Source organism: Pan troglodytes, chromosome 7 (assembly GCF_028858775.2).
Source record: "Pan troglodytes isolate AG18354 chromosome 7, NHGRI_mPanTro3-v2.0_pri, whole genome shotgun sequence".
Taxonomy (NCBI): Eukaryota; Metazoa; Chordata; class Mammalia; order Primates; family Hominidae; genus Pan; species Pan troglodytes.
In genome coordinates this window covers 13,042,281-13,114,369 of record NC_072405.2, presented here as the reverse complement: position 1 = coordinate 13,114,369, position 72,089 = coordinate 13,042,281, and the positions used below count along the sequence as shown (strand labels likewise).

Genomic DNA, 72,089 nt, shown 5'->3' with positions numbered 1-72,089 from the left:
ATATAGCAATGTCTCAGGTCTCAGGAGTTTACAGTAACTGGGCTGAAAAGGGAACACATATTATTATAATATAAAGGAAAAATAAAATAATTTTCTTTGGAGACTTTTTAAAAGTACCAAAACACCATGGTGCAATGACTTGAATTCAGAATCTTACAGAGACTCGTTCAATTTCTAAAATTTGTCAATTGCTATCAGTAAGAACTTGGGTAAGACCCTTAACATTTCATGTACTGTTTGCTGCATTAAAAAACCACCATAGGGTTGTTGTACAGAAGAAATAACATTGCTTATGTAAAATGCCTGTTATACTGCCAGACACATTAGCAGACATTGAGAAGAGGGAGTTACAAAGTCTGATAGAGAAATGGGTTGAGTCAGAAAGAAGCTTCATTATTTTACCTTTGAAGTATAAGCAGAGAATGGCAGATAGAGAAGCAGCATTAGATTAGCCATAAAGATTTAAGGAGCATTCAAACATAGTTGGGCGCTGGATGTGGGGGGTGAAGGTAGATTTTTGTTGTTGTTGTTGTTTTTAGAGACAAGGTCTCACTTTGTCACCCAGGCTGGAGAGCAGTGGTACAACTATGGCTCACTGCAGGCTTAACCTCCTGGGCTCAAACGATCTTCCCACCTCAGCCTCCCAAATTGCTGACACTACAGGTGTGCACCACCACAATCAGCTAATATTTTTATCTTTGTAGAGATGGGATTCTGCTGTATTGCCCAGGCTGGTCTTAAACTCCTGGGCTCAAGCTATCCTCCTTCCTTTGCCTACCAAAGTCCTGGGATAGCAGTCTTGAGCCACTGCATCTGGCCAGGGTGAGAATATTTTTGGAGAGCTTTGAAAGCAGATAGAAAAGACGGAGTTTGCCGATCTACAGCTGCCAGCATGAGCGACACAGAAGATGGGTGATTTCTGCATTTCCATCTGAGGTACCAGGTTCATCTCCATAGGGAGTGCCATACAGTGGGTGCAGCGCAGCATGCGCAAGCCGAAGCAGGGTGAGGCATTGCCTCACTCGGGAAGTGCAAGGGGTCAGGGAGTTCCCTTTCCTAGTCACAGAAAGGGGTGACAGACAGCACCTGGAAAATCGGGTCACTCCCACCCTAATACTGTGCTTTTCCAACGGGCTTAAAAAATGGCACACTAGGAGATTATATCCCGCACCTGGCTTGGAGGGTCTTACGCCCACGGAGTCTCCCTGATTGCTAGCACAGCAGTCTGAGATCAAACTGCAAGGTGGCAGCGAGGCTGGGGAAGGGGCGCCTGCCATTTCCCAGGCTTGATTAGGCAAACAAAGCAGCTGGGAAGCTCAAAGTGGGTGGAGCCCACCACAGCTGGAGGAGGCCTGCCTGCCTCTGTAGGCTCCACCTCTGGGGGCAGGGCACAGACAAACAAAAAGACAGCAGTAACCTCTGCAGGCTTAAATGTCCCTGTCTGACAGCTTTGAAGAGAGTAGTGGTTCTCCCAGCACGCAGCTGGAGATCTGAGAATGGGCAGACTGACTCCTCAAGCGGGTCCTTGACCCCCGAGCAGCCTAACTGGGAGGCACCCCCCAGTAGGGGCAGACGGACACCTCACATGGCCGGGTACTCCTCTGAGACAAAACTTCCAGAGGAACTATCAGGCAGCAGCATTTGCGGTTCACCAAGATCCGCTGTTCTACAGCCACCACTCTTCTGCAGCCACCGCTGCTGATACCCAGACAAACGGTCTGGAGGGGACCTCTAGCAAACTCCAACAGACCGAGAGCTGAGGGTCCTGTCTGTTAGAAGGAAAACTAACAAACAGAAAGGACATCCACACCAAGCACCCTTCTGTACGTCACCATCATGAAAGACCAAAAGCAGATAAAGCCACAAAGATGGGGAAAAAACAGAGGAGAGAAACTGGAAACTCTAAAAAGCAGAGCGCCTCTCCTCCTCCAAAGGAACGCAGCTCCTCACCAGCAATGGAACAAAGCTGGATGGAGAATGACTTGACTAGCAGAGAGAAGAAGGCTTCAGACGATCATACTGCTCTGAGCTACAGGAGGACATTCAAACCAATGGCAAAGAAGTTAAAAACTTTGAAAAAAAATTAGATGAATGGATAACTAGAATAACCAATGCAGAGAAGTCCTTAAAGGAGCTGATGGAGCTGAAAGCCAAGGCTCAAGAACTATGTGAAGAATGCAGAAGTCTCAGGAGCTATGCGATCAACTGGAAGAAAGGGTATCAGTGATGGAAGATGAAATGAATGAAGTGAAGTGAGAAGGGAAGTTTAGAGAAAAAAGAATAAAAAGAAACAAACAAAGCCTCCAAGAAATAAGGGACTATGTGAAAAGACCAAATCTATGTCTGATTCGTGTACCTGAAAGTGACGGGGAGAATGGAACCAAGTTGGAAAACACTCTGCAGGATATTATCCAGGAGAACTTCCCCAATCTAGCAAGGCAGGCAAACATTCAGATTCAGGAAATACAGAGAATGCCACAAAGATACTCCTCGAGAAGGGCAACTCCAAGACACATAATTGTCAGATTCACCAAAGTTGAAATGAAAGAAAAAATGTTAAGGGCAGCCAGAGAGAAAGGTTGGGTTACCCTCAAAGGGAAGCCCATCAGCCTAACAGCGGATCTCTTGGCAGAAACTCTACAAGCCAGGATTGATTGGGGGACAATATTCAACATTCTTAAAGAAGAGAATTTTCAGCCCAGAATTTCATATCCAGCCAAACTAAGCTTCATAAGTGAAGGAGAAATAAAATCCTTTACAGACAAGCAAATGCTGAGAAATTTTGTCACCACCAGGCCATCCCTAAAAGAGCTCCTGAAGGAAACACTAAACATGGAAAGGAACAACATGGTACCAGCCACTGCAAAAACATGCCAAAATGTAAAGACCATCAAGGCTAGGAAGAAAACTGTATCAACTAACGAGCAAAATAACCAGCTAACATCATAATGACAGGATCAAATTCACACATAACAATACTAACCTTAAATGTAAATGGGCTAAATTCTCCAATTAAAAGACACAGACTGGCAAATTGGGTGAAGAGTCAAGAACCATCAGTGTGCTGCATTCAAGAAACCCATCTCATGTGCAGAGACACACATAGGCTCAAAATAAAGGGATGGAGGAAGATCTACCAAGCAAATGGAAAACAAAAAAAGGGAGGGGTTGCAATCCTAGTCTCTGATAAAACAGACTTTAACCCAACAAAGATCAAAAGAGACAAAGAAGGCCATTATATAATGGTAAAAGGATCAATTCAACAAGAAGAGCTAACTATCCTAAATATATATGCATCCAATACAGGAGCACCAAGATTCATAAAGCAAGTCCTTAGTGACCTACAAAGAGACTTAGACTCCCACACAATAATAATGGGAGACTTTAACACCCCACTGTCAACATTACACAGATCAACGAGACAGACACTTAACAAGGATACCCCGGAATTGAACTCAGCTCCGCAGCAAGCAGACGTAATAGACATCTACAGAACTCTCCACCCCAAATGAACAGAATATACGTTTTTTTCAGCACCACACCACACCTATTCCAAAATTGACCACATAGTTGGAAGTAAAGCACTCCTCAGCAAATGTAAAAAACACAAATTATAACAAACTGTCTCTCAGACCACAGTGTAATCAAACTAGAACTCAGGACTAAGAAACTCACTCAAAACCGCTCAACTACATGGAAACTGAACAACCTGCTCCTGAAGGACTACTGGGTACATAACGAAATGAAGGCAGAAATAAAGATGTTCTTTGAAACCAACGAGAACAAAGACACAACATACCAGAATCTCTGGGACACATTCAAAGCAGTGTGTAGAGGGAAATTTATAGCACTAAATGCCCACAAGAGAAAGCAGGAAAGATCCAAAATCGACACCCTAACGTCACAATTAAAAGAACTAGAAAAGCAAGAGCAAACACATTCAAAAGCTAGCAGGAGGCAAGAAATAACTAAAATCAAAGCAGAACTGAAGGAAATAGAGACACAAAAAAACCTTGAAAAAATTAATGAATCCAGGAGCTGGTTTTTTGAAAAGATCAACAAAATTGATAGACCGCTAGCAAGACTAATAAAGAAGAAAAGAGAGAAGAATCAAATAGACACAGTAAAAAAATGATAAAGGGGATATCACCACCAATCTCACAGAAATACAAACTACCATCAGAGAATACTACAAACACCTCTACGCAAATAAACTAGAAAATCTAGAAGAAATGGATAAATTCCTCGACCCATACACCCTCCCAAGACTCAACCAGGAAGAAGTTGAATCTCTGAATAGATCAATAACAGGCTCTCAAATGTGGCAATAATCGATAGCTTACCAACCAAAAAAAGTCCAGGACCAGATGGATTCACAGCCGAATTCCACCAGAGGTACAAGGAGGAGCTGATACTATTCCTTCTGAAACTATTCCAATCAATGGAAAAAGAGGGAATCCTCCCTAACTCATTTTATGAGGCCAGCATCATCCTGATACCAAAGCCTGGCAGAGACACAACCAAAAAAGAGAATTTTAGACCAATATCCCTGATGAACATTGATGCAAAAATCCTCAATAAAATACTGGCAAACTGAATCCAGCAGCACATCAAAAAGCTTATCCACCATGATCAAGTGGCCTTCATCCCTGGGATGCAAGGCTGGTTCAACATATGCAAATCAATAAATGTAATCCAGCATATAAACAGAACCAAAGACAAAAACCACATGATTATCTCAATAGATGCAGAAAAGGCCTTTGACAAAATTCAACAACCCTTCATGCTAAAAACTCTCAATAAATTAGTTATTGATGGGACGTATCTCAAAATAATAAGAGCTATCTATGACAAACCCACAGCCAATATCATACTGAATGGACAAAAACTGGGAGCATTCCCTTTGAAAACTGGTACAGAACAGGGATGCCCTCTCTCACCACTCCTATTCAACATAATGTTGGAAGTTCTGGCCAGGGCAATTAGGCAGGAGATGGAAATAAAGGGTATTCAATTAGGAAAAGAGGAAGTCAAATTGTCCCTGTTTGCAGATGACATGATTATATATCTAGAAAACCCCATTGTCTCAGCCCAAAATCTCCTTAAGCTGATAAGCAACTTCAGCAAAGTCTCAGGATACAAAATCAATGTACAAAAATCAAGCATTCTCATACACCAATAGCAGACAAACAGAGAGCCAAATCATGAGTGAACTCCCATTCACAATTGCTTCAAAGAGAATAAAATACCTAGGAATCCAACTTACAATGGACGTGAAGGACCTCTTCAAGGAGAACTACAAACCACTGCTCAATGAAATAAAAGAGGACACAAACAAATGGAAGAACATTCCATGATCATGGGTAGGAAGAATCAATATCCTGAAAGTGGCCATACTGCCCAAGGTAATTTACAGATTCAATGCCATCCCCATCAAGCTACCAATGACTTTCTTCACAGAATTGGAAAAAACTACTTTAAAGTTCATATGGAACCAAAAAAGAGCCCGCACCACCAAGTCAATCCTGAGCCAAAAGAACAAAGCTGGAGGCATCACGCTACCTGACTTCAAACTGTACTACAAGGCTACGGTAACCAAAACAGTATGATATTGATACCAAAACAGAGATATAGACCAATGGAACAGAACAGAGCCCTCAGAAATAATGCCACATATCTACAACCATCTGATCTTTGACAAACCTGACAAAAATAAGCAATGGGGAAAGGATTCCCTATTTAATAAATGGTGCTGGGAAAACTGGCTGGCCATATATAGAAAGCTGAAATTGGATCCCTTCCTTACACCTTATACAAAAATTAATTCAAGATGGATTAAAGACTTAAATGTTAGACCTAAAACCATAAAAACCCTGGAAGAAAACCTAGGCAATACCATTCAGGAGATAGGCATGGGCAAGGACTTCATGTCTAAAACACCAAAAGCAATGGCAACAGAAGCCAAAATTGACAAATGGGATCTAATTAAACTAAAGAGCTTCTGCACAGCAAAAGAAACTACCATCAGAATGAACAGGTAATCTACAAAATGGGAGAACATTTTTGCAACCTACCCTTCTGACATAGGGCTAATATCCAGAATCTACAATGAACTCAAACAAATTTACAAGAAAAAAAACAAACAACCCCATCAAAAAGTGGGCGAAGGATATGAACAGACACTTCTCAAAAGAAGACATTTAGGCAGCCAACAGACACATGAAAAAATGCTCATCATCACTGGCCATCAGAGAAATGCAAATCAAAACTACAATGAGATACCGTTTCACACCAGTTAGAATGGCAATCATTAAAAAGTCAGGAAACAACAGGTGCTGGAGAGGATGTGGAGAAATAGGAACACTTTTACACTGTTGGAGGGACCGTAAACTCGTTCAACCATTGTGGAAGTCAGTGTAGCGATTCCTCAGGGATCTACAACTAGAAATACCATTTGACCCAGCCATCCCATTACTGGGTATATACCCAAAGGACTATAAATCATGCTGCTATAAAGACAGATGCACACGTATGTTTATTGCGACACTATTCACAATAGCAAAGACTTGGAACCAACCCAAATGTCCAACAATGATAAACTGGATTAAGAAAATGTGGCACATATACACCATGGAATACTATGCAGCCATAAAAAATGAACAGTTCATGTCCTTTGTAGGGACATGGATGAACCTGGAAACCATCATTCTCAGCAAACTATTGCAAAGAGAAAAAACCAAACACTGCATGTTCTCACTCATAGGTGGGAATTGAACAATGAGAACACATGGACACAGGAAGGGGAACATCACACTCTGGTGTCTGTTGTGGGGTGGAGGAAGGGGGGAGAGACACCATTAGGAGATACACTTAATGCTAAATGACGAGTTAATGGGTGCAGCACACCAACATGGCACATGTATACATATGTAACAAACCTGCACATTGTGCACAAGTACCCTAAAACTTAAAGTATAATAAAAAAAAAAAGACGGAGTTTGGAATTATTAGACAAAGAGAGACTGAGGAGTAGAGGTAGAAGAGATGCGAGAAAACACATGGACATTTCCTATGGGGAAGAGGTGATAGGCAACTCCAGGGTCCCCACCCAGAGCTCCTGCTTATTTCAATGAAGTGGGTTTTTTATGGAAGACTAGCCATGCTCGGATCCCACTTGAAGTGCCTGCCAGCTGGAGAGGACAGGGGCAAGGGTATGACTTGCACCCATCCCCCTTCCTCTGCTGACTGTGCTCTCTAGGTATGGGCAGCGATGGCCATTGACCATGCCATCTCCAAGATGGGGATCAGTCTGGTCAGTTGACCAAATGTCCTGGCTTAGAGGATATGGTGCAATGGGGTTGGTCACCCTCCTGTGCAGTGGTTTAATGCTTGCTCTCATTCTTGTCCAGAATCAGCCAGGTGACCTGGAGGGCCTGAGAGGGGCAATGATGATGATGGGATGGGGAGAAGAAAGTCAGATTGAAGCATGTGAGTCATACTATTTAGACATAAAATGCACCTGATGGTTTACTGCAGCACAGAGATCCAGAGAGGGGACGTGATGTGCCTGGGGACACGGAGTAGATGGACAGAGTGGGAACTAGAGTACAGGCCACCTGCTTTATGGTCCAAGCTCCTTACCACCACAGGACCTCTCACTAGTAGAGACCACACACACAGACACACACACACACATTAATGTTTTCTGTGTATTTGATATCTCCATTATTTTATTAGACCCAGTTAAGATATCTCTTTGAGAACTATTCCATGACTTTTCAGATGGCAGATATCACTGATCCTATGTGTCCCCTTATGACATTGAACATATATCGATGGTAACACTTGTCCACATGCTTTTCTTCCTAACTAGTATAGTTTTTAAAATTTATCTTGAATTCTTTTTTTTTTTTTTTTTTGAGTCAAGGCCCCACTCTGTTGCCCAGACTGTACTGCAGTAGTGCAATCTGGGCTCACTGCACCCTCAACCTCCTGGGCTCAATTGATCCACCCCAGCCCCCTAAGTATCTGGGACCAGAGGCACATGCCACAACACCAGGCTAATTTTGGTAATTTTTGTAGAGCTGGGGTCCACTCTGTTGTCCATGCTGGTCTCCAACTCCTGGGCTCAAGAGATCCAACCACCTTGGCCTCCCAAAGTGCTGGGATTACAGGCTATATTGAATTCTTAATCTTGTACTTCTCTAGGACCTAGTTGGAATAGATGCTTATTAAACATGTGCTCATTAAATGAAGAATAAATGCATGAATAAATGAAGGAAAGAAGGAGTGAATATATGGCACATCATCATGAAACTCCTTAAGATCACAGATTAATCCTAATAATGTCTATAGAAAAACTTTTCCTATGTAGCATGCGAAATATATTAGTCTAAGTGTACTATATCACGGAGTTGAATTTTTTTTTTTTTTTTTTTTTTGAGACGGAGTCTCGCTCTGTCGCCCAGGCTAAAGTGCAGTGGTGCGATCTCGGCTCACTGCAAACTCCGCCTCCCAGGTTCACGCCATTCTCCTGCCCCAGTCTCCCGAATAGCTGGGACTACAGGCGCCTGCCACCGCGCCCGGCTAATTTTTTTTGTATTTTTTTTTTTAGTAGAGACGGGGTTTGACCGTGTTAGCCAGGATGGTCTCGATCTCCTGACCTCATGATCCACCCACCTCAGCCTCCCAAAATGCTGGGATTACAGGCTGAGCCACCGCGCCCGGCTCACGGAGTTGAATTTTAAAGTTGAATACCTTGTGATATTTATGGTGCAGAAGAAATTGTGGCATTTTTATTGTTCAAAGGTAATGTTCTATGCAGATTGAAGGGACTTTTTGACTTTATGATATGTAATGCTAGAAAAAAATACCAGATCAGAGATGGATTTGAATAGAAATTTCGAAATAGTAAGATTTTCAGGAAATAACTTTCTGGCAGACTGACTTTATTTACCATCAAATTATAGTACCCTTATCTTAGGGGCCATACAATGGGAACCGGCAGCGAAGGTCATGCAAATTTAGTTTGGAATACGGATTAGCAAAGTTAGTTGTAATTTTAGGTAGTTACACAAATATAAAAGCAGGGAGGAAAGTCATCCAAACTAATCATCATGTTTTTGCATGTTAAGAAGATCATTGTTTCACATATTAAATTTTCTGCAATTGGAAGGCACTTTCCAATCAAAATCAAAAGAAATGTACCACCCCCCAGGGAGAGGAGTAAATTTTGATGTAATTGTCACGGAGTCTGCATATAGGAGTTTAACCAAGTATAAAAAGAAAGCTCTTCATCTGTCACCTCAGTTAGTTTCTTCTCATTGGTAGCATCACATGCAATTGGATTTTAACTTAAATTAGGATTTCAGGTTGTTGCTTTAAAAGACTTAAAAAAGACACATTTTGATGCAAACCTGAATGAAAAATTATTGCACATTCAAATGAGCAAAAATACAGACTTTTGGAATATAATAAGCAAATGCTTGGTGGAAGAACCACCCTCTTTCATAATTTATTGTAAAATGACAATTGATGGGTAGATTCTTCTCCCAAAAGGCAAGGTATCTTGATATAATTTTGTCATCTTAAACATATGTGGAAAATTTTGTCTGTCACCCACTAGGCAAGTGCAATTTAAAGCATTTGAAAATGCCAATTTGTTCAGGCTAGACAATGGAACACTAGTCAGAAAGGGCTGATGTGAGCCCCCCTTTAGTTATGGAGAACTATCACTGAGTAACCACGTGCCAAACAGTCCAGCTGACTTTTCAGAGAAACCATTTAACATCCAGGGATCTGGAATTCACTCATGGGGGTGGGTGTGACAGGCTGAATCATAGCCCCAAAGATATTCAGGCTCTAATTTTTCGGACCTGTGAATGTTACCTTATATGGGAAAAGGGTCTTTGCCAGTGTGATCAAATTAAGGATCTTGAGGTGGGAGATTACCCTGGATTAACTAGGCAGACCCTAAATGTAATCACAAGTGTCATTATTAAGAGGGAGACCGAGGGAGATTTTAAGACAGAAGAGTAGGCAAAGAAAACAGAGATTGGAGAGAAGGGGCCATGAGCTGAGGAGTGCAAGGACTGCAGCCCTAGAAACAGGAAAAGGCAAGGAACATATTCTCTTCCAGAGCCCGGAGGGAGTGCAGCCCTGCTGCTCTCCCATAGTCTCCCAGGGAGCACAGTCCTGCTGGCACCTGGATTTTGGCCCAGTGAGCCCCACTTTAGACTTCTGAGCTTCAGAACTATGAGACAATAAATTTGTATTGTTTCTAGCCACAAATTTGTGGCCATTTGTTACAACAGCCACGTGAAACTCATACAATGGGGGAGGAAAAAGCCTGAATTAAACAGAGACCACCACACTGACCCAACCTAAACGCCTAAATAAAACTAAAGACACCATAGTAACCTAACCTAAAGCCTAATTCCAACTAACCACCACACTAACCTAACCTAAACTAAACATTTGGCTTGCAAATGAGATATTTAGCCAAGCAGGAAATGACAGTGCAACATTTACCTTTGTCATGGTTTGGATTTGTTTCCCCACCCAAATTTCATGTCGAATTGTAATCCCCCTTGCTGTTCTCGTGATAGTGTGTGATAGTGAGTTCTCACAAGACTTGGTTGTTTCAGAGTGTGTGGCACCCCCTGCCTGCTTTGCTTCTTCCTGCTCCGGCCACGGAAGGTGTGCCTGCTTCCCCTTCCCTTCTGCCATGAGTGTAAGTTTCCTGAGGCCTCTCCAGCCGTGCCTCCTGTGCGGTCTGCTGAACTGTGAATCAATTAAACCTCTTTACTGCATAAATTACCCAGTCTCAGGTAGTTCCGTTTTGTTTGTTTCTGTTCGTTTGTTTTTGAGACAGAGTCTTGCTCTGTCGCCCAGGCTGGAGTGCAGTGGTGAGATCTCAGCTCACTGCAACCTCTGCCTCCTAGATTCAAGCAGTTCTCCCTGCCTCAGCTTCCTGAGTAGCTGAGATTACAGGTGTCTGCCACCACACCCGGTTAATTTTTGTATTTTTAGTAGAGATGGGGTTTCACCATGTTGGCCAGGCTGGTCTCAAACTCCTGACCTCAGGTGATCCACCTGCCTTGGCCTCCCGAAGTGCTGGGATTACAGGCATGAGCCCCTGTGCCTGGCCTCAGGTAGTTCTTTATAGCAATGCAAGAATGGACTAACACTCAATATTCTTCCCTTCTTCCCTTCCCTCTTTACAATCTTTTTTTTTTTTTTTTTTTTTTTTTTGAGAAAGAGTCTTGCTCTCGTTGCCCAAGCTGGAGTGCAGTGGTGCAGTCTCGACTCACTGCAACCTCTGCCTCCTGGGTTTAAGCGATTCTCCTGCCTCAGCCTCCTGAGTAGCTGGGATTACAGGCATGTGCCACCACACCTGGCTAAGTTTTGTATTTTTTAGTAGAGGCGAGGTTTCACCATGTTGGTCAGGCTGGTCTCAAACTCCCGACCTCAGGTGATCCACCTGCCTCGGCCTCCCAAAGTGCTGGGATTGCAGGCATGAGCCACTGCACCTGGCCTCTTTACAATCTTTTTCTTACTTCCTGGAACTTGATTTGCACTTTCCTCTTGGTTGCTGTAGGTGTTCCTGGTGTGGCCCCGTGTTACACTCCCTCAGGTGTACCCAAGCACAGAGAGTGTCTTCCCGTAGCAGCTACCAGAGTCTCTCTGAGCCATAGTCGCTTCATTGATAAACTTTAGGGGGCTGAACTGGATACTCTTTTAAGGTGCTTTTCAATTCCTCTATCCATCATTCCAAGACACAATTATGTTGAAATTATTTTCCTGCAAGTTTCATAATTAAATTTTGCTCCTTTTAGACTCTTATTATTTGAATATCAACAGATCATCCACATGGCCTCAGTCCACTTGGCCCCAGAATTTCTTTTATCAATATTTGCCTTGGGATAAAGGACCTTTTCAATTTCTAAAATAGTCTTAGGACCCCAATGACTCTTGGGGATGCACCCAAGCAGCCAGCCAACCTCCTTATTTAGGGTGCAATAGTGGTATCTGGCTGAAAGTATCTCTGCTCAAATTTAATGGGATGATTTTGTGTTCCCTTTATTTTTTTCTTTATCCATTTCTTCTTACAGAAAATGTTAACTTCCTTCTCTGGTCCACTGTAAACATTATGTTAAGAAATGCTGTTTGGTGAGTGACCAGGTATGAGAATGAGAGATGGGTTTTAGGGTCAATAGTAACTCACATAGTAAAAGTCAGCCTCCAACCAAGAAGAGAGAAATGACTGTATCTGAAACAGACTGCTTCCTACGGGGAAGGTGTTTTAGAGGCGATGGAGAGCTAAGAAATGAAAAGGTGCCAATAGGTTCCCTAGAGATTAGTAACCGCAGAAAGCTTGGGTGCAGGGATAGAGTAAGGAGGTGTCGGCCCAAAGCCTGGAGGCTTGGCCACGGAGAAAGCACTGCTGCTGACTGCCGCATACAGCGACTGTTTTCCACTGGTCAACTCAGCCAGAGGCCAGCTGAGAGAGGGGAACTGTGGAGATGCAGCTGTAGGGACCAGTTGCCCCATGATATAGACCAGAGCAGGGAAATCATTAGGAATGGGTGCACAGCACATGTGTCCGGGAGCATGAGACACATGAATACGTTACCCTGGTTTGGAAGTGATTGCTTCTCATTTCAACGTGGTAGAGAAAAATAACTCTTTAAAACTTCTTAAAAGGAGTTTTATAGATGAATTAACTGAGACTCGAGGAGTCAGGATCCTGGTTAAAAACCTCTATGTGACTTTTCAGACCCAACCGTGGGCAATGGCAGACGTCTACCTGGCAGGCCTGCTGAGGAATCTGCCCTCCCCACATCGGGCTTGGTGCTCAGTTTGTGTATTGCAGTCTCTGGAAGGAGCTGTAGTCAAGGACTCAGGCCCCCTGGCCCCCTGCTCTTTGCGTGTTTGCAATCCTAGCCCAGCCTTCCTTCTTAGATCTTAATTTAATTTAATTTAATTTATTTATTTGAGACAGGGTCTCACTCTGTCACCGAGGCTGGAGTGTGCTGGCCTATTTTAGTTCACTGCAGCCTCAAACTCCTGGACTCAAGTGATCGTCCCACTTCGGCCTCTCAAAGTGCTGGGATGTCAGGCGTGAGCCATCACGCCCGGCCCATAGGGCAATTGATTTCTTTTTTTTTATTATTATTATACTTTAAGTTGTGGGGTACATGTGCACAAACCGTTCAGGTTTGTTACCTATGTATACATGTGCCATGTTGGTGTGCTGCACCCATTAACTCGTCATTTAAATTAGGTATGTCTCCCAGTGCTATCCCTCCCCCCTCCCCCCACCCCACAACAGTCCCTGGTGTGTGATGTTCCCCTTCCTGTGTCCAAGTGTTCTCATTGTTCAATTCCCACCTATGGGTGAGAACATGGGGTGTTTGATTTTCTGTCCTTGCGATAGTTTGCTGAGAATGATGGTTTCCAGCTTCATCCATGTCCCTACAAAGGACATGAACAGATCCTTTTTTGTGGCTGCATAGTATTCCATGGTGTATATATGCCACATTTTCTTAATCCAGTCTATCATTGATGGGCATTTGGGTTGGTTCCAAGACTTTGCTATTGTGAATAGTGACGCAATAAACATACATATGCATGTGTCTTTATAGCAGCACAATTTATAATCCTCTGGGTATATACCCAGTAATGGGATGGCTGGGTCAAGTGGTATTTCTAGTTCTAGATCCTTGAGGAATTGCCAAACTGTCTTCCACAATGGTTGAGCTAGTTTACAGTCCCACCAACAGTGTAAAAGTGTTCCTATTTCTCCACATCCTCTCCAGCACCTGTTGTTTCCTGACTTTTTAATGATCACTGTTCTAACTGGTGTGAGATGATATCTCATTGTGGTTTTGATTTGCATTTCTCTGATGGCCAGTGATGATGAACATTTTTTCATGTGTCTGTTGGCTGCCTAAATGTCTTCTTTTGAGAAGTGTCTGTTCATATTCTTTGCCCACTTATTGATGGGGTTGTTTGATTTTCTCTTGTAAATTTGTTTAAGTTCTTCGTACATTCTGGATATTAGCCCTTTCTCAGATGGCTATATTGCAAAAATTTTCTCCCATTCTGTAGGTTGCCTGTTCACTCTGATGGTAGTTTCTTTTGCTGTGCAGAAGCTCGTTAGTTTAATTATATCCCATTTGTCAATTTTGGCTTTTGTTGCCGTCGCTTTTGGTGTTTTAGACATGAAGTCCTTGCCCATACCTGTGTCCTGAGTGGTATTGACTAGGTTTTCTTCTAGGATTTTTATGGTTTTAGGTCTAACACTTAAGTCTTTAATCCATATTGAATTATTTTTTGTATAAGGTGTAAGGAAGGGATCCAGTTTCAGCTTTCTACACATGACTATCCAGTTTTCCCAGCATCATTTATTAAATAGGGAATCTTTTCCCCATTTCTTGTTTTTATCAGGTTTGTCAAAGATCAGATGGTTGTAGATGTATGGTATTATTTCTGAGGGCTCTGTTCTGTTCCATTGGTCTATACCTCTGTTTTGGTACCAGTACCATGCTGTTTTGGTTACTGTAGCCTTGTAGTATAGTTTGAAGTCAGGTAGCGTGATGCCTCCAGCTTTGTTCTTTTGGCTTAGGATTGATTTGGCAATGCGGTCTGTTTTTTGGTTCCATATGAACTTTAAAGTTGTTTTTTCCAATTCTGTGAAGAAAGTCATTGGTAGCTTGATGGGGATGGCATTGAATCTATAAATTACCTTGGGCAGTATGGCGACTTTCAGGATATTGATTCTTCCTATCCATGAGCATGGAATGCTCTTCCATTTGTTTGTGTCCTCTTTTATGTCACTGAGCAGTGGTTTGTAGTTCTCCTTGAAGAGGTCCTTCACATCCCTTGTAAATTGGATTCCTAGGTATTTTATTTTCTTTGAAGCAGTTGTGAATGGGAATTCACTCATGATTTGGCTCTCTGTTTGTCTGTCATCGGTGTATAGGAATGCTTGTGATTTTTGTACATTGATTTTTGTATCCTGAGACTTTCCTGAAGTTGCTTATCAGCTTAAGGAGATGTTGAGCTGAGACAATGGGGTTTTCTAAATATACAATCATGTCATCTGCAAACAGGGACAGTTTGACTTCCTTAGGCTCCTGCCCCTCACTGGAGGCTGGAGGAAGAATCACTGAGGACATCCTTCCCTGTTGCTACTCAGTTCTCCGTGCTTTCCACTCTGAATACTACTCCTGACTATAGGTCCATAAAACTGATGGAGCCTTTGTTTGAAGCTCCCTAAACAGACAGACAACCCCTGTCTTCAGTGACTCACTTGGCACTTGACTGGTGTACCACTCCGTAGAGGAAGATGGCACGGGAGAATCGGTCTTGTCTCCAGTTTTATCTGAGTAGGAACCTGAGTATAATCTTATAAGACACCTGCCATTTATTGATTGTCAGTGTTTATCCAGCTATGAGTGCAGATGGGGTCAGAGCTCTTCTTCCCCTTGGCTCTTCATGGCCATATCTCGAGTAGTTGTAGGTCTAAGGGGGCTGACTTCCCAGAGAAAGGTCTCTTCCCCATTCAGGGTTATATAACTAGCCCTCTGTTCCTCATGTTAGAACATCTAAATATTTTGAATCTGCAGATAAGTAACAAATTAGGGTTTATTTTATTAACTCAGGGCTTTCACGTAGTAGTTTCTTACTAAAAATAAATGTAAATGATTATCAATTCAGTGAATTATAGGTGTTAAAATTATAAAGGCACCATCTAGCTAATCAAAATAACCAAGGCCTAGGAGGACTTTTTGAACACTGTTCTTTCTGCTTTTATTAACATTTATACTATGGGTTGGCATATAATCTTAAAAAATGATGAACTACATTATGAATATCTGACTCAAAAGAAGATGAGCGTTGTCTAATTTATTTAACATTTTCGTCAGTTTTAACTTTTTCTGGCTTCTAAAATCCAGGAAATAATATCAGCTCTCAGATGGCGGCAGAACCGTGGGCTCTGTAGAGGTTACCCCCCTCCTCTTCTCTCTTTCCACTGGATTTCTAATACGTTTATCTCCAGGTTTTGAGGAAATAATTAGGTAATTAAGTGTTTTGGTTTGAAAGATCGCTTGTTGGACTAAAGAATACATGGAGCAGAAAATGCAAACAGAAGATCGTGGGTGGTCTCAACAAAGATCTTTCTTTTCTATTTTGCTTAATTACGTTCCTAAGAAGTTGAAAGCAAGATTTTCTGCAGATAAACTGTGGGGCAGATGAGTGCCTTAGGAAAATTGATAGTTGACTATGCTTGGTTGTGCCATTTCTGGGAACAAATTAAATTTCATGTAGGGAATTTGTTACAAAGATGATGAAAAGGCTAAGAAAGCTCGTGGAGCCATGGGCGTCCTGGAGATTAGCAACAGTGGGAAGCCTGGGCTGGAGGGATGGGGTCAGGAGCTGTCAGTCCGCAGCTTGGGGCCTGAGCTCAGGGCAGAAGCTGGAACTGGGGCAGGTCTGCCCTGTGGGGGTTGGGCTATGGCTTAGTTATGAAGATTAGTTAGTTCATTTTTTACCTGCAGAGTTTTTCAAGTGCTGCTGTCAAGAAACAGCTTTTGTTTCCTAACCAATTTTCAGTAAAGCTTTGGTGCCACTAGGGTCTCAGCACTTGCATCAGGCATTTGTCCATTGATTAATTCATTCATTCATCCTACACATTCCTGCTGAGTGCCTGTGAAATATTAGAACCTGCTTTGTGTTAGGAAAGCAGGCTTCAGCTGTCATCAAACTGTGTTAGGGTTCTCCAGAGAGACAGAGCCAGTATGATCAACCAAAGGAGATGTATTAGGGGACCTGGCCGATGCAGTCAGAGGCAAAGTCCCACCGTAGGCCACTTGCAAACTGCAGAATCAGAGAAGCTGATAGCCTGGCTGAGGTCAAGCCCAAAACCTGTGTACTAGGGAAGTCATGATTAAAGCCCCCAGCCAGGCCCAAGAGCCCCCATCTTGGTGTCTGGTGCAAGTTCCAGAGTTCAAAAGCTGAAGAACCTTGAGTCTGATGTCCAAGGGCAAGAGAAAAAGCTTCTTGCTCCGGAAGGAGGAAAGCAGAATGAATCCCCTCTTCTGCCTGTCTATTGCTCCATTCGGGTCCCAACTGATGGGCCGGTGACCACCCACACTGAGGGCAGGTCTTCCTCTGGAAATGTTCTCTGGAAACTTCTGCATTGACACCCAGAAACAGTGCTTTACTAGCTGTCAGGCAGCCCTCAATCCAGTCAAGTAGACACCAAATATTAACCATCACACAAACCTAATGGACATTTGGTTAGTGTGCTTCAATAGTCATTATTTTTCTTTTCAAGAATGAGTCTCGTGGTTAAACCAGCCTAGCATAAGCATTAAGTAGCAGAGGAGACTGCCTTCAGCGCAAGGAAGGAAATTCTCACAGTGGTTCTATTTGGAAACTTCGTGATGGATGCCTATCAGTTTTCAGTTTCAATAAAGACCTAATTTTAAGGATGACTTTTTTTTTTTTTTTGAGATGGAGTTTTGCTCTTATCACCCAGGCTGAAGTGCAGTGGCGTGATCTCAGCTCCCCACAACCTCTGCCTCCCAGGTTCAAGTGATTCTCCTGACTCAGCCTCCTGAGTAGCTGGAATTACAGGCATGTGCCACCTTGCCTGGCTAATTTTGTATTTTTAGCAGAGACGGGGTTTCTCCATGTTGGTCAGGCTGGTCTTGAACACCTGACCTCAGGTGATCCACTGGTCTTGGCCTCTCAAAGTGCTGGGATTACAGGCGTGAGCCCACTGTGACCGGCCGAGGATGACTTTTAACTTCTTCACCTGTAATAGAACTCAAAGTAAGGGCGTTTCCCTCCATAGTAACTGGCTTCTCTGCTCCTTCTCATGAACAGCGGTCACAGGAATGGCTTTGGTTTGTTCACTCCAAGTTAAATCAGCTGAATAAGGCTGATGAGTACTTGAGTATTTCATTCTTGGACAGCAGGTGAGGAAGTAGAAGGGAGCCACCGTGGCACTCCCATCACATGTGGATTCTCTCCTCCCGGAGGGTGTCTTTGCACACTTAGGAGATATCCTACCCCTGATTGTATCTCCTTTTTGAGACCATTAAAAAAAAACAAATGAATAAACACACATAGATTTTGCTCCAAACCCTTGAATCTTTTTTGTATAATTACTTGATTTTGCAATACTCCAAATGACTATTTCTAGCTTAGGCTCCCCTACATTTCCTAGCCTACCTCTGCAGGTTCTCCAAATATGCTCCAAACAGGCTGCACATTGGAGATGCTACTTGATCTATTATGGGGTGATGTCCTGATAAACTCATCATACGTTGAAAATATTTTAAGTCAGAAATACATTTAGTACACTCAACCTACCAAACATCATAGCATAGTCTCGCTTACCTTCAACATGCTCAGAACACTTACATTAGCCCACAGTTGGGCAAAATTATCTGACACGAAGTCAGTTTAATAATAAAGTGTTGAATATCTCATGTAATTCATTGAAAACTGTACTGAAAGTGAAAAACAGAGTGGCTGTATGGAACTCAAAGTACAGTTTCTATGGAATACGTGTTGATTTCCCACCATTATAAAGCTGAAAAATCAAAAGCAGAAACATTGTAAGTTGGGGACCATCTATATTATTACCTGTTTTTAGAATCCTCAATCAAGGAATTTAGTAAGTTTAAAAAGAAGAAAGAAAATGTGGTACTTAGACACAATGGAGTACTATTCAGTCATAAAAAAGAATGAGATCGTATCATTTACAACAACGTGGATGGAACTGGAGATCATTATATTAAGTGAGATAGGGCAGGCACAAAAAGACAAACATCATATGTTCTCACTTATTTGTGGGACATAAAAATCAAAACAATTGAGCACATGGAGACAGAGACGAGAAGAATGGGTACCAGAGGCTGGGAAGTGTAGTGGGAAGTGGGGGAGAGGCAGGGATAGTTAATGGGTGCAAAAAAGTAGAAAGAATGAATAATACCTAGTATTTGATAGCATAAAAGGGTAACTAGAGTCAAAATAGCTTAATTGTATGTTTAAAAATAACTAAAAAGAGTGTAATTGGATTGTTCGTAACACAAATGATAAATGCGTAAAGGGATGGATACCCCATTCTCCATGATTTGATGATTTCACATTTCATGTCTGTATCAAAACATCTCATGTACCGCATGAATATATACACCTGTCTATGTAAAATTTGTTTAAAAAAGAGAAAGAGGAGTAAAGTTGATTTTTCTTTTTCTGTCTTTTTTTTTTTTTTTGAGACAGAGTCTCAGTCTGTAGCCCAGGCTGGAGTGCAGTGGCGCCATCTCAGCTTACTGCAACCTCCATCTCCTGGGTTCAAGCCTGAGCCTCCCGAGTAGCTGGGATTACAGGCGCCTGCTACCATGCCCGGCTGATTTAGTAGAGACAGGGTTTCACCATGTTGGCCAGGCTGGTCTCGAACTCCTCACCTTAGGTGATCCACCCGCCTCGGCCTCACAAAATGCTGGGATTACAGGTGTGAACCTGGCCTATAAAGTTTATTTTTCACAGAATTGTGTCTTATATTTTATTATATTATATTATATTATATTTTATTTTATTTTATTTTATCCTAACTGATGAAGCAGGGCTTAAGCATTTATGACAGTTGAAACTGTTGTGCTGCAATGAATATCTCATGCAGGCACTTTGGATCCAACTCAATTCATCATACATTTATGGTGCCAGATGCCATTTTGGAGAAGAAAGGGTCTTGTTCTCATGAAGCGAAGCTCACAATCTCATAGAGAAACAGACGGGTAAACAAATATACACCCACGGAAAGCACTTGATCATCGACCTCCTGGTAGGAGGGTTGATGGTAATTAACTGTCTCTAGGGGTAGGATGAGGTTTTGGAGGACTGGATGTCTGAGTTGAGTTCTGGAAGTTGGAGAAAACAAATTTCCGTTTTTTTGTTTCACGTGGGCTAGGAGCAAGTTGTGGCCAATAACCTCTCTCTTGACTTTTCTTCCTCCCGCTCTCTGCATCCCTGGCTCCTTCTCACCTTCAGGCCTCAGTAGGAATCTTGTCTGCAAGATTCTAAGACTGCTTGCCTCGAGTGAGCCCCTAGTCCCCCTGGGACTGCACACCAGGACAAGTTGTGTTTCCCTCCTACTCCATAGTGCAGTGCAGAATGAATCGTTAGCATTTAGGGGGTGGGTTTTGAGCCTCTCTCTCGCTGGATGGTAAGCTTCCTAAGGGTAGGAATCATGTCTGTTTTGGCCATCTCAGCAGAATCTACCTGAGTTTTGGGCAAACAACAGGCATTCAGTAAATATTGGTTGGAGTCTCGAATGTATGTGGCTTTTACTGTGGGAATAAAGACAAGTTTGAGCTTTGCTTCTACCCTGCTTTGTTGATGTGGGGATGACATCAAATGATTTATGAGTTCCAAGTAACCACTGATGGATGTAGTTCCTTATAAGATGCACTAACATAGAGTCTTATAGATTTACACATGCTGTTGGTGGGGGCCCATGCCAACGAGTTAAGATTGTAAGAAGTTTTCATTTTTTTCTTGAATGGGAAAATATTTACAAAGATTTTCTTCATTTGACAGCCTGGTAAGTAGCCTTCAATATCTCTCCATTTTCCACCCGTCTGAGGTAAATTCCCCCTGCCAATTTTTTGTCACTCTCTAAAATCTGACCTCCTCTAGTTTAATTTATTTTCCACTACTCGCTTATACACAGTTTACAGTTTAGACAGGTCCTATTGAGCCCTCACATGTCAAATTCATACTTGGGTGTCTTTCACAGAGGTGCCACCACCTTTTATAGGGGACTTTCCTCATTCTTTGCCTTCAGTAACTTTTGCCAGATTCTTTCTCAGTTCATCTTCCAACTTCCCCCCTCCCTGGCTACTGGAGTCTCAGTGATCTCTCTGTCCTCTGAATGTTTGGTGTGTCTCTTGACCCAGCTCTCAATTCTGTCCTGTCCTTCAGTGCTCAAGGTGAGATCTCATGTATGGGGCTTACCTGCTCACCTGATTAATCTTGATTTCCTTACCTGCAAAATACAGCTAATGCCTCTGTCACTGATGAAAGAGAGAGAAAATACTTCAAATACCTGGCTTGGCAGCAAGGCCGGATCCCTCTTATTCTCTGATTCTGCAGCCACAGCCCCCCGCAAAGCAGTGTGTTGCTTAAGAAAGGGAGTCTGATGGGCTGATTCTCAGTGGTGGACCAAGAGGTGGTTGGTGGAAGAATTGGGTAAAAGCTAGAGAGTGTGCCACCACTGAAATTAAGGGGGAAAGTTTTGTTTTCTCTGTTTTATATTGTAGGCCAGGACACAGAGGGTTATTTTGTCATTTTGCTTATGGAGAAGAGAGTCTGGGAAAAAAGTAGAAGCTGCTAGTGGTACATTTCTATGGGAAATATTTTGACGAAACTTTATCCTAAGTACTTCACATAATTTCTTAGAAGAGAAGGGGAAACTAGCCAGTTAACCATATCTACTCTACACAAAGCAGGGTCCCAGACTGGGGACTAGAGAAAATAAAAAGTACTGGACATGGAGAGCCAAGCAGGTTAAATGACTGGAGGGTGTCAAAAGGACGTTTACCTGCTGAGCCTCGAGGCATCCCTGAGCCTCCTTCCATGCATGGATGTGCACACACATACTCCGAGATGCCACAGACATAGACATGTGCACAGATACAGCCAGACACACACATATGGACACACTGGCACACAGAGATACATACTCACACAGAGATACATACACATGTGTGTGTGCACACACAGATACACTCATACAGATACACACATGTGCACATAGATACACACAGATATATACGTGAACATGAAGACATATATGTACAGACATACACAGATACACATAAATGCACACACAGAAACCCAGACACACACATACACATGTGCACACAGATACATTATGTGCACACACAGATATACACGGAGATGTATACATACACACAGAGAGATACACTCATGCACGCAGATACATACCTGCACTCATACATGCACACAGGTACACAAATAGATACATACATGAACACACTGATTTATATGTACAGATACACATATGCACACAGATACCTAGACATACACACATACATATGCATGTGCAGACAGATACACACATACACACACCGATATACACACAGAGGCATACAGATACACACATGTACGTGGACACAAAGATACACAGACATACACACATACACATATGCATGTGCACACATACACACATGCGCACACAGATATACACACAGAGGCATACAGATACACACATGTACGTGGACACACAGATACACAGACACGCAGATACGTGGACACACTTTCTTGCCTCTTCATTGCAAGGACACCTTCTGGCCACCAGGTGTCACTGTGTGAACCGCGCTGGAAGAAGCTGGGGGACGGGAGGGGGCTGGCAGTAGCTGTCATGGAGCCACTTTCTGAATGACCTTTAATGAAAACAGAGCTGCCAAAGTAGCTTGACAGCAAATTTTATTCGTAACAGAAAATCCATCCTAAGACTCACTGTAGAATTGCTCCAATTCATTTCTCTTATCTGAGATGGTCACAGTAAAAGCAGCTAAAGAAAAGAATCAAAAATTGCCCACTTGACTGGGCCCCTATGCATTCATCGGAAAGGTTAATTGGAAACGGCTTCGAGCCTCGCCATACAGAAGAGTCTCAGCGAGGGGAGGTTATTCAACTACAGCCAAATGAAGACTTTTCTTTCAGAAGCAGGTGGAGGGGACCCTGAGTCCTCAGGTCCTGTGCCGTACGTAAGAAATGATACGGAAGCCCCGGGAGCTGATACTCACATTCGCCTCTGTGCTTCCCTGCGCAGCTAGAACAATTCCATCACTCCCTCCTGTGTAACGAGCGTCCTTAACAAGTCTCAAATATGCATCCTCATGCCAACAGGTCCTGCAACAAAGGCAATCTGCGCATTTCAAAAATCAAAAGCAATTTGGCTAAAAGACCTGTAGTATAACATGGTACGTGCCTGTGGAAGCCTCCAGATCTGGGCTGCAGGCATTTCGCAAAGGCTGAGCCTCTCCAGGAGGCACATTTTTTGCAGAAGTGGCTTCACCGTTATTTAGTTTTTATGATCCGACTCATAGTGGGATCTCCTGTGGGCCAAGAAGGGCATCGAAGTGTCCATTGCTTTTTTGGAATCACGTAGACTGTCAGGTTTCTGGTTTAATGAAAGCTTGACAAGGACTTCACAGTTGTCATCTAGTGAAACAAGCTTTGGTGTATTTAAGCAGAAGAAAGAATTATTGAGATGATATTGGGAAGGTTGGGTATCAAGACTCTGAAGATGGGCTGACATCGGAGAGCAGTCCTGGGGGCATGGCTCTCCTTGCTCACTGGGGACATTCTTGAAAAAGCCGTGCCACTGCTCCTTGTGAGTGTCGGGCCTGGCTGCTGACCTTGAAGCCCTTCTGACTGCTGCCTGGGCATCATCACCTTGTAGACTCCGCCGTCATCCCTGTCGTGTCCACTCATCCACCCCAGAGCCAAAGCCCACCGGTGTCCTTTGCCCTCCAGCTAGGAGACCCAAATCCTGATTCTTAGTCACTGTGATAATAGGCTGGCCAGACCAGGCAAGGAATGTTGCCCGGAGCTCAGGCAGGAGTTTGGATGATGGTCAGCTACAAAGCCACAGACATCCAAGTAGATTGCCGGGATTGGACTAGAAATTGAGAATAGTTTGTGGGCGGGCTTCGAAAGGTGCTGGGTGATTACTGGGTATATACCCAAGGATTATAAATCATTCCACTATCAAGACACATGCACACATATGATTATTGCAGCACTATTTACAATAGCAAAGATTTTGAACCAACCTAATTGCCCATCAATAATAGACTGGATAAAGAAAATGTGGCACATATATACTATGGAATAGTATGCAGCCATAAAAAAGAAATGAGTTCATGTCCTTTGCAGGGACAGGGATGAAGGTGAAAACCATTATCCTCAGCAAACTAACACAGGAATAGAAAACCAAACACCACATGTTCTCACTCATAAGTGGGAGATGAATAATTAGAACACATGGACACAGGAAGGGAACATCACGCACCAGGGCCTGTCTGGGGGTAGGGTAAAGGGGAGGGAGAGCATTAGGACAAATATCTAATGCCTGTGGGCCTTAGAACCTAGGTGATGTGTTGATAGGTGCAGCAAACCACCATGGCACATGTATACCTATGCACGTTCAACACATGTCTCCCAGAACTTAAAGTAAAATAAAAAAAAGAAAAGTGCTGGGCGGATTTGAACTTCAGGCACATGTAATGAGCCAGTGGACTAGTACTGAGACATTTTTATCACAAAGGTTCATATTTAGGGCCATATCCCGTGCTGCAGCCTGGTACCCAGATGCAAACACTCCTGCCCTTGCTACTCTCAGCATTCCTACTGCATTCTGGGATCTGGCCTGTCCAAAATGCTCTCTCTCCTGCATGGCTGTGTGCTCCGAGCCATGTCTGGCCTCTGTCTGCCACTTCTCCTGGGCTTATACTGCCATCTCACACGCAGCGTCCCTTTTAGGGTTCCCAGGGCATCTGGTGCCCCAACCTCCACCATGGCCAATTCTAAGATGCAGCCTGCTAACAGGTGCTTTGTTAGAGTCACCTGGGGTACTGCTTAGTGCAATCCGATCAGAATCTCCGGAGATGGGCTTGGACCCCAGACTTTTTACAGCCCTCCCCAGGTGAATCTGAGGAAGCGGACTTTATGGTTTAAAAAGTCCATTCAGTTTTTACTAAGCTAAGAGGAAGCCGACTTTATGGTTAGAAATTTCCGTTCAGGCATGAACCCGGGAGGGGGAGCTTGCGGTGAGCCAAGATTGCGCCACAGCGTGCCAGCCTGGGTGACAGAGTGAGACTCCATCTCAAAAACAAAAAAAAAAAAGCCAAAAAAAAACCAAATAACCAAAAATTCCATTCAGTGTTTACTTAGCTAAGAGGAAGCCGACTTTATGGTTAAAAAATCCCATTCAGTATTTACTGCGCTAAGAACAATGGTGGCGGCACCGTGGTGTTTGCTCTGGTGACATAAAGTGGCCCGGAGCATCTCAGCACCTCCTCTGCCTTCAGAACAGGGTGCTCTCCTCCACCTGTGAGCCTGGGAGTGCTGTTTCCCTGTCCGACATGCCTAGCCTCCTCTCTCCCAGTCTGTGAGTCTTTCCCATCCTTCGGTTCTCTGCACCAGCGCAGCTTCCATTATGAGTCCCTCCCCTGCTCTTCCTGCCTGATCGGCCCCTTCTTGGAACTGTTGTCAGACTTACCTTCATTTTACTGCTTACTCTTGCCCCTTCACTTATATCCACGGATTCACCCTCCACTCCGTGTATGCTGGGTTTGCTTAAACGTGTATGTCTGTGTCTAGAGATGCACAGCATAGCCCTGCCTTTCAGAAGCGTGTGTTAATATTATCTCGTGATTAATCTCCTGTATTAATATTAATTCATGTCTTAGCAATTGGACTGTAGGAGTTTTGATGTCTGGGATTGTGGTGGATGCCTTGATGTGAACTTCTCAGTGCGTAATAGGTAGTTACCCCTCTTGCTTACAGCAATGCACTGAGTGAATTTTTTAAACCATTCATGGCTATGGTCTGCCTTACAATGGGGGACTTCTCCCTCATAGAATACTTTTCATTCAGGGCTTACAGGAGCATGACACTGTACACAACTTTTATGATTCTTAGTAATAGCACGGTTGCTGACAGATAGGAGATGATACAGCCAAGTACAGGGAGGGAAGTTAGGAATATTTTCTTACTATCTATAAACAAATCATAGCTACGGTTTTATGAGTCCTTTCATGTTCCTGCCAAGGTGCTGAGTGTTTATGTGCATTATCCACGTCATCCTCATGGCAACCCCAGGAGTTTGGTGTCACCAGTCCCATGTTATAGATGAAGATAAAAGGCACAGTAATGATGGGTAATCACGATTCCACACTGAGTAGCACAGCTGAGCTTCACCTCCAAGTCATGCCGCTTTTTCATGTTGCCTGTGTTTGTGGGCATGTTTGTGTGCATTTGTGTGTGTATGTTTGTGTGTGCGTGTGTGTGCATGTGTGTTTCTGTGTGTGTGTGTTTGTGCATGTGTTTGTGCATGTGTGGGTTTGTGTATTTGTGTGTGTGCATGTGTGTGCGTGTGTTTGTGTATGTGTGTTAATGCATGTGTTCATATGTGTGTGTGCATGTGTTTGTATATGTGTGGGTTTGTGTGTGTGTGCATGTGTGTGTACATGTGTGCAAGTGTGTATGTGTGATTCGAAATCAGTTACTCCGAGTGGAAGTCAGAGGGAAACTAAATTCTAACATGGTGTTGAAGACATTACTGCAGCATCAAAACCAAGAAGGAAAGGTCATGGGTGGATCGAGTGAGAATAAAAGGGTGGGCGGATGGGCAGGACCGGGGTGAATCCTAGCAGAAGAAGTTGCAAAAACCCAGCCCCTGCTTGGCAGAGAATGTTGTTTAGATGCAGGTGAGAGATCTCTAAGAAACTACCTGCTGTTTGTTGTTATTCCTTGTTCCCTCTGTAGGAGGTTTGGACAGACACTCTCCCACTGACGCGCTTGTAACTTTCATTGTCACCTTTATCAACAGACTCGCCCCGTGGAGAGAATAAATTGGATGCATGACCAGACCTCCGAGAGGCTGCGTCTCCAGGCAGCTGGTGGGAAGCTGTCTGGAAACAAACACATTTTCCAGCTTGCTCGACCCTCACATTTCCAGAGCAGAAGGTGTGTGATGTGGTCTAACTGAAACTTGCCACCAGCTTGTCTCATCTCTCATGAAACTGCTGGAAGAAACACAGTGGATAATGACTCATTCCTGTGCTCATGTCCAGATAATAACTCTCACTTCTTAATAACTTCCCTCTGGCCATCGATATCTCAAATGCAATAAAATGTTGTAAGCTGGCCGATGATATTTTCATTAGATGTGAAGCAGTTTTAGCAAAGCAAGATATAGATGATACAGGGCAAAATGCTACCTCTGACCAAATGAAGAGGTGAGCTGGAAAGTACATGAAAATAGGACTTAAGGTCAGAACAGGGAGGCCCAGAGTTCCTGTTCTTAGGAGAGTGAGAGAATGCCTCATCTTCCTGTCCTTGTTGCTGATTGACTTGTCTTAGTGTTTGGAAGGCAGGCATTCACCTGGACTGGCCCCGTGTGGGTGCTGCGTGTGAGGTCATAAGGGATGTGGCAGGATGCAGGAGCTACTTGGCTTTCATATGCTTGCGGGAGGGGGAGAATTTTGGCCTTCCACTGAAGAGAACAGGATACTTCTCTGGGCTCTATTTCCACGTAGTAGGCTGTCCTCAAGCAAGTCCTCTAGCTTCTCAGGATCTCAATTTTTTGTTGTTGTGTTTTTGAGACAGGGTCTGTCTCTGTTGCCCAGGCTGGAGTACAGCAGCATGACCTCTGTTTCCTGCAGTCTCTGCCTCCCAGGCTCAAGCGATCCTCCTGCCTTGGCCTCCGAAGTAGGTGGGACTATAGGTGCATGCCACCACACCTGGCTAATTTTCAAAATTTTTTTTATAGAGACAGATTCTCCCTACGTTACCCAGGCTGGTCTACAAACTCTTGGGCTCAAGGCATCCTCCTGCCTCAGCCTCCCAAAGTGTTGGTATTACAGGTGTGAACCACCACGCCTGCCTTCTTTACCGGTGAAGCTGTCTGACCTAGGTTTCCATAGGCTAGTCTTAGTTTCTTTGGCCTTCTGTAACAGAATATCTTCAACTGGCCATGATCTCATTTTTCTCTGCGTAAAATCAGTTACAAAGTCTCCTTGTGCCCTTCCCACTCTGAAATCCTATGCGTTTGCCCCTTTCCAGTGACAAATCTAATAGTTAAACAGAAAGACAAAGCAGTAAGCTTGAAAACCAAAATCACAAGTCCGGATGGCAGATAGGCGTTCAGAGGACAAGATGGTCATTGTGGACTAGATATTCCATGGGGGAGTTTTGGCCTCAGCTGGACTCTAAAGGAACGCAGGACTGAGTCCTTGGAGAGGAACATTCTGGAGGTTAGATGGAGAGGACAGCAGGAGCACTGGCCCCGCACGAGCTAGTGGCCCTTCCCTAAGACGGAGAAGATCTTTGTCCTTCTGATGGAGAGCTTGTCTCATTTTTCTCTCTCTGTCTGTTCTTCAGAATACCCTGAAAATGTTTTTAGCATAGGATTTCAGAATCCTCACGAAAAACCTCAGTGTTTCTACAGTTATAGAGAGATTCTAAAAATGTGTGGATCAAGGGGTACCACTTCCACTTATTAACCTACTTGTGGTAGGTAATATATTCATCACATTCACTTGCATGTAGATATGACTCTCTTCTAAAGGCATACAGCCATTCATCCAAGTTCATACAGTAATTATGCAAGGCTCTCTGCCCCTAGTTACAAGAACTGAGTTAATGTGCTCCTGAGTCTGTCTATATTTTTAATGATCATTTCATTTCCCTCATTAAGCATTTAGGTTGGTCATTTGAAACGTCCAAATTGATAATGTTCTTTCATCTTTATGTGGTTTTCATGGAAGCATGAGAACTCCTCAAAGACAGAGAAATGACTCTAAAATGGATCTGCTCCAGTCACTAGAACTCCTGCATTCCCAGGACCAACACCTGCGTATCCAGGACCATGTTTCCCAGCCCAGAAATGACTCCTGCACACCTAAAGATACCCCACCTGCCCTCACCTCGCCTGTAAGCCTCCTTCCCAGGAAATAAAAGCAGAGGAACAAAGAAGCCACAGAGTTTCATCTCGGGGATATGGAAATGAAATACACTGCATAACTGTTAAAGACTGAATTGTGTCCTCCTGAAATTCATATGTGGAGCCTTCATGCCTAATGTGACTGTATTTGGAGACAGGGGCTTTAAATAAGTCATTAAATGTTATCAGTCCATTCTCACCCTGCTAATAAAGACATACCCAAGACTGGGTAATTTATAAAGGAAAGAGGTTTAATTGACTCACAGTTCCACATGGCTGGGTAGGCCTCACTATCATGGCAGAAGATGAAGGAAAAGCAAAGGGATGCCTTACAAGGCAGCTGGCAAAGATAACTTGTGCAGGGGAGCTCCCATTTATAAAACCATCAGATCTCACGAGGCTTATTCACTACCACAACAGTGTGGGGGCGACCGTCCCCAGTATTCAATGATCTCCCTCTGGCTCCCTCCCATGACATGTGGGAATTATGGGAACTACAATTCAAGATGAGATTGGGGTGGAGACACAGCCAAGCCATATCATTAAGGTGAAATGAAGTCAAAAGGAAGGGGCCCTACCTCATATGACTGCGGCCTTATAAGAACAGGAAGAGACACTGGGGATGCAGGTACACAGAGAAAGGGCCGTATGAGGACACAGCATGGAGATGGTCATCTGTAACCCAAGGAGAGAGACTTTAGGAGAAACCAACCCTGCCCACGCATTGTTCTCGGACTTCCAGCCTCCAGGACTGTAAGATAGTAAGTTCCCGTTGTTTAAGCCACCCAGTCTCTGATATTTTGTTTTACAGCAGCCCAGGTAAACAAATGCAACAACAATAGAAGAAAAGTGATCTGTGGAAACAGAATAACCAACAGAATGGATGTCTTTCACATGACTATGAAAAGCTTGGAAAAGGATTCCACTAAAGCTGACAATTCTTTCATAGCTGGATTACGGAACAGTTGGACATGAAACAAAAAGAAAATGATCACAGCTGTCCCTCTGTGCCTGAAGCAGTTTCTAGGGGGAAATTCAAACGTGAAAAGCCAAGCGGATGATCTGAGGTGTTGTTAACTCAAGTGAAGGCGCCAAGCATCAGGCAACCTGGACTTTCTGACCAGCATCGTGTTTTTGCCTGCAAAGCTCCTTATTAGTAGGGATTGGCACAACCCTGGAAATAAACTTTTCTAGGGTGACACATCTTCAGTGAGAACATTGTTTGAGGCCTCTGTGCTCAAGAGACCATGTTTGGTTTTTGAAATGTTTGGTTTTCTCCTTTAGAATGGAATAGCCTGGGGAGGAATAAGGAGTGTGGATGGCACCTGCCCAGGAGACGCTTTCTTTCTCCCTGTAATCCAGATACAATGCTATTTTTGTCTATTAGGTGGCAAAAGCAGCAATGATTGTGCCTTTCATCTTTTTTAATGAGGTAAAGCTGCATGCCAGGGGATGTATTTAGCTATTCTGTTCTGCACAGAGCCTTCCGGACACTGATCTTGAACGATGTGCACTTGCTAAGGTTCCTAGCTTCTCCAGAGTAATTCCTGTTGAAGGCTTTCCCACCATCTTGCAGAGTTGGAGTCTGGGGCTGTTAAGAAGTTTAGGAAGAAAAACAAAGCAAAACAGAGAAAACAAACAAGCTCACCACCTTCATCATGTAAGCAAAGATATCTTATGAAGGAATTGGTTCAATTCACATAAAAACCTTGGTATACAGAGGCAGGAAAATATCATTATACCCGTTTCACAGAAGGAGAAACAAGGAGTGATTAAAAAGAAGGAATGAAGAGGAGAAGGAAGGAAGGAGAGGAGAAGGAAGGAAGGAAAGCAGAAAGGAAGAAGGATGGGAAAGAAGGGAGGAAGAAAGAAGGATGGGAGGGAGGAAAAGAAAGGAAGGAAAATGAGAGGGAAGGAAAGAAGGAAGGGAGGGATAAATGACAGAGGGAATGAAGGAGGGAAGGAAGGAAGGAAAGGATAGAGGAAGGGAGGGAGTAAGGCAAAAAGGTAGGGCATGAAGGAAATGTACCTTTCATGAGTGTGGTTACATTGAACTGCATGTGCTTGGCGTTGGAAACCATAAAGTCATAATGGACTCTTCTGAAATGGAGCCACCTGGTCTACCATAGTCTCTTCTGAAGAGACTCAGGCAAGATGATGCCATGTAGGGTGGGTAAGAGGCAAGGGTCCAAGCTCCCTTTAGCTCTTCACCGTGGTTTATTCAGTCAACCTTTTCACTAAGCTCTAGTGAAAGGCTTGAGCTTGAATCCCTGCATCATCATTTACTAGCTTTGTAGTCTTGGGTTAATAACTCATTTAATGAGCAAAAATGGGATGAAACTATCCGCCTTTTAGGATGGCTATGATGTGAGCTCAGATTATGTGCAGTGGTTGCTTAAAAATTGGCAGGTCCTGTGGAGATGGAGCCGTGTCATTCTGTTCCTTGCCTTCAGGGCGTCCCGCCGCGTAGTGTGGTGCTCGCACCTGTCTGCGTTCACCATGAGTCATCGCTGCACCTGCATCTTGTGGCGTTTATGCGATAGTGATCATAATGGTAAGTGCAGCAGCTAATGTTCATTGAGTGTTTGCCGCTCACCAGGTGATGTTCTAACTGCATTTTATATATTATTTTATTTCCAGCACATTTTGAGGAAACTGGGGAAGAGGGCTTAAGCAGCTGGACCCATGCCTTGCCACTGGTAAATGGTGGGCCTGGAATTTGAGACCAGGGACCTTGACTTCAGACCCCGTGATCCCAACAGCTCTACCATAGTTCACTCTCTTTCTAGCTTGAAATGTAGCTGCTGATTAATTCTTTATGCCTTTTTCCATAGCCGGTGATTTGTATAATTGCTTTTCAGTTAATGTTCTCATGATATCAAACCGTTTTTGCATTCCATGATGTTGTGTGTGTGTATGTGTGTGTGTGCATGTGTATGTGTGTGTGATTCTCTTGTTTGTAGTAAAAATAAACAGGAGGGTTTTCGTACCCACAGATTTGAGTTTTGAAAGCTCTGGTGTAGCACTGGGTGGGGTGTGAGAAAGAGAGGAGAGGGAATTGTCATTTTCTTTTCCTGTAGAGATATTTAAATTGAGATGGGTTATCTGACTGAAAGAGTAAGAGGGGTGCTAGGATTAAGATTCTAGGATAGTCTCTGAGACCCAGGCTGGAAAGCATAAATTCGCTCCTTCCTACTGTGAGTCAGTGACTCTCGGGGGGATGCGGCAAATCCTGGGCTCTGAGTCCCAGGTTCTGTTTCTCTCTGGAGGGCTATGTAGGGAAGGAGCCTGTCCAGCATTGGCCCAGGACATTGGATCTACCCACACAGACGTGTTTGCTGAGAACTTAGCTGGTGCCAGGCTTTGTACATTATGTCCTTGATCTCACAATAAAACCTGCACAGAAGCAATATTTTCTCCATTTGTAGAGAGGTGGAAATGAAGGCTTAGAGAGGTTGTAACTTTTTTCAGAACCCAAAACTCATAAATGGAAAAGGCCAGTTATGCCTAAAATTGGTATAAAACCTTGGAGAAAATATACTATACATAAAAAAGCTGAGATAGGATAAATTACTGTTGTTTAAGCCACCCAGTCTATAGTATTTTGTTTTATGGCAGCCCAAGTAAACAAGTGCAGTAACAGTAGAAGAAAACTGATCAGTAGAAACAGAAAAACCAACAGAATGGTTGGTTTAATTTCAGAAGATGTAGGTAAAGTTCTTTACAAGCCCCAAGCTTTCCCTTTATGGTTGTGTCAAGAGGCCTGAAAGCCATCCAAAATGGTACCCAGTCCTCCCACACATGTGTACACACACACACACACACACACACACACACAGCATCATGGAATGCAAAAATATCAAAGCTCAAACATTGAGCATGCCTCTCTCTGTGCTTTACCACCTAACATAATAAAGGTTTTTAAAATGTTGAACAAAGAATGAATTCTGGCTTGGGTAAACAAGGCTTGGAAAGGAATGAAATGCAGGCAATTTTAATTTACTGTCAGCAGCAGCTTCTTCCTTACTAGCATTTAAAGCCAATTAGCAAAGATGGAGAAAAAATTCTAAACATCGGAAACTTCATAAACAAAAACTCACTAATCCAGGAAGCTGCATGGCTCGCCGCCCAATTATACTCACGAAAGCAGCACACGGCTGTCACTGAAGAACAGCCAACAGTGCTCTGCAATGAATCGTGATGGGTGTAGAAAACGTCTGAATTATGTAATAATAGCTTACATCGGTATACCATTTTGATACGCGGTATCTCTTCAAACAGTCACAGCATCCCTGGGACACAACTAGGGGAGCCATTACTCTGCCCACTGAATGGAAGGGGAAACTGAGGTGCAGCCACCTGAACTGATTCTCCAAAGATTACATAACTGATCAGTGGGAGAATGGAACCACCACTCCTCAGTGGGACACCTTTTTCCTCTCTTTTTTTTCCCTTGAAATTCATGAGAAGATAGATACAAAATGGAAGGATCTGTAGAAACTCCACAATTGGGGCTTGTTTGGTAGAACTGTGGAGGACAGATCTGTTTAAATAAATGGGCCTTTCACCTGAAATTCTTCTCTTCCAACATGGTCACACGTGCATTACCCAATAGGGGATGTCAACTCACAATTAACTTGAGCTATTTAATAAAGCCCATCTCCACAAGCCAGAGGTTTATGATAGGAAGTGATTTTATTTTACTACGGTGGACAGAACTCTCCATGATACAGCTGGGACTTTAACTCAGGTTTAAAAAATAATTGAAGAGTTGCTAGTCACTTGATAATGAGGGGAGATAAGCAACTCACAGAAGATGAATTGAGGAAAATGAGAGGAAAGGCTGAAAAGGAAGGTTGCTATAGCAACGACAGAACTCACCTTTTCCCCATAATGACAGTGAAGGGCAGAATGGGCCTTGGGTCCCAGTTGGTACCATTGAAATGGAAGCAATCAGGTATTCTATGGCAATTCTCTCCCAAGGCACTGCCTGGGTTATGTAGATCTCTTTAAGCTAAACTTCCGTGCTTTAAATCTTCTTTACCTCTTAGGACTCTTTTCAATCTCTCTTCATTTCTGTACCGCTTATCATTCCACCCATATTTTTGGCGAATTTTATCGTTTAGCCCTTAAATAGAATTGAGTTTTTCATTATACATTGACTCAGCGATCTGCAAGTAATGGATGCATTTAAAAATGACGACAATGGAACCTAAACCCAAAGAGTTGTAGACTCATTCAGAAGGCACCAGGGATGCGTTCAGCATTGGGAAAGCCACAGTACCCAACTGCACAGAAGCATGCTCTTGTGGGAGAGCAACGAGACTCACAGGGACCCTCCAGGGCTTGTGAATTCACAGGGGGATGAGACTGCACCTCGCTTTGAGTCTAGATTATTAAGAGTTTTATTTATCATCACCAAGAGCTTTATTTATGATCAGTAAGAACTTGATTTAGAGGAAAGACACCTTATTTAATTGAAATTGTCGGGGAAACTTAATGAGGAAGAATATAATTATGATGCTCGGTAATTAGCTCTGTTGGCATGAAGCAGGCAGGGATCGGAGTGAAATGCTGAAAAGTAAATCGGGATCCCTGATTTCTGGGAGTTCTGGTCCCACCCCTAATTCCCTGGTCATCTGGGAGGAATGACTGTCATTTCTCCTCTCTCCCTTATTTTTCTTTTTACTGTTTTGCTGTATGTAATAGAGCAATGTATTCTTGAACTACAAGATCCTGGAGGGAAGGAATTCTCTTATTTATCTCCATAAAAGACCCAGCAACCCATTCTTTCTCTGGGATTTTCTTTTTTGTCTGTAAAACAGTAATTTTTTGGGGGGGATGTGGGAAGGGAGATCTTTTTTTTTTTTTTTTTTTTTTACGCTTTACCATATCCCCTTATCTTTACCTCTTCCCTTCATCCCTTAATTTGATTATTTCCCCCTGGATTTCTGATATCATGTTGTCGTCTTCTGTTGATACTTTTCTCTACTTACACTTCATATACTTCCTTTTTCTTTCTTCGTCTCTGCTACTGATGTATCTGTGCCAGTTGTTTTCCCCTCTGGTGATGTGTAGATTTATGAACAAAATGACTTAAGTTATTAGGCATACATTATGGCTTGAAGATAAACTAGATGGAGATTTAAAATGAACTTGTCTGTTCCCCAATTGCATTGATGTTTATAATGATGGCTTTAGAGGTTGGTTATTATAAAAAATGACTTAATGAAGGACAGCATATTTGAGTGAATGAGCTTAACTACTTGCATCTTACACGTGTGCAAAGCCAGTGGGCAGTGGTTTTTTTGTTGTTGTTGTTTCTCCAGTAGTATGGCACATCCATCTTCAATTATTTACAGGAATCTCATGGCATCTTGATTCCCTCAGCTTGTCAAAAAAAATTGCAATGAACAGCAAAGAAGACTATATTCAAGCTTATTGCAATTGGGGAAAGAGACTATTAAAATAGGGGAGAGACATAGAAATAAACTCTCAAAACAAGGGGGAGAGTTTGTCAGCACTGGGGTGAGCTAGCAGGAAGCACTGGAGGACTTTGGAGGGGAGGGTAGCCAATATGCTTAATTGTCTGTGTTTGTTAATTGGCATTTATTAAAGTTAGCCTCCTACCCTGCCACATAGGCACTCAGAGATACATACACAGAGATATGTACACATGCATTTGTGCACACACAGATACAGACACTCATACAGATGCATACATGAATACACTGACATATATGTACAGACATACACAGATACACATGCACACACAGCATGTGTACACACAGAGATACATATGTGCACAAACAGATATAAAAAGGGATGCATACATACACACATAGATGGGGAAACAGGAAACCTATCCTTTTGAATGACTAAATTTCAAAGAGATAGCTCCCAGATCCTTGAGAAAGGCGGTCTTGGGTTGCACAACTGGCAAGAGGCTGGGAGATAATTTACGTCTCAAAGGGGCAGAGAAAGAACTTACAATGATGAGTTTTCTAAAGTAAACATTCCAAGGAAAGGGAAGTCAGGGGTCTGGAATTGGGAAGAAGCCTGTCTAAAGTTTAGTCCTGAAGAGGGGTGCATTGACCTTGGCCAAGCTTAACAATTCATATGAAAATCTGATATATAGAAATATGCAATTTCTTGCAAGATTTATGTGGATTTATCATTAGCACTGGCCCAAAATGCAAAGGTGAACTAATCGTTGGCTAAGGAAACTGATTTTGACTGCAAGCCAAAATGAGAGACATTAAAATAAAAATAAACAGAACGTGGCAGTATCACGGGAAACATGTACCAGTGGTGCTATGCTATAAAGTGTAACTAAAATTAACCTCACATTCTCATAGTATATGTTTTCCTTTTTTTTTTTTTAACAGAAAAGTGTGTAATTTGGTAATTTTGTCTATATTTTGTTTTTTTAAACTTCTCTAATTTTTTATTTGAGGTCAAGAGACATTGAGACATTGTAGAAGATCAGGAACTTGCATTCACATATTGGTCATATGACTTTCTCTTAACTTGGCCAACCTCAGACTCTCTTATACAAATGGACACCATAAATGACTTGTATCATTGTCATGAAGATTGCTGTAGATGGTCAATAAGTGATGATTAAGCCAGACGTGGTGGCACTGCCTGTAGTCCCAGCAATTCGGAAGGCTGAAGTGGAAGGATCACTTGAGCCCAGGAATTTGAGTCCAACCTGGGCAACAGAGCAAGACCTCCATTGCTTAAGGAAAAGTGAAGATCAATAAGTGATTATCTTATTATTATTCTGTATGAAATATGAGAAGTGCCTTAAACCTGAGAACTTCTATAACCTTTAATTTTGAGAAAGGCTACACTTTGTGAAAACAAAGTTCTACTTGGCTTAGGGAGACACAGATTGCTATTTGTGTCTCCCTGTCACAATGTCTGTCACAGTGGTACAATGTTTTCAATTTTTAATTTTACTATTTTAAAATTGTCTTTTATTTCAATGGACTTAGGGGTACAAGCGGTTTTGGTTACATAGATGAACTGTACAGTGGTGAAGTCTATGATTTAAATGCACCTATCACCTGAGTAGTGTACCTTGCACCTAATAGGTAGTTTTTCATCCTTTACCCTCTTCTTACCCTTTCCCTTTCTGTGTTTCCAGTGTCCAAAACTGGGGATTAGCCCAGGAGGGTTCTTGGCTACACCCAGGAAAAGAATTCAAGGGCAAGCTAGTGGTGTTAGTAACTTGTGTTGAAGTGGCCGTGCACAGCAGAGGGCCTACTCTTTGCAGAGCAGGGCTACCCAACAGGCAGTGTGCCCAGAGTAGCAGCTCAGAGGAGCTCTGCAGCCATATTTATACTGACTTTTAATTACATGCACATTAAAGGGCGGTTTGTGCAGAAAGTTTTAGGATGAGGGTGGTAATTTCCAGGTTGTCAGACATACATGGGTCTGCCTGTCAAGAGAATTTGGGGAGAGGAATCTAGGGAGGGGCTTATTTGGAAGGAATGTACCGCACCGTGAGACCAGGTTTTTCACTTGGGGAAGGGCTGGGTGAGCTGTCCTCCCTCCTGAGCCTGGTGTGAGGGCTTCCAGAGGTCCCTTGGAGAGCTCTGAAATGTGCTTTTTTCTAGACGGACTCTGGTGGAAGAGACTGGCTAGTGCCCTTCTCAGCTCTGGGCAAAGCAGAGATGAGGTCCCTTCTGTTGTGTGGGGATCAGCCCTCACTGCCCTAGCATATGAGTGTTTGCTGTAGCCCAAATGTAGGCTACACTGGGTTATCCTGAGTGCTGTTTCCAGGACCACCTGAGGGAACAGAGCTCTCATTTGGAAGGGGGCAAAGGTGACCATGGGGTGCCCTGGGTGCCCAGTCAAGTGATGATCTGGGGCTCCGAAGAGCTTATGAAAACCACCATGAGAAAGAGGCAGTGATATTTTTGGCTGTGTCTCCACCGAAAATCTCATCTTGAATTGTAATTCCCATAATCCCCATGTGCCAAGGGAGAGAACAGGTGGAGTCAATTGAATCGGGGGCGGGGCGGGGGAGGTGGTTTCCCCCATGCTGTTCTCAGGATAGTGAGTGAGTTCTCATAAGATCTGATGGTTTTATAAGTGGTCGTTCTGACTGCATTCATTCTCCTTCCTGCCACCTTGTGAAGAAGGTGTCTTCCCTCCCCTTCATCTTCCACCATGATTGTGAGTTTCCTGAGGTCTCCCCAGCCATGGGGAACTGTGAGTCAATTAAACCTCTTTCCTTTATTAATTACCCGGTCTCAGGCAGTTCTTTATAACAGTGTGAAAATGGACTAATACAGGCAGCTATAAACGTCCACAGTCACCCAGGATATTAGCTCTGCTATCTCCAGGCTCAGAGGATGTGAAACCTTCAGTTAGATGCTCTCCCTCCTCCCCAGCTTCAGTCTTGATGGGAGCAGTGCTGTTGGCTAGCGGGTGGAATGGACAGAGAGAGGATGAGAAGGAAGATTAGGGCCCCTTTCCCTTGGGGTAACATTAAAATCTTGGACCCAACATTCTAAGGAATGAGAATGAGTTTAGGAATGAGTTCATTCTAATGAATGAGCTGCATTTAGACTCAACATGAGCAAGGACCTCTCCAGTGACCTAGACTGACTGAGCAGAAAAGCTACTGGACCTGCAGAAGTTTTCGTCAGGGCAGGGGCAAAATTACTGCATGTGAATAAAGATCAACGTGATAGTAGGAGTCAAGAATAAAATAGCGCTTTTTAATGTCATGGGTTCTGATCGCTCAACATGCCAAGTTATTTCATTTGAATAAGATTTTTTTAATGTATTAGTTTGTTTCTATTAATATTATGTTTTCTTAGTAATTCCACTGTTTTGGACTAAAAAAAAAAAAAACCCTTAACAGCTTCCTTTTGCAAATAAAATGGTAGTAGACACAGAATTCAGACATTGTGTAAAATTTTATTAGTGAAGATTTTTTCCTGTTTTTTTAAATACTAATATTAAGCTTTTTTAAAATTTTACTTTAAGTTCTGGGATACGTGTGCAGAACTTTTTTTTAGCTAAGCAATAAATGTTATATTACATATGCTTACAATTACCATATTATTCATCATCCAGAAATGGGACATACTGTCTTTCCACATATGCTGAAATATTTGTTCTCACACAAAAATTATGCTTTTTTGGGTAAAAATTTACCTTTTAACTGAGTCTGGCTGAGAAGTTACAATTTGTTTGCTGGTAGGCTGAATCCATTCATAGAGGTACAATCGTCTTTCATATACAGTAGCTTTTTTTTCTGTTTTTTTTTTTTTTTTAATTTGTATTTGAATTCCTCTAGATAAGGAATGCCCTCTTCTGTCTGCCGTTGTCACTGCAAATTCCTTTGCTTTCACTCAGCCTGATTCTTACAATTGCTTCAACTTCCTGACCCTTACATACTCCGGGGATTTTGACTCCTGCTACAGTTATAATGATCAATATGTGTTTTATATATATCTTTGAAAGACAGTTACAACTTTTATAGGGTTTATATATGAGGAACAGCAGTGTCTACTTGTGGAGTAAATCATATCAATGATTTTTTTCCCCAAAATCAACATGGAATATATTAAGAGTGATTGATCAAGTAACCCTCCCCTAGGTATAAGAAGCATGCTGTGATATTGAGTCAATTGGTTGCTCAATCACAGACATCTTTCACCGACAGAGTAACAGGTAAGAAAAGGACGAGTTTAATATATGGCACCGATTGCTACAAGAATCACTTTGAGGATTTCCTGGCATCTTTCTCATTTTTATTATTTTCTTATTTCTTTAAAGAATGCAATTAATTAAGAGCCTCAGTATCAGGGACTGAGCAAAGCTTATTTCCTTCCCAGTATTTTCTATTTGGCTTTATCCCCTATTTGGTGGTGGTTTTTTTTTTTTTTTTTTTTTTTTTTCAAGACAAGGTCTCACTCTGTCACCCACGTTGGAGTGTGGTGGCGTGATCTCGGCTCACTGCACACTTTGCCTCCTGGGTTCAAGCGATTCTCCTGCCTCAGTTGCCCGAGTACCTGGGATTACTAGTGTGCACCACCCCACCCAGCTGATTTTTATATTTGTAGTAGATACAGGGTTTCGCCACGTTGGCCAGGCTAGTCTCAAACTCCTGACCTCAAGTGATCTGCCAGCCTTCGCCTCCCAAAGTGCTGGGATTACACGCGTGAGCCACCACGCCCGGCCTTTACCCCTATTTGACTGCATACGTTCTTGGGTGATTAATACTTTTACCTCAGTGTCTTTTAATCATAGGAAACACAATAAACTAATCATATTTAGTGCTCCTACAGCAATGCTCATTTTCAAATCATATGAGAAGGCCTTGCTAACTGATGGTCGATGCTCACAGGTGTGTGGGCTTTGAGCAGTCACTACACCTTCCCTCTTCAGGCATGATGAGAGGATTCCTGCAGCGTTTTGCAAGAGGTAATTATGACACTTTCCCAGTCTCTGGTCAACTTCCCTTCCTGGCACAGATTGGCCTCTTTGAAAGGGGGTATCCTTTTCAATGAGATGCATGATGTGATTTTATAATTGGTAGGGGAAATTGGGGTCAAGGGAGTCCACTGAAGATTAAAAGCTCAGGCTGTATCTGTGAAGCTGCTGTGGACAGGAGGACAAACAATTTGATTTCCCTTTGTTTGCAGGGGTTGTGAGGATGCTTCTGGATTCCCAAGTCAAGTTCATGACTTATTCATAAACATACACTTAACTGATGTAACGTTAGAAACAGCCCTCTGAAGCCAACCTAAGTGCAATAACATCCCTCCCAATGGGGTGGATTCTACTTAATTTTGCTGGTGCTGGCAGTGCGTGCATATTATTTTGACTGGGAACATATTATTAGTGAGGATGGCCCTACATCCTGGTAATAATACGTTAGCCCTTTAGAAGGCAATCAAATAAATGTGACAGTAGCCAAGTGTGTTAGTGTCCTGAAAGAGGTGTCCTGAGACACGGGGAAGGCTATCTCCATAACAAAATCAAGAAATATTCCTTTCCCAGCCTTGTCTTCTCTCTGACTCATTTTATTTTTATTATGTGTAGTTTTTGAGACAGGGCCTCACTCTGTCACTCAAGCTAGAGTACAGTGGCACGATCACAGTCACTGCAGCCTCCATCTCCAGGACTCAAGCAATCCTCCCACCTCAGCCTCCTGAGTAACTGGGACTACAAACGCATGCCATCATGCCTAGCTATTTTTTTTGTATTTTTTTTGTAGAGATGAAGTTTCATCATGTTGTCCAGGCTGATATCCAACTCCTAGGCTCAAGTGATCCTCCTACCTTGGCCTCTCAAAGTGCTGGGATTACAGACATGAGACACTGCACCTGACCTCTGATTCATTTTAACTCAGAAAACTTTGAATATGCAATTGTGTTTAATTATCTTTCTTATGTTTTCTGTGACAGGTTTTCTGGACTTGACCAACAAAAGCGGTTAATATATTCCCTATAGTTAATTTTTATTTTCTGGAAGATTAGGAGGCAGAAGAAAAGTGAGAAAGATATTGAGGAGGAAGTTTCAGTTAATACACACTCACGCGCAAGCCCAGCCCCTGCAGTCATATCCTTCACTTTGCTGTGAGTGACAAATGGTGGTGACTTGTCACAGTGCTCTTAGTCTGAGGGAGGCCGGATGGGGTCTCACTGCACAGGGAGCACAGAATGGGAGCACGGCGGCTGGGGAGAGCCCTCCCCCCGTCCCGGCGCCAGCCTGATGGAGAGGAGATGAGACAGGCCAGGAGGAGGTCAGGTTGTGGCTGCAGATTAGGAAGGACCTGGTAGGGTTTTGATTGGGTTTTAGCTTTAATTCTGGGTGAGAGTGGAAGTCCTGGGAGGATTCTGAGCAGAGGAGTGACAAGCTGACATTTGGACGCCATCATGGTGCCTGCTGAGCCAGGGTCAGAGTGTCGGGGCCCAGGCAGAGCAGGGCGGGGCTGGCGCAGGTGTCTGTGTATGTGGTGGTGCAAGGGCATGGTGATGGGGGATGGTGATGGGGGTGGTCTGCAGATTCTGGAGATGCTTTGAGGCTAGAGCCGACAGGATTTCCTAATGATGGGCAGTGGGTGGGAGAGAGTGAAGAAAGTTGAAAGTGGATCTTGATTTTATTTTGTTTGTTTTTGTTTGAGCAATTCTAGTGAATGGAATTGTCATTAACAGCATAGGAAAGACTATGAGGGAAGCATGCTTGGCAGGGACAATAAAGGAATAGCATTTCTGCTTTGGGCAGGTTAAGTTTGAGATGCCAGTCATGTATCCCACAAGAGAGGCCATGCAGTTTGTTGGATGACGGGGTGTGAGTTCAGCTGGGCATGGTGGCTTGTGCCTGCAATTCCAGCACTTTTGAGAGGCTGAGGTGGGCAGGTCACCTGAAGTCAGGAGTTCGAGGCCACCCTGGCCAACATGGTAAAACCCCATCTCTACTAAAGATACAAAAGTTAGCCAGGTTTGGTCGTGGATGCCTGTAATCTCAGCTACTGCAGAGGCTGAGGCAGGAGAATCACTTGAGCCCAGGAGATGGAGGTTGTGGTGAGCTGAGACTGCGTCACTGCACTCCAGCCTGGGTGACGGAGTGAGATTCTATCGCAAAACAGCAACAACAACAAGAACAGCCAGCTGTGAGTTCAGGGGAGACATCGGGAGTCATTAGTGAGAAGGGATGGGGTCTAGAGAGAACAGGGCAGAGGTAGTGGTCTGCGTCAGAAAGCAAGCTAGCAAAAACAAAACAAAACAAAACAAAAAAAGGGTGGTGAGGAGAAGCCAGCTTGGACATGGAGATGGCTCTCTGGAGGAGAAGCAGGGCAGGGTCATGTCCTTAAGCTGAGGAAAGAAGGAGAGATGTTTCAAGGAGGAACAGCTGCATCCAAGCTACTGAGGGGGCCACACAGGAGAAAACTGACAAGACACTGCTGGGTTTAGGCAGCGATGGGACATTGAGCACCATGGTGAGAGACTCACGGAGGTGGTGGGAGAGAAATGCTGATGGAAAGGGGTTTAAGAATGACCAGGAAAGATTTAAAACAGAGGGAGCAGGTGATTCTTTTTCAGGAGTTTTATTGTGAAGGAAAAAGAGAGGAGGTTGTAGCTGGAGGGGATAAAGGTTATGAGTTTTGTTTTGTTTACTTTCCAAGACGGGAGAAAACCCCAACACTATTATAAACCAATGGGAATAATCTGGGAGAGTGAAAAAATTATGTCAAGAGGAGACGGGAGAGTTGCTGGGCAGTTTTCTTCAGGGCCTTGAGGAGAATGGCATTCAGTGAGCACCTAAGTGCAGGGTCCCTGAGAAGGGAGGGGGAACCTAGTGGTGAGTGTCTGTGGCTCCTGCAGGAGGGAGAAGATGTCAGGCCTTTCTGAACTCGCTTCTCGGCTTTTTCCTCCTCCATCAGCTGGGTATCAGTTCGCTGGGATGCTGGCTCCTGAAGTCGGACCATCAGGAGACACGTCCCTTCCTGAAATTTGGGAATTGTTTTAGGAGAGGGAGAAGAAAACTTGTCAACAAAAGAACACAAGGAAACAAGGTATGTGAGTGAGTGAGTGTGCATGTGTGGTGTGCACGTGAGTGTGGGATGCAAGGACAGGACCCATAGTCTAGAAAATGTAAGAGGCTAAAAAACCCCATGTGAGAGTCCGCACAAGGGGTTATCTATAGACTAATCCTAAAAAAAAAAAAGCCTCAATTTCTATGGTGGAAATATCTGGCCACCTTAGAAAATGGTGGGAGGATAGTGGGCTATAGGATTTCTGTGTCAAATTAATAAGAATAAGGGAAAATGAGACATGTGTTTGATCTGTGTTCCACCTCGGAGTGCTCCTTTGGTTCACAGTGGTGTAGGTGTGTGGAGCACAGCCTCAAACACAGATATGCATTTATGCAGGACACGGTCCCTGAACAGACTCAAGCTCTACCAGGAACCTATGGGGATCCCTGTCATAGTTTTATATTAGTATACAGTTTCCTGACTTTGATGGTTGTGCCATGGTTATATAAGACAGTGTCCCTGTTCTGAGAAAATACATAGAAATCTTCAGGGATAGAGTGTCTTGACGTCTCCAACTTACTCGTGAATGGTGTGGGAAAAATAAGAGAGAGACACTGATAAAGCGAATGGGACACAGTGCAATATTACACTTATATTTTTGCTAATTTTCTCTAAGTTTGAAACATGATCAAAGTTGCTGAGTGGGGTGGGCCCGGCGGTCTGTTTCCCAGGCTCTGCCTCGTCCTCTAGAGCTTTATGAAGCTCCCATCCCTCCAGTGGCAGATGGAGTGGGCTTGGGGTGGGAGGTGCGGTCTCTATCAACCCCCTTCCCCATTTTTAATATGAACAATGGACACTTTCTCAATATTAGGTGAAGATCATTGTGCAAGCAACAGTAAGACAGGCCTTCTACCCTTTCTTCAGCTCAGACTGTGGCTCCCAATTCCTGCTCTGTGGGGTTTCTGCAGCCATCCTGCCCACCCTATGTATCGTTATCTTTTCCAAGTGTGAACGATTAAACAGCTCTGCTGTGTGGAAGCATAACTTCTGATGGCTTCTTACTCTGAGGAAGAAACACCTCTCACATTCGCACTGTCTTTCCCCCTTAAAAAGGTCGGGTATACCGGTATCTTTGACTGATGTTTCTCCTGGAGTTTGGAGTGAAGCTCTGCAGAGTAGAAGATATTGATGGGCTTCGTAATTATTAGGAAGACACGAGATGAGATTGGTATCTTTATTTAGAAATTCATCACTGTAGAATTATTGGCCATAATCCAAACAAATTCTTGCACAAAAGTACACATTTGGTTGGCCTACATAGTCTTTACAATGAAGGAATATTTTGTTATGCAATTCTCGGTTTATCCTGAAATTCTGCCCCCTGTACTTTAGATCTGCCTCTACACATTAGGTTTGAATGGAATCGAATAGGACCGTTACGTTGTCTGAATTTATCCTACTTTATGTAATTGAAGGTTAGAAGCTTTTAAATGCACCATGGAAATAGATGCACATTTCTGTAGAATAAAGCTTCTCCAGAGAGCTTTCTAATGAAGCCACATGGTTGGCATATAGTAGATGCTAAAAAATTTGTGTTTTATCCTAGGTTTGTATCTAATTTTCAGGAGAACTAGACAGTAGGTGATTACCTTTCTGTCCACTGCTTAAGTATGGGTTACAAAGAACAAGCTTCTGGGGCTTAATTCAACAAAATCCAATAAACGTTATGGACTAACCTGGTAACAATGATAATAATATAAAAATATATACTATTATTATAGTAATATAGCGCTTACTGTGAGCCCAGCTGGTCTCAGTATAGTCCTATTTATTTATTTATCCCTTAAAACAGTGCAATAGCAGCACAATCAGGCAGGTACTGTTATAAACACTACTTCCTAGTGGAGAAGGCTGAGGCCTGCAGGTTAAGTCTGTAAGCTGGTAAATGGTAAAGTAGGATTCAAACTCAGGGGCTCTCCTTCCAGGGTCTGGGATCTTAGTTACTAGCCTACCTTCTCTGAGCGGCAGTCTATAGACTGGACAGTCTCACGGACACAGTAGGTAGTCACAGATGATGGGGGGAAGCTGCGGGTGTTAGGTGACGTTTCTGGGTAGCCAAGTCCTGCTGAGATGAGTGGAAGAGACCTAAAAGAGGCTTGTGTTTGGTTCGACAGGTGGACCCAGGCAACTGGGGTTCCAGGGTCAGTACTTGCGCGGAGACGGGCGCTCAGCGGAAGTCCGTGGTGGTTACGGTAATGACTATCGTACGTTACGATCCTCACTGGCTCTTTGTAGAATTCCCTCCTCGCCTACCTTTGAAGTCCCAGGCATGGGACTGGGTTCAACCAATCAGATGTGACTTTGCTTTTAGATGAAGCTTGTTAGTAATCCTCCTCCTATTCTCTTTCCTCTGACTCAGAAACGTGATTTTCCAGAAAGCAGGGACTGCATCAACCTGGGTCTAGAAACAAGGATCAGGAAAGAAAAGCCCTTTCAGCCCCTATTCCTACCCAAGATGGGGATGTGGTCAGAGGAAAACACAAAACTTGTTGTCTGAGCCCCCTGAGAGTTTGGGATTGTTTGTTACTGAACGAACTTAGCCTATACTGACTGATACACAGCCCACTGTCCTCTGAGATGAAGCATCTCCATACCCAGTCCAAGCAGAATGGGGGTGTGAGAAAATAAATGGAGAGTTTTCATGTCTGATCCTGAAGTGCTTGGTTAGTTCTCAGGAATAACATCCTCAGCTTTTTACGTGGCCATAGAACCAAGGTTAATGGGTGCTGATCCTGGTGTGACCATTACAGACTCAAGCACTTGCTGAAACCCTCAGGAGCCTTATGAGATGAAGAATAAGAATTGTGCATGATATAGGATGCAGTCCTCATGAGACAGGGAGAATGATCTTGTAAGGTTACTCAGAAACTTTTCTTTTTTTTTTTTTTTTTGAGACTCTGTCACCCAGGCAGGAGTGCAATGGTGTGGTCTCGGCTCACTGCAACCTCCGCCTCCCGGCTGCAAGTGATTCTCCTGCCTCAGCCTCCCAAGTAGCTGGGATTACAGGTGCGTGTCACCACGCCCAGCTAATTTTTGTATTTTTAGTAGAGATGGGGTTTCGCCATGTTGGTCAGGCTAGTGTTGAACTCCTGATCTCAAGCAATCCACCTGCCTCGGCCTCTCGAAGTGCTGGGACTACAAGTGTGAGCCACCTCGCCCGAGCAGAAACTTTTCTTTTGAGGTTTGATTTTAACTCCTCGGATGGCATTGGAAAGTTGCTGCACTTCCCTACCCCCCAGGAAAGCCAGATTTCATTTTGTGGAACTGGTGAGAGGAGGCCACGCCCTGCTGCATGTCTCAGAGGCCTGTCACTCATGGGGTCACGGATGACTCCGCAAGTCGTCTCAGAAGCCAGCCCGGCTGCGATGATACCTGGGGGCCGGACAAACAAACCCATCATGGACGTAGAGAGTGGATTTCGGGGACTGCGAGGCGTGCCTGGCTCCCGTGTCACGCTGCCTTCACTGTGGGCAGATGCAGACGCTGGAGCAAGGTGACTGCTAGCTGCAGGCGTGACCATCCGCTGCAGTGGAGGGCCTGCCTCGGGTGTCCTGAGCCGGACAAACAAGGCTTATTCAGGGGACTGTTGGAGTGTTTGTGTCCCCTCCCACCAGGTATAAAATGGCCCACTTTCACCCAACATGGAGGAGGCGAGTCAAAGAGGTTCCTGGAATCGTGTAGAGGTGGCAGTCAATGGGAGAGCCAGGTCATGTACCTCCCCAGCTTACCTGTGACGATTTCCTCATTTTACAACACTCAGTCTGACATTAGTTCAGTGGAAGAAGTTGAGAAATGGGAAAGTTGCAAGGAAGCTGCTGCGTTCACCTCGTGAAAGGCCACCGGGCTCCCACGGTGGAGGCAGCAGATGGGGAAGGGAGGAGGCCAGCATGCAGGCCCAATGTCTCCTCGGTGTGACCCAGAAAATGCGGGTATCATGGATGGAAATGGGCCAGGGAGGAAACGTGTGTGCCCCAGGTCAGGGGCTATGTTTATTCTGTTCAGTCTGTCCTCAAGCTCCCAGCACAGTGCCAGGCAAATATTTGATAGTCAATATTGGTTAAATGCTTTTAAATAAATGAATACATGAGTGCATGAACAAATGACATGGGGGTGGCTGTGGGATGCTGACTGCAGGAACTGCTGCTGAAGAGCGAGGTCTTGGCTGGAGAGAGAGTTCCAGTTCATCTAAAGCCAAGTGCTGGGAGCACGTGTGGTCTTCAGGAGAGGCAGCACAGCACAGACGGAAATGTGCTCTGCTTTTGGGAAGGGAAGCTGGATTTTCAGGAGAGAGCATAGGGTGCTCGTCTCTATGGCCAATGAAAACCCTCAATAGTTTGATTTTAAAATGTCACTTACTGTTAGATTTGTCACCTGAACACTCTCTGAGGCATAAAGTTGAAATTATAGGCTGCGTGCCGTGGGTCACCTGTAATCCCAGCACTTTGGGAGGCCGAGCTGGGTGGATCATTTGAGGTCCGGAGTTCGAGACCAGCCTGGCCAACCTGGTGAAACCCCATCTCTACTAAAAATACAAAAAGCCGGGAGTGGTGGTGCATGCCTGTAATCCCAGCTACTTGGGAGGCTGAGGGAGGAGAATCGCTTGAACCAGGGAGGTGGAGGTTGCAGTGAGCTGAGATTGCGCCACTGCACTCCAGCCTGGGCGACAGAGCAAGACTCCATCTCAAAAAAAAAAAAAAAAAAAGAAAAAAGAAAAAAAAGTTGAAATTGTAAATATGGATTCAATCTTTGATTTGCACCTAGTTTAGTTTTCAGGCAAGAAAAATAATGATCACTTAAGAGGTATAACCATGATTGCCTGGAATTGAAGTGGCTGTTTATTTTTCAGAAAGCCATCATTTCATCAGGCAGTTTTTACTTGCCTTCAAATGCCTGTGTTTCTTCTGTGAAGTTTGAGGGGATAATGCAGCTCAGTGCTACACAATGCATTTGTATTCCTCTTTCATTGAAAGCTTTTGCTGTCATATTTGAAAATCAGCTCAGACGGACACTGCAATTTGCTAAAATCAATATAATTAGAGAAAAAATTGATGTGCTGAGAAGAGTTCAATGCAAGGAACTGTTGAGCATGATTGAAATGCCTAATGAGCTGTGTGTCTTCAAAGTCTAGGATCTGAACCACAGTGAAACCTGGACTTTTGTAATGGAAATTTTATGTTAATGCTCTGTTCCTCCACGGCAGAGCAATACTTGAAAAAAGTCTGGATCTGGAGTTATGTCCCTTTTAAAGAGTGGTTCAGGCTTCACACCATGACACCAAAATGTCCTACTCACACCTAATTTCTTCACATCATTAACGTTTACCTCTATGGTTGTGGTGGGGTGTGAAACTGTTAAATTCTTTTGAGTCCCAATTTGTGCTTTTAACAGCTGAATTCTCCTAGGTGTTTCTCTAAGGCTGTTGTAGAAATCACTATTTCCTTTCTATCAGCGCAGGGAGCAATCTGTGTAATGTGATTTGGCTTTGTGTCCCCACCCAAATCTCACCGTGAATTGTAATAATCCCCAAGTGTGAAAAGCAGGACCAGGTAGAGATAATTGAATCATGAGGGTGCTTTCCTCCATGCTGTTCTCCTGATAGTGAGTGAGTTCTCACAAGATCTGATGGTTTTCGGGGCCTCCCGCTTCGCTTGGCACCCATTCTCTCTCTTGCTGCCCTGTGTAAGTTTCCCAAGGTCTCCCCAGCCATGCATGCAGAACTGTGAGTCAATTAGAGTCAATTAAACCTCCTTTTTTTTTTTGAGACAGAGTTTCGCTATTGTTGCCCAGAGTACAATGGTGCATTTTGGCTTACTGCAACCTCTACCTCCTAGGTTCAAGCCATTCTCCTGCCTCAGCCTCCCAAGCAGCTGGGATTACAGGCACCTACCGCCACGCCCCACTAACTTTTTGTACTTTTAGTAGAGACTGGAGTTTCACCATGCTGGCCAGGCTGGTCTCGAACTGCTGACCTCAAGTGATCTGCCTGCCTCGGCCTCTCAAAGTGCTGGGATTACAGGCGTGAGCCACTGCACCCAGCCCTCTTTTCTTTGTAAATTACCCAGTCTCGCTATTTCTTCATAGCAGGATGAGAACAAACTAATACACAGGGTTTAAGCGAAGATTTTGGTTTTCGCACAGAAAAGCAAATCGTGTGTTGTCTGTGGCTGCAACATCATTTATCAGATGGATAACTAGGCTTTGTCCTGTAAAGCCCCTGATTCTGTCTGAGGCCCAGGATTTTGGCTTGGAGAGTTCATGGGGGCTGGGCGCAGTAGCTCATGCCTGTAATCCCAGCACTTTTGAAGGCTGAGGCAGGCAGATCACGTCAGGTCAGGAGTTCAAGACCAGCCTGGCCAACATAGTGAAACCCTATCTCTACTAAAAATACAAAAATTAGCCAGTCATGATGGTGGGTACCTATAATCCCAGCTACTGGGGAAGCTGAGGCAGGAGAATCGCTTGAACCCAGGAGGCAGAAGTTGCAGTAAGCTGAGATCATGTCACTGCACTCCAGCCTGGGAGACAGAGTGAGACTCCCTCTCGAAAAAAAAAAAAAAAAAAAAAGTCATGGGGTCTCATTCTTAGAGCATCCTATCGGCAGTGAGAGGGAGGGAACAGGAAGTCTGCTGGCGTGGGAGAGATGATCAGTCGCGCTTCTCAGGAGCCGTGTGAAGAGGTTCACTGAATGAACCAGAACTTTTCATAGAATACGTTTTCTTAGCGGGAAATCACAGCCAAAGAGGTGGGGAAAATGAGGAGGGAATAGGCTTTGAGCCAGGCAGCGGTGGAGGCCACCCTGGCTCGGCACAGCTGTGGAACTTTAGTTGCTGCTCCACCTCCCCATCACCTTGTCTTCTTGTGGGAAGGGATAATGAGGCCTCCCCATGTGGTGACTGGGAAGACAAATGGGACATAATATTTTAACGGTGTCGAAAAGAAGGCAGCATCCCTGTCATGGGTGCAAGCTTCTTCTTATCTGGCTTCTCAGCACAACCACACAGGACTGTAGTCCTTGGCTTAGACTTCACCCTGGAACACTCTGGAGGGTTTTAAAGAATTTGGATATTCATAGATATAAGGAATATAAGCAAATGACTGAATCTGTGCTGTGGGAAGTGAATTTGGAGTAACAGTCACATACACATTCTCCCACACCCACACACCAGCCTGATGACCACGCGCCGGGAAGCTGGTGTCTCCCTCCGCATTCAGCCTCTCCACATCAATGCCGTTGACTAAGGGCGTCTATGGGGAAGGATACTACCTTCCTCCTTGAAACCTGCTGGGCTTATTTCTGGTTTCTGTGCTGCTCTGTGCTGCTTCTGCTTCTTGTTTTGAAGGCACCTAATAGAGTTGGCAGAAACTTCCAAGCAGTTGCTATATCGCAATGTTGGGATTTTAAGCAAGTGTTTTTTTCAGTCGATTTCAAAGGAGGGTTCACCTCCTTTGAATACACTCTGTAAGGCCACAGTGCTAGATGCTTCTTATCGAGGACGCCTCAATTCCGTCCATGTTTGACCTGTGTTTCTGCAGTGGGTCGCTCTGCAAGGGGTGCTGTGCTTCACCCTGCTGCCTTGGTTTTCTGCTCATGATTCAGTGGTGGACGTGGCTTCTGCCTCAAGTCGGTTTTTTTTTTTTAGACGGAGTTTCGCTCTCGTCACCCAGGCTCGAGTGCAATGGCGTGATCTTGGCTCACTGCAACCTCTGCCTCCCAGGTTCAAGCCATTCTCCTGCCTCAGCCTCCCAAGTAGCTGGCATTAGAGGTGCCTGCCACCATGCCCAGCTAATTTTTGTATTTTTACTAGAGACGGGGTTTCACCATGTTGGTCAGGCTGATCTCCAACTCCTGACCTCAGGTGATCCAGCCACCTTGGCCTCCCAAAGTGCTGGGATTAGAGGCGTGAGCCCCCAAACCCAGCCAGTCATTTTTTTGACAATAGTAAATTTCAGGTTATGTTGGAAGTGAGAAGGATCTTTTATGGAGCAGAAACATAGTTGTGGGACCTCGATAAGCAGTGTCACTAAACACATGCTGTAACTCACACGGACTTACCATCTGCATGTCAGCTGCAGGAGGGCATCTGCTGCCTGGCCTATTGCAGTGGTGCTTTGGTAATGGTGCTGGAGAAGCTGGTGATGAATCCGAGGAAGATGCTGTGGTCACTGTGGCCCCATGACTGCTCAGGACCCAGTCTCCCTCCTCTGCACAGATCTTATGTAATCCTGCCAAAACTCACACAATGCAGGCATTCATTTCACAACGAAAAACTCGAGAGAAGTTTAGGTGACATTGCTTATATATAGACAAGTTGAAATTTGGACCCAGATATGACAGAAGGCAAAGGTCTTGTTCATTAAATTTACCTCACTCTACCATGTTTTCCTGTGAAGGAGTAACTTTTTTCATTCCTTTTTCCCTGTTACTTCCTCTTCTGACTCTTATTTAGTTTTTAATTTTATAGCTGGATATTTTGATCTTGATTAAGCTTTAATATGAACCATGCTACTGGAGTATTTTAAGCAGAAAGCACTGGCATTTCTTTGGGTATGGGTCAGGTGGGCGGGTATTATGGACTGTATGTTTACGTCCCCCCCAGATTTCATCTGTTGAAATTCTAACCCTCAATGGAGAGGTAGTAAAAGGTGGGGCCTTTGGGAGATGAGTAGGTCAGGAGGGTGCAGCTCTCATGAGTGGGATTAGTGCCCTTATAAGAGGAGCTAGGAGATCATGCCTCCCTCTCTGCCACACAAGGATACAGTGGGAAGATGGCTGTCAGATCTGCCAGCACCCTGATCTAGGACTTTCCAGTCTTCTGAATCTTAAGAAATAACTATTTGTTGTTTAAGCCACTGAAGTTTTCGGGGATAGTGGCCAGAACTAAAACAGTAGGAGGGTATGGACAAGAAGGCCACCGAATCAGTCTCCCTCATGGACAACTGTGCCTAACACGGTCCCCAGCACTTAGTCGATACTTAATAAATGCTGGTTGAATGAACAAAGACATGGATATGAAAGGACCATCATTACGCCAGTCAGTGATTTCAGTCCTTTAAAGGTGTCAGGTTTGCATGTTGGTCCATTGTCAGGTGTGGCAGGTGTGTTGGACGCTGCAATAATCCCTTCAGTAAAGGCCTCCTTGCCGCAGTTTTGGGGGCAGCCGTGCACAGTCTCCTGCTCTCAGCCCCTTCAGAGGTCACTGCAGCTGCAGAGAGCCACCTGACCCCAGTTCTGCCCTCTCAGATGACCCCTGGCTGATGGATGCAGGAGGGTGAGCCCCCAGCTTCTGGCCCTACTCTGGATGGCTCTGCAGCGCCCATCCAAGGGCTGAGCTCCCAGTGGTTAACAAGGCTATTTGGGGTCTGCCTCCCAGTTCGACTTCTGCTGTGCCCACTTCTGCCTCCTTTCGTCTCTTCCTCTCCTTAATAAACACCCTGCACATCAGTAGGCTCAGAGTGGGCTTTCTGGAAACCCAGTCTGGAGCACCAGGTGGCTGAGTATGGGCGGATGTTTTTTGTTTTTTTTTTCTCCCTCCAGGCTTCATACTTGTCATTCCCAATGCTACTATTAGGTGATTGTGTATAAGGAAACGTAATGAATAGGCAACATTTAGAACACTCTTGTTGTTCTATAATATGTCCATATAGAGTAAAGATCTATTATTAAATATGGATAATTTGCATTTATATATAAACGTAAAGCCAAACTTTTATTTGAAACAGATGATAAAGAAATGGCAATGCCTAAGTACCTCTGAGTGCTTTCTCTTTAGTGTAACTGAAATTAATCACAATTATGCATACTTTATTTGTCTTAGAGTGTGATGTTTCCTGCTTATACTTTTCTCAGTATATTTTTCTTTAGAATTTCAAAGATGTTGCAATATACAGATAAGATCTTGATGTGAACATTGCTTTTTGTCCTATGACACTTGATTCTGAGTTTAATCCAGTTTTATGTTCCCAACATAAAAAGATGAAAAATGATATTACGCCCACTCAATATTACTGTGTGTGTCTTTTCAGTGGAAATGATCAGTTATGTCTCCTTCCAGAGATTATTCTGTTTATCAACAAACAGTTACAGCTTGTTCTTTCTCTCTTTTCTCTCTGCTTCTTTTTCTCTGCTCAGACTATGACAAAGAGCATCACAGCAACCATATGATGTGCCTGTATTTGGCTACATGTCAGCGTCCCTTCAAAGGTTCCCATGTCTAGAGTGTGGGGATCGTGTTTTGATTCTCCTTCCCCAGCAGAGTGCTCAACATGTAACTGGGGATCAGCAACTTTTCCATAAGTGGAAGTGAGAGGTGACAGCGTGCTGGCAGCCCTCACAGCCCTCGCTCGCTCTAGGCGCTTCCTCTGCCTCGGCTCCCACTTTGGCGGCACTTGGGGAGCCCTTCAGCCTGCCGCTGCACTGTGGGAGCCCCTTTCTGGGCTGGCCAAGGCCAGAGCTGGCCCCCTCATCTTGCGGGGAGGTGTGGAGGGAGAGGCGCGGGCGGGAACAGGGGTTGCGCGTGGTGCTTGCGGGCCAGTGCGAGTTCCGGGTGGGCGTGGGCTCCGCGGACCCAGCACTTGGAGCAGCCGGCCAGCCCCACCGGCCCCAGGCAGTGAGGGGCTTAGCACCTGGGCCAGCAGCTGCTGTGCTCAATTCCTCCCCGGGCCTTAGCTGCCTTCCCACGCGGCAGGGCTTGGGACCTGCAGCCTGCCGTGCCTGAGCCTCCCCCAGCCTCTGTGGGCTCCTGTGCGGCCGGAGCCTCCCCTGAGAGTGCCGCCCCCTGCTCCAGGGCGCCCAGTCACATCAACCGCCCAAGGGCTGAGGAGTGCGGGCGCATGGGTCAGGACTGGCAGGCAGCTCCACCTGCAGCCTCTGTGTGGGATCCACTGGGTGAAGCCAGCTGGGCTCCTAAGTCTGGTGGGGACTTGGAGAACCTTTATTTCTAGCTAAGGGATTGTAAATACACCAATCGGCACTCGTATCTAGCTCAAGGTTTGTAAACACACCAATCAGCACCCTGTGTCTAGCTCAGGGTTTGTGAATGCACCAATCGACACTCTGTATCTAGCTACTAGGGTGGGGACTTGGAGAACCTTTGTGTCCACACTCTGTATCTAGCTAATCAGGTGGGGACCTGGAGAACCTTTGTGTCTAGCTCAGGGATTGTAAACGCAGCAATCAGTGCCCTGTCAAAACAGACCACTCAGTTCTACCAATCAGCAGGATGTGGGTGGGGCCAGATAAGAGAATAAAAGCAGGCTGCCCCAGCCAGCAGTGGCAACCCGCTCGGGTCCCCTTCCACACTGTGGAAGCTTTGTTCTTTTGCTCTTTGCAATAAATCTTGCTGCTGCTCACTCTTAGGGTCCACACTTCCTTTATGAGCTGTAACACTCACCGTGAAGGTCTGCAGCTTCACTCCTGAAGCCAGCGAGACCACAAGCCCACCGGGAGGAACAAACAACTCCAGATGCGCCGCCTTAAGAGCTGTAATACTCACCACGAAGGTCTGCAGCTTCACTGCTGAGCCAGCGAGACCACGAACCCACCAGAAGAAAGAAACTCCTAACACATCCGAACATCAGAAGGAAGAAACTCCAGACGTGCCATCTTAAGAGCTGTAACACTCACCGTGAAGGTCTGCAGCTTCATTGTTGAAGTCAGTGAGACCAAGAACCCACCAATTCCGGACACAGAAGGACGAGGAATGAAGGGTGTTCCGGTGGGTACATGTTGGCTCCTTTGCTCAGCTGAAGTGACCTCTGAAGCCTGTTCTACCTTTCACAGTGGGAGGAGAGGAAAGGGTCACTAGAGTCATGTGTAAAATGTGGCTCCATCATCTCAAATCAGGGATGAATGCCTGCCTATTTCTGGATATGTCAGGGAAGGCAGACACAGAGAGTTAGAGAAAGGGAAAGAGAATGAGACAGAGAGAGACAGAGATAAGAAGGGGGAGAGGGAGTGAAAAAGAGAGGAGAGGGTAAGGGAGAGGAAGGGAGGGAAAGGGGGAGAGAGAGAAAGAGGGAGGGAGGGAGAGAAACAGAGGAGACAGGGCTGAGATACCAGACAGTGGATTTAGAGTTCCTGGTTCCCACAAGGCTCTTTGTGTGAATCCGAACAAGTTTTTCCCACTGGACAGCTGCATTCCTATGGGTCCATGGCTTTCCCACTGGGCTGCATCATGATATGAATTAGAAAATGTCATCTTTAAGTTGGAGATTCTCCACCTCAGCACTATGGACATTTGGGCCAGATAATTCTGCTTTGGTGGGCTGTCCTGTGTAGAATGTTTATAGTAGCATTCCTGGCCATTACTCACTAGGTGCCGGTAGAATGTATGTCAAATTGTGACAATCAAAAATGTGTTCAGGTATTGCCAAGTGCCTCCTGGAAGGCAAAATTGCTCCCTGTGAGATCCGCTAACTTAAGTGAACATAGCTGCGTGCCGGAGTGCATGGTTTGGAGAAAGGATTGTAGATGGGTTTTTAGTCGTTCTCCAACGACTTTCTGGGCTCCAATTGCTTCCTTGGCCAGGTACACTTGTGCAGTGCACAATCTCCACAACTGTACATAGCAGTCCTGCTGGTTCCTGTGTATTCCTGTGTCATGGCTGAATCTCTTCCACTGGGTTCTCTGGGACACTCTTGAGTCCTTTAAGCAAATGTGCCCTTTATATATTGTCTGTCTTGACTTTAGTTTTATTTGTAGGTGAACAGCCATTGTTCTCTTCTTATCCCTCCATCTCTGTTTATGTTTCATCAGAAATTTCAAAAGATGCTACTCTGTTTATGTTAGCACAAGTAGCTACTGTGTGTGTTTTGAAACTTTTTGCAAGTGTGAAAGTGTTTGGTTTGAAAGGTGTTACCTGTATTCAACACTCATCAAATCTCTTCTTCAAGGGCCTTTTCTTTTTTCTCTGACCTTTTATTTTTGGACCAAACACCTCTAAGACACCATAGAGTGTATCAGTTTCCTTACAAAAATGTGGCATCATTCACCTTATTAACGCTGTTTGATCTTTGAGAAGTGATAAAGGTGTGATGTGAAACATAATTTCTCATAACTTGAAGATACTCCAATTAGCATATATGAGATGGGAAAAAATAAAGAGGGTATTTTCTAATTAATTGAAAATCATGCTTAGATTTAGAATGGTGTTTCCCAAACTATCAGGTCTGTAAGTTCACAAGAAAGAATCACCACCATTTTTAAGTAACAAAAATAAAATAATATTTTGAACAAGTTGTTTTTATTTCTTCTTATTATTTTAAACAAGTTATTATTGAAAGGGTGATCATGATTGCAGTTTCTCCCTGCAGTATCTGTTACCAGGCTCACAGGTGCAAAGTCGGAGTGCTAGGTGAGATTCTGCAAGTGTCCAGGCTCTTTTCTTTCTATCAAATGAAAAATCTTTACTCTCAATTATAGGTTGTCAGGAATGACAGAAATTGTTTGGTGGCTCTGTAATACAGTTTTGGATATTTTATTAAATATGGCCCCCGAAATTATAGAGCATTTTCTTACTCAAGAAAACGTTCAGACACTTGAGACACTAAATCGATGAGCATCTATTGCTCTCAGAGGCACGATGAATGTTTGAGCTTTCAAGGTTGCAGGGAGTGAATCCCTAATTCATGTCTGAGCTACATTTGGGCCTAAAAATATTCTTTTTCCATGTTCGATTATAGTGTTGGAATGTGACTTCTAAAGACGCTCCATAATATGTCATCACATTTGCTCCAGCAAGAAAAGAAAAGCTCTTCCCAGATCAGCCCTCACCTCGGGTCTCCAGCCACAGTGGCCTTTCTGGACCAGCCGTCCTGGCACCTGCTCATCCCTGTGTGTTTGCACTCATCTCCCCTTAGTTCTGTTTGCATGCCTGGCTCTTTTGCATCTTCAGATCTGTCCTCAAATATCACGTCTCCAGAGAGGCTTTTTCTAAAGTGGTGCCCCTCGGTCACTCTCAGTCCCATCACCCTGTTTAATTGCTCCCCATCATTTATTGCAATCAGTAGTGACTTTGTTGACTTGTTTACTGTGTTTTCCCACTAGAAAATAAGATCCCCAAACTTGGGGCTGCATTGCGTCCACAACCGTGTTTCCAGTGCCTGGAACACAGTAGGTTCTTGATAGACAAGACTGGATTTCTAAATGGTTACTTCTTCCCGGTAGACAGTATCTTTTAAATCCTGTAAATGTATTTAGATTTTGGTTTCTTCTCTGCCTTTTTTAGACGAAAAACTAGTTTTCGATGGAGAACATTATTTTGCACTTTTTCTTCCTGAAAAATAAACCTGGTTTATCAGGGAGATGACTATACTTTCTTTGAAAATGATGTGAGGGCTTTGATGGCTTTATGTTGCTCTTTAGAAAAATCTCACAACTTTCAATCCACTGGGATGCAGGAGCACATGGAACATTGGTCCATTAAAGTCCAATTTTCAAATAATTGCTATTGGATTTTTTTAAATCTTTCTTTCTTTTTCAACTGTGTGGAAGAAATCACACTTTTGGATGAATTGTCTCAACACATGTAATTTCAAAGTCTATGCTTCCATGAAAGTCCTGCTCACAATTGTTATAGGCTGTGTCCCCCCCAAATTTATATGTTGTAGCCCTAATCCCCAATGTGATTTTATTTGGAGATAGAACCTTTAAGGAGGTAATTCGAGCAAATGGGGTCATGGATGTGGGGCCCTAATCAGATAGGACTCGTGTCCTTATAAGAAAATAAACAGACATCACTATCTCTTTCTCTCTTTCATATAAGCACACAGGAAAGGCCATGTGAGGACACAGAGAAGGCAGCTGTCTACAAGCCAAGGACAGGGACTGATGTGGTTTGGCTCTGTCCCCACCCAAATCTTGTCTTGAATTGTGGTTCCCATGGTCCCCACGTGTGGTGGTGGGACCTGGTGGGAGGTAGTTGAATCATGGGGGCAGTTACGCCAATACTGCTGTTCTCATGACAGTGAATGGGTCTCATGAAATCTGATGGTTTTATGGAGGGCAGTTCCCCTGCACATGCTCTCTTGCCTGCAACCATGTAACATGTGACTACTCCTCCTCCTTTGCCTTACACCATGATTGTGAGGCCTCACTAGCCATGTGGAACTGTGAGTCAATTAAACCTCTTTCCTTTATATATTACCTGGTCTTGGATATGTCTTTATTAGTGGTGTGAGAACAGACTCATACAGGGGCCTCACTGGAAACCCTGACGGTACTTTGATTTTGGACTTGCAGCCTCTAGGACTATGAGAAAGTAAGTTTGTTTTTCCTAAGCCACCCAGTCTGTGGTATCTTGCTATGGCAATCTGCACAGGCCAATATATCAATATATATATAATTTTGAATTTTTCAATTCAGCTTACTATTCTCATCACTAGTTCTGTGCTATATTTCAATTAATACACTTTGAACCATTCATTTTTTTTTTTAATTTAGGGATAATGCACAATATAGTACTAAACATCAAATGTCAACTTTAATGTAAACTGCAACACTCATTTACAAGAAGAGTTGTAAGTTGTCAACAAAAATTTAGCTGATTCCAACTGAGTACACGTGTTACCTTTAGAAAAGTAATGATTCTGAAGATGACAATGAGATTTCTGTAAAAACTATAATTAATGTAGCATTTCATATATTTGAAATGTGTGCAAAAAATAATTTTGTTGCTATTTCCTCTGAAGCAGAAATGAATTGAAAACCACTTGTTGTGGGTCTACATTGCAAAATACAGAGCCTCCTTTTCTTTCTAACTTTATGATTTGAGGATGTTGACTTCTGATGGGTCACGAGTCTGAGGGCATGGTGTATTAATCTGTTCTCATGCTGCTAATAAAGACATACCGAGACTTGGTAATTTATAAAGGAAAGAGGTTTCATTGACTTACAATTCAGCATGGCTGCGGAGGCCTCAGGAAACTTACAGTCATGGCGGAAGGAGAACCAGTCACATCCTTCTTCATGTGGCGGCAGCAAGGAGAAGTGCCAGACAAAAGGGGGAAAAGCTCCTTATAAACCCATCAGAACTCATGAGAACTCATTCACTATCATGAGAACAGCATGGAGATAACCGCCCCCATGATTCGATTACCTCCCACCAGGTCCCTCCCACAACACATTGGGATTGTGGAAACTACAATTCAAGATGAGATTTGGGTGGGGACACAGCCAAACCATATCAGTTTATGAGGGAGCTTGCCTTTAACTGGTACTGAGTCTGCTAAGCTGCATTTACAAGCAGACAGACAAGTTTTAAGCTTCAGGTCTGAAGACACTGGGGTATATAAGACATGCTGGTGACCTCTGTGCCTTATGGAGCCACGTCTGCCACTTCTTCACTGTGCAATGTGCCCTGGGAGGTTGACCTCTGTTGACTGCATCAAGAGGTGCCTTTGCCCTCTGGCCTTGATTGGGTTCAGGTGATAGGAAGTACCTGCAGGAGATCAGAGAAGGGTAGGCTCAACAGTGCCCACACCCTCAATGGTGCCCATGTCCTAATCCCTGGAACCTACAAATAATGACCTTATAGGCACACAAGATTTTGCAAAGTGATCAGGCTAAGGGGCTTGAGATGGGATGATTGTCTTGGTTGGTCCAGATTGACCCAATGTCATCACCAGTGGCCTTATCAGACAGAGGAAGGAGGATCAAAGCCAGAGAAGGAGATGTGATTGAGGCAGAGATTGGGGTGATGCAGCCATGAGTCCAGAGAACCTGGCCACGTCTAGAAGCTGGAAGCAACAAGATGCAGATTCTTCTCTGAGGTCTTCGGGAGGAACCAGCTCCAGTGACATCCTAATTTTAGCCCCATAAGACTCATTTTGGACTTCTGACCTTCAGAACTTTAAGAGAGTTTGAAAAATACATCACAGACCACTGGAACATGTTTTAAGTGGCAAAACTATATCGTTCTCTGTTCTTTTTAGCTTTTCACCTTGGGAAGGAAGTTGGTTCATTTTTTATTTGAAATGGAATTGTTTCTGTTGTTTTCCTAGACCTGGAGAGTGAAGGAAGCCATCCTTGAGGAGTCAAGACAAACTTTGGATGTAATTCCTGTTGATTTCAAGTAGCTTCTCTCTATATAAGACAGTAATATAATGGAAACATTTGTCCTTCTGCCACTAACACAGACATTTGTGTTGTTTTAAGCCGTTAACTATTTTGGTAAATTCTTACAGGAGCAATAGGGAGGTAATTAGAGGGGGAGCAACAATGAGATGAGGGAGCTTGTGTTCCCTCCTCCCACGCTCCCTGGGGGTGGCGTCTGATATGGTTCCGGTCTGTGTCCTTGCCCAAACCTCATGCGGAACTGTAACCTTCAGTGTTGGAGGTGGAGCCTGGTGGGAGGTGATTGGATCACGGGGGTGTATTTCTACTGAATGGTGCTGTCCTTGAGATAGTGAGTTCTTGTGAGATCTGGTCGTTTGAAATTATGGGGCACCTCCCTCCTGTCTCTCTTGTTCTGCCTTTGTCATGTGAGTTGCCTGTTCCCTCTTCACCTTCTGTCATGATTGTAAGTTTCCTGAGTCCTCCCCAGAAGCCAAGCAGATGTCAGCACTATGCTTCTTGTACAGCCTGCAAAACTGTGAGCAAATTAAACGTCTTTTTTAAAATAAATGACCTGGTCTCAGATATTTTTTATAGCAATGTGAGAATGCCCTACTACAGCATCAGTGAGCTGCACACGTCTCTGTACTTCCCTCTCACTTCCCTTGAGGCCCAGGGATGGGAAAGAAAAACTATCCAGGTGCCCCACCCTTGCAAATAGAATTTCTTCTACACTTCTCTCATTTTATAGGAGTTTGAATTTGCCATTTTTTCCTGCTGAGCTGCTATGAGGTGTAGCAGCAAGGAAGCGATGACAGGACTATGCGGGAGATGAGCTTGCATGGTAGCCTCCTGTCTCTGGCCAGAGTCTGCCTTTTTAATTGAATCCCTTCTGGGCCCTAATGAGAACGAAATACATCCCCCCAACTGATGACCTCAGTCCTCAAGCCCCAGTGCTGCGGTTGCTATTTCAAAGGATCAAATTTGATTCATGCGGAGAACATTTCTCATGGGTTTCCAAGGGTTAACAATGGGAAAGATAGAGTGAAGGAGATGGGATTAAACCACTGCCATGAGAAATTAAAGATGTGTTATAAAATATATCAGAAAACTTAAGAAAATTAACTCTTCTCGTGTTTTTAAAAACAATGCTTAAAGAACTCTTACGAGTATCCTATTAATTTTTTTTTGTTTAAAAACAATTCCCTTTTTTTTTTTTTTTTTTGGGGGGGGGACAGAGTCTCACTCTGTCATCCAGGCTGGAGGGCAGTGGCGCAATTTCAGCTCACTGCACCATCTACCTCCCAGGCTCAAGCAATTCTCATGCTTTAGCCTCCTGAGTAGCTGGGATTACAGGCACAAGGCACCAAGCCTGGCTAATTTTTGTATTTCTACTGGAGATGGGGTTTCAATGTGTCGGCCAGGCTTGTCTCGAACTAATGACCTCAAATGATACACCCGCCTTGGCCTCTCAAAGTGCTGGGATTACAGGCATGAGCCACTGTGCGTGGCCCAAAAACAATTCTTAAAGAACTCTTATTTTGAGAATCCTCTTAATTTTTTGAACTTTTGGAAATAGGACAAAAAAACTCTTTGGAGAAGGGGAATAGGTCTCTGTGGAAGGAGAAGAAAGTGTGAACAAACCATCCAATGGGAAGCAACGAGGCGACAATTTCTCTTTTCTTATCCCACTGCTATTTTGTGGCTATGTACTGTCCGGGTAGTGTTAATAATGTAATCCTCTGCTGTGATTTAATGGCAATGTAAGGTTTCACGCTTAATTTTCTGGTAATGTTTGAAAAATACATCACTGACCGTCAGAATGTGTTTTAAGTGACAAAACTATCTCATTCTCTTTTCTTTTTAGCTTTTCACCTTGGGAAGGAGGTCTATTTACTTTTTATTTGAAAAGGAATTGTTTTTGTTGTTTTCCTAAAGCTGGAGAGTGAAGGAAGCCATCCTTGAGGAGTCAAGATAAACTTCGGATGTAAGGTCTGTTGATTTAAAGTAGCTTCTCTCTCTCTGAGACAGTAATATAAATGAAGCATTTGTCTTTCTGCCACTAATGCAGTTCTGCCGTTTGTAGTGGCCTGGGCTCCCTCTGGGTGGAATGTTTCACCAGGCTTTGTGAGAAGAGGAGAGCAGGATTCTGACCCAGGTGCTGCTGCTGGAGGCTCTGTGACACCTGCACATTGTCACTTAACATGCAAGGGCTGTCCATGGTCACTGTCTCTTTACAGTGCATGATGTAATTGGTATTTCATGACTATAATATAAAAAAATGCTCAAGTGTCTGTGTGGATGATTGAATAGAAGAGAAACCTACTCTTTGCTCATAACACAGGGTTTTGTTTGTCCTATCTTCCCTTCCAGCTGAACGGTCACTGGGTCACAGAATTCCACCGGGAACGGGAAGAGCCTCTGGAATAGTGCCCACAGTCCTGCCTTCTGTGCTTGGGGTGAGTTGGGTGATTGGAGCCAACCTAGGCCTTGGGATGAGGCAGAGTAGGATCCGCAGGCTGGCTCTGCCCTGCCCAGTGGTCAGGGACAGGTGCTCCGGGTGGGGGCTGTGCAGGCTGGGTCCCTTCACTCCATAGGCTCCTGTCACCTTGCTCTCAGCTATTGCTGCAGGCGAGCATTGGGCGGGCGGATTTCTCACAGGAGATAGACAACTTCAAAGGCATGGTTGCTGTCTATCCTGTCACCCCCATGCACTCACAGGATAAGACTTTTTTTAACCATTTGGCAAAATAAAATTTAACTGTCAAAAATAAAGGTCTGATGCTGCCTATGAATGGTTTTATATTTCATCCTTAATGCTTCTGTCTCTTTTTTTTTTTTTTTTTTTTTTTTTGAGACATGGTCTTGCTCTGTTGCCCAGGCTGGAATGTAGTGGCACAATCATAGCTCACTGCAGTCTCAAACTCGTGGGCTCAAGTTAGCTCTGATGTTAGCCTCCCAAGTAGCTGGGACTACAAGTGGGCACCACCATGAACATTTTTATTTTTATTTTTTTAAGGGATGAAGTCTCACTATGTTACCCAGGCTGGTCTTGAACACCTGGGTGTAAGAGACCCTCCCACTTCAGCCTCCCAAAATGTTGGGATTACAGGCATGAGCCATCATCCCCAGCCCTATATATATAAAAACTTCAGGACTATTATTTATCTCCTAAAATCAGTGTAGAGTAATTTTTAAACCCACTCGCCTGTATTCTGCATATCAGCTTTAGTTGCTTTCTCTTGCTGAGCCTTCTGCATTATCCAGGATTGTTTTATTCTCTCAATAAACACAGCCATTTCCTTGAACAGGGGAGGTAATACCTGCATAAGTGTACGTACAGTATGTAGCAAACCATGTGGGTAATTCCTAAACTATTTTGCTTTGCAATAATGAAGAGTTTGAAAACCCTAGGTGAGTATTGGCCCTCTGGTGCCTCGCTCCCTCAGCTCTCTCTTCTCCATTTTCTTTGCTGCTTCATGCTTTCCTCCATCTTTGCTATGTGTCCCCTTCTTTCCTAATTATTTTGCCTTGGAATGCTGCTTTTAAAATACGGTTGCTGGCTTCTCCAGCTTTCCGTATTAAATTTATGCTAAGTCCTGTATCTTGGTGGCAGCGCATCAGTCTTTCCTCGGCAAAGTCCTTGCTGACATATCCTTTTTGTCCTCTACTCCAACGTCTGCTCTGCAAGAGGCGTCTGGCTGCAATGCCTCATGCCAAGCTGCTTTGAAATCATTTCTGAAAACGTACCATTTTGCTGAAAACGTATTTCTCTAGTGGAGTCTCCAGTGACAGATGGTCTGTTTCAATATTTTCCTGCCCATAAAAAATCCCAATAGTCATGGAAAAGAAATGTATACCTTTGTAAGGAGCATTTTGGGTGGGCTTTCTAGGGTTGGTTTCTTTGCTTGTTATTTCCTGCTAGAAGTATGTTAGATGGAGGCTGTGTCCTATTATAGAGCCGTGTTTTGCATAAAGTCTCATCAACTGTCAGCATCATGACTTAAAATGTGATAATGAGATAGAGACATTTAAGTTCCAGATTGCTCAGACAGTGTGGAGTCGATCATGCCTGCATAGCTGTCCAATTCAAGCATGCATGCAGACACGTGTGTGTCTCTTTCAGCGTTCTGAGTTGGATGACAATTTTACTTTGGATGGATTTTATGATTTACATAGAATTATATACATCTTCTTTAAAGTCTTTTGCCCAAGTTGCACTGAGACTCTCAGAAGGGTGATTTTCAATAGGGAATCCTGGTACTTACGGTTGTAACATTTGAGAAGAGCTAACACTTGACACACTTCCGCATTTTCAGCAGCACTGTGAAAACTACAAATTCATTTACATGATTTGTTGAAAAACTGCAGAAGTTCTTTAAATTTTGTTTCTTTTTTTGAGACGGAGTCTCGCTCTGTTGCCCAGGCTGGAGTGCAGTGGCACGATCTCAGCTCACTGCAAGCTCTGCCTCCCGGGTTCACTCCATTCTCCTGCCTCAGCCTCCCAAGTAGCTGGGACTACAGATGCGTGCCACCACACCTGGATAATTTTTTGTATTTTTAGCAGAGATGGGGTTTCACCGTGTTAGCCAGGATGGTCTCGATCTCCTGACCTCGTGATCTGCCTGCCTCAGCCTCCCAAAGAGCTGGGATTACAGGCGTGAGCCACTGTGCCCAGCCTAAATTTTGTTTGTAAAAGAAGTGAGAGCTAAAGGTAATAAAATGACAGACGAGAAAAAGAAAATAAATTTGAGAAGATTAAACCCTCAATAATCCCATCTTTGCTGAAAGTGGGCAAAAGGCAGGTTGCAAAAAGCAGCAACAATGGGTGTATCCTCAGATTTGTTGCTGCTTTTTCTTCTACCTGGAAAAGCTTTCCATCATCACTTAGTAACATATAAAATCTGAGTGTTTCAGACTAGAGAGCCAATGTAAATACTTCCAGGGTATGTAGGCTTTCTTGACGGTCTTTATGAGGACTAATAACAAATTGTATACCTGTTCTCTTTCTTTATAGAGTTTTCAAAATGAGTTCTGGGAAATGTTAGGCCATGTATAAAAGAAGAGGTGGTCTTGAGAAAGGCCATGGTACCCGTGGCTGGAGGTCCTGGACACAGCCTTTCCCTCATCTCATCCATGGAGAAAGTTCCCTGTATTAGTTTGTTCTCACATTGCTATAAAGAACTACACAAGCCTGGGTAATTTATAAAGAAAAGAGGTGTAATTGACTCACAGTTGTGCAGGCTGTACAGGAAGCCTGGCTGGGGAGGCCTGAGGAAATTTTCAATCATGGCAGAAGGTGAAGTGGAAACAAGCACATCTTCCATGGCTGGAGAAGGAGGGAGAGAGGGAAGGGTAAGGCACCACATGCTTTTAAACAGCCAAGTCTTGTAAGAACTCACTCACGATCATGAGAGCAGCCAGGAGGAATTCTACCCCTATGATCCAGTCACTTACCACCAGGTCCCTCCCCCAACACTGGGGATTAAAATTTGACATGAGATTTGGGCAAGGACACAAATCCAAACTCTGTCATTCACCAACATGTTATGACACCTACCGCTCCTTGCCTCAGTGCTCGTCTTTGGCTAGCTTCAGTTGCCAGTTTCTGGTGCTTCTTTAATGGGTTTCTTAAATGTTTTTCGGAGGTTATGTAAAATTGTGTCACCGAAATATGTGTATATGCATGTGTGTGTGTGTCTGCACACATGCACATGATCTCCTGGGGGAGAGATTCAAACATTTTCATCATGTTTTCAAAAGATGCCGGGATCCACGGAAGGTTAATAATTACTTCTTCTTGTGTCCTTGTTCAGCATGCATTCTTTCAGTGAAATTAGGTGAATACATCACATAGCCTGACAATGTGAATATAGATTGTGCTATAATTTAAGTGTTTCTTCCAAGAAGCAAATGTTGAGAGCTTAATCATTAAGACAACAGTGTTGGGAGGTGGGGCCTGATGAGGTTGATGCCATCATGATGGGAGTGAGTGAGTTACTGTGAGAGCAGGCTCCTGATAACAGGATGAGTATGGCCCCCTTCCACTGCTCTCTCACACACACTCTTTTGCCCTTCTGCCTTTCGTCATGTTATGTTGTGGCAAGAAGGCCCTCGCCAGATGCCAGCCTCTTGATCTTGGATTTCCCAGCCTCCAGAACTGTAAGCCAATAAATTTCTGTTCATTATAAATTACCCAGTCTTTGCTGTTCTGTTACAGCAGCACAAAACAGACTAAGACAGATTGCAAAGTCAAAAGGCTTTGGAAGCAAGGCGGGTAAAATGAAGGACCACAGCAGGTGATCTACAAGGCAGTAGGGAGTGTTGGAGCCTGTGGGCAACTTGGAGAGTGGTGGCTTATTTAAGGACACCCTAATTCAGTCAAAAAGTTTACATTCAGCTCAACTGCTGGCTGAATATGGTTCACAGGGACTGCACTGCCATTTATGACAACCTTTGCTTGTTGAGAACAAGAGAGAGAGATAGCCTCCTCCTTGTTTTTATTTTCTGTTTATCTGCTAGAAATGCAGAACCATAGTAGGTAGATGGGATAGGAGCTGGTCATCACGGGTCCCAATCAAACAATATCCTCACATGATTTACAAGGATTAAGTCCTTTCAAAGTGTTCAGTTGAACCTAGAACAAAGTAGAGAATTTCTGACATGACCTGCTAGTTGTGCCCAGCACGGCATGGCCTCTGCCTGCCTCTCCCACTGTCTCTGGGCCTCTTGCTACTCTCCTCTCCTCTCACTAAGCTCCAGACTTCTTTCTTCTCTCTACGTGCATCCGGCTGTTTTCCACATCACAGTCTTTATTCCTGCTCTTTTCTCTACCTGGAAAACCTTCATATTTACTTTCATAGCTAACTCCTACTCAGTTCTTTAGGTTCTAGTTCATATTTTTTGCTTAAGGTATTAGTATCCTTACTGTTCATAGACCGCAAACTTCTTGAGAGCAAGGATCATGCAAACCATTTTTGCTGCTGTGCTTTCTAACACAGCGCCTGACACCCAGTAGGCACTTAATACACATTCCTCGAATGAGTGCACGGCAATATCAATGATTAGAGATGAATAGATGTCTGGGAAAAGCTGACCTCTTGGGTGAGGCTTCACGGATGGCACAGCCTTGGTGTGGTCACCATATCCCATGGACTGACTCTCAACTTTGTAGGTTTCTGAACCTGAGTTGTATGTCTGTCAGGACTCAGTGATTGATTGACCCCCCTAAACTTATGGGAGACTGTGGTTTAAACTAGGATGCTGATTTTAAAATTCATTATAAGACTGGGCCCAGTGGCTCAGTCAGCATTTTGGGAGGCTGAGGTGGGCAGATCACCTGCAGTCAGGAGTTCAAGACCAGCCTGGCCAACCTGGTGAAACCGAGTCTCCACTAAAATACAAAAATTATCCAGGCATGGTGGTATACACCTGTAATCTCAGCTACTCAGGAGGCTGAGGCAGGATAATCACTTGAACCTGGAAGGTGGAGGTTGCCTGTGTGACAGAGTGAGACTCCATCTCCAAAATAAATAAATAAATAAATAAATAAATAAATAAATAAATAAATTCATTATAAAACTAAAACTTCTCTTATGTCTGAATGCTTAGGTCAGCCCACCGATGTATTTTCTCATTAGACATTGATAAACATGGAAAAAAAATAGATAGTGGAAGGATTAGAAGATAATATGGAAGCAGAATGTGATCTAGAGCCCTGTTTGGCCACCACAGCAGGTATGGGATATGAACAGCTGAGTTAATTGAGCAGGTTAATGGGGATGGCCTTGCCTTCAGTGGTATTGGAAGGAACCTGACAAATTATTGATCCATTTCTAGACTCTAGGCTATTGCCTAATAATTTGTGTTGTGTTTCCTCTGAAAAAATAAAAGAGGATACCAAGATTCAATAGATACCAAGCACTCATTTACATTGCCAAGCCTTTATTGAATAGCTAGATCTCCTCTTTCTGCTTTTGACCTCAGAGACATAGTTACTTGTAAAATGATTTCTGCAGATGGTTAATCTAATGTAAGGTGAATTAATTTCAATAAACTTTCAGAAGGTGAACTTACCTTGTCTTTGACTTCGATCCTGTGTGCTAACTTATTAATAATTACTAAATGATTGTTGATGGAATACATACTGTTTGAAACCAGTTCGTCTTAGTTCTTTCAAGCTGCTACAACAAAAGGCCTGAGACTGTGCAGTTTAGACACAATAAAAATATGCCTCACAGTTTTTTGTTTTTGTTTTTGTTTTTTTTTTTTTTGAGATGGAGTCTCGCTCTGTCGCCAGGCTGGAGTGCAGTGGCCTGATTTCGGCTCACTGCAACCTCTGCTTCCGGGTTCAAGCGATTCCCCTGCCTCAGCCTCTCAAGTGGCTCGGACTACAGGCTTGCACCACCACACCCAACTAATGTTTTGTATTTTAGTAGAGATGGGGTTTCACCAAGTTGGCCAGGATGGTCTCGATTTCCTGACCTCGTGATCTGCCTGCCTCAGTCTCCGAAAGTGCTGCGATTATAGGCATGAGCCACCACTCCTGGCCATGCCTCACAGTTTTAGGGGCTGGAAATCTGATATCAAGATGCCAGCTGACTGGGTGTCTAGTGGGAGAATCACTTCCAGGTTCATAGATGGCACCTTCTTGCTGTGTCCTCACTTGGTAGGAGGGGCCAAAGTGCTCTCTGGGGTCTTTTCCACAAAGGCATTAATCCCATTCACGAGGGCTGTGCCTTCCTGACTCAGTTACCTCCCAAAGGCCCTACCTCTCAATACCATCCATTTGGGGCTTAGGATTTCTACCTGTGAATTTTGGAAGAATTCAAACATGAGACACAGCCCTGTGCCATTAGGACTTACTGCCCATAACATTACCTGGTGAATGATGATGGGGAAAGAGGGGCCACAGTATTATCTAATTTTGGCTTATTTAAGTTGAGATCAGTTTTCCCGTAGGTATAAAAGCACATGCAAACAAAGAACAGCTCATAGTAGAAGACATAGAAATACAATACATGTTCAAAGAAGCAAACCTATGTTCTTTTAAAATTAATACAGTACTTTAACATTTCATGCAGCTACTGGAAAAAGAATAAGCCTTTATCTTTTTAGTTCATGTAAAAGCACTTTGGAATGGATTTTTTCAGGATTGGGAAGTAGCATAAAATTAATGTCCCTTAAAGTCACCTTATAGATTTTCTGTCTGAGACCCCATTAAGGCAACCTAAGTATTGCCATGCTTGCATGCTGACCAGAGTAGAAGTATCACTCATATTTAGAGTTTTAAAAAATGCAATTACAGGAGAAATCAACTGGTGTGGCTTTTGTTTTTTCTTTCTAAACCCCGGCTTAAAGCGCAAGTGCACAATTCTCAGAGCAGGGGACCATGACCATCTCACAGTATTTATAGGCACATACGAGGCTCATCAGCAGATGCCAAGTCTCTGCTGCAAAGGCTGTAGCCCTACAAAGGCTGGAGACTGGCATGGCACATATTTTATTGTGCCGGACAATACAAAGCTGGAAGGCTGCTTTATATAATTGCCTTTTGCTGTTGCATAAAAAAGGGTGGATGTTGGACAGGCAAAAACAATAACTATTTTCTATGGTTGTCTTTATACATTTTATGTAATTTTAGTTTTGTCATATTATGCCAAGAGAAAAAGTTGACAGATCAATGTCCAGTAGACTTGTTTTTTTTTTTTTTACATACGGCTAAACATAATTCATATGATTAGTAGAATAATGTCTTTGGTGCTCCCATGAAATCTATGAATTCCCAATATGTGCAACTTGCAAATATTATGTTATTTGGAAAAAAGCATCTTTGTAGATGTGATTAAGTTAAGGGTCATGAGATGGGAAATTATCCAGGTGGGCCCCAAATGCCTTCAGATGTGTCCTTATAAGAGAGAGAGGCAGAAGGAGATTTCACAGACACATAGCTGATGTGAATATGAAACAGATTTAAAGGTGCTGCTGAACTGGAAGGTGGGAATGATGTGGCCACAAGCTGAAGAACGTGGCTGTCACTAAAAGCTGGAAGAAACAAAGCATAGGTTCTCCCCTAGAACCTCCAATGGGTGTGTGGCTCTGCTGAGATCATGATTTTGGCTCAGTAATGCTGATTTAAGACTTTTCGCCTCCAGAACTATGAGAGAATATATTTCTACTGTTTTAAGTTTCTACATTTGCAGTAATTTGTCACAAGAAACAAATATAAGAAGTAGCCAATATATTGACTGCGTTAGCATTTTAGCATTGAAATCTTGTAAAGGTGTTATACATCATCAAGATGGGAGAATTTAGGTTTCATTTCCTGCTCTGCTACTAGCAACTTGCTTACTTCCTGCCTCTAATCAGCTATTTTTCAGTCAAGGGAGAAACGATTTAGATAAGCTCAAGACCTTGCAATAACTCTTTTAATGGTCAGTTTTATTTTTCCTTTGGCGCAAAAGGGCATTTGTAGCGTTACTCACTGGATGTCCTCCTATGTGCCTTTGTGCTTTCAAATGTTATATTCTTGGCTTTTTCTAGAACCATCGTGGCTCACCAGGTTCACACTCCTTGACTCGATATTCAGCTCCAATTTTCGTTCTCTTTAACTGAAAGAACTGCGTGGTTTACAGAGACCTGGACATGCAACCGTTAGAATTAAATTAGCACGCAAGAGTGCCCTGATGATCTTCACAAAGACGCAGAACCCAAGTGCTTTGGAATTGTTTTAGCACCCGGTTTGGAGCCAAACAGTCTCACAACTCCCACGATGACCCAGCTTTTTTACACCTCTTAAAGTCGCAATATGAGTTTTGTCTTCCCAAGGGTAATTTTGGTTTCTTACAATGTTAAGAAAGAAAAGTATGGAAAATGATTAAAATAAAAAAGGGGGCATACAAGGGGCAAATATCTTCAAAAAAACCTGTGTCTTTGCTTAAAATGATGTAGAGAAGACAGTGAAAGAACAAACTGTCACAGCAAATTCTTTACAAATTAATGCCATGATTCCTCAGTACTGTCGAAATTACAGTTCTGGAGAGGCTGTGAAAACAACTTCCATTCTGATGACATGGAATCGTTATATTTTTGTGACTATATAGCTGACAATAAAATGAGCAATGATAACAATTCTCAAGAAATGTAGGTAGATTTGCAGAACTCTAGGTGGACAGGTATCATTCATGCATATTGACAATTAGCAATATGGAGATAGTTCTTATGGAACTTATGTGCTACACAAAATACAACTTAAAGTTGGTTATGCATCAGTTTCCTTTCAACTGAGATCTTCCAAATTCTTGGATTGAAGTTCTTACACATTACATGGATTCAATGTACCCAATCTGATTGCTGGGTCTTTTTTTTGGATGCATTTTTTAAGTCTTATGAAATGAGTATATTATTATTTTTAATAATGCTTTTATATTAGCTAATGGATAATTTTAAACCTTCAATAGAGAACATTTGGAATGATTGTCAAAGAGTGATAACATATATACTATAATTTAAATATTTGCTTCCTCAAACTCATATTGAAATTTAATTGCCACATTTAATTGCCAGCATAATGGCATTGGGAGGGGGGCCTTTAAGAAGTAATTGGGCCATGAGGGCTCCACCTTCGTGGTTGAGTTTAATGTCTTAATAAAAGGGCTTTAAGGAGTGATCTCTCTCAGCTCTTTTGCTCTTCT

At 43.6% G+C, this 72,089-nt stretch overlaps 2 long non-coding RNA genes across 2 annotated transcripts; one reads left to right on the top strand and one right to left on the bottom strand.

The window, feature by feature from the left end:
- Positions 1-30,190: 30,190 nt before the first annotated feature.
- On the bottom strand, positions 30,191-45,569 carry LOC107976223 (uncharacterized). The gene is made up of 4 exons (XR_001719997.4): positions 45,299-45,569; positions 38,110-38,214; positions 33,662-33,908; positions 30,191-30,371 (listed from the first exon to the last, which is right to left on the bottom strand). It is a non-coding gene; the product is annotated as an uncharacterized LOC107976223 (long non-coding RNA).
- Positions 45,570-54,469: 8,900 nt separating this feature from the next.
- LOC134810704 (uncharacterized) lies at positions 54,470-58,486 on the top strand. The gene is made up of 2 exons (XR_010159361.1): positions 54,470-55,060; positions 57,027-58,486. It is a non-coding gene; the product is annotated as an uncharacterized LOC134810704 (long non-coding RNA).
- The last annotated feature ends 13,603 nt before the right edge of the window (positions 58,487-72,089 follow it).